We start from the raw sequence: 72,089 nt of genomic DNA, 5'->3' as shown, positions 1-72,089 counted from the left end.
AATGGACCGGGCAAAGGAGATGGAAACTCGTGTGCTCGAACTTCACAAATTTGTTTCCTGGATCGTAAAGGTGCAGCTTGGTATGGAATTTGATGGCATATGGAAAGAAATAGCAATGAGAGTGAGGAACACAGCACCAAAGAAAGCTCACTTGGACGAAAGATATGAAAGAAACTTGCTCTTGTCATTGATAGATTGGACTATGAGAGACTACTTGGGATATGATGGATTAGTGCCTGCAAGTACACCATCTATCAAGGGATTGGAGAAAATTAAATTTGAAGAGAATAATGACAGAGGGAAAGTGTGTGCGATATGTAGGGATGGTATGTTTATTGGGTCGGAAGTGACTCGCATGTCATGTTCTCATACATACCATCCAGTCTACATTTTGGAGTGGCTCAAAAGGAGTCACATGTACCCCTTGTGTCGCTTCGAGTTGCCAAGCCAACCACCTAGTGCAATTTAAATTTTTTTTCCCTTCCCTTTTATTTTTTTACTGAATTTTAATTTTGCATGATTATAGAATGTTTTCTGCAGTAGGATGTAAGTGACTTGAAAGTCCAAATCTGGAATATATATTATAAAAAAGTTGTTGATTTTTTTGTAAGTTTCTCTCAGAAGTAGAATTTATTTATTTTCCTTGATATGATTTGATATCTATAAAACTATACATGTCCAACAAAGACGAATACTTAGGTAACACTCCAAGAAATTTATCACAAGCCAAGGGAAGCACCACTGTCAATTATCACTTATAATTCTACCCTTCCCTATTACCCAGCAAGAATAGTCAAACAAAGGCAGAATGTTAAACCACCCCAAAAGACACAGCAAAGAGAGAAAAAGAAGCATATACAAACGCCCATTGTTTTGTTTACAGATGATGGATATATATTCCTAACAAAACCCCATGACCGGTTGGAAATTACAGTAGTATTTCCCCAAAAGAGTCTTTTGGCACGTACACATGGCAGCAGCCTATGGAAACAAGACATGTCAGCAACTTAATCTCTGTGTCAATAGGTCTGACTAGAACTGTTCTTGTTAGCATCTTTCGAAAGTCTTGTAAAGTTTCTCCAGTGAAGCTACATACAGGAAATAAAAAATCAAACATTACTCTAATAATCACAAAAGATAAGATACGGTGCACAAGTGTGGAAGGAAAGGAGATATTAAGTGCATTAAAGGATGGAATTTGTCCAATGGAAACTTCCAAACTAGGGTATATATGAGGCCTAGGATGCTCGAGAAATGAAACATTTCAATTAGAATATAAAGAATTACCTTGACAAATGTTCCGTTTGTTGCCATCGAGTTTGGGGGCTTGAGAAAGAGTCTCATGGAGGGAAACAAGACACGCTGGATTGACCATTCCCGCTGGGCCCAAGCATTCTCTGCCTCCGAAAGTAGTTCATGCTCAATTTCATCCTCCATTACATCATCCTCTGTATAACAACATCATTCTTTCAACAAAAACGATAATAAATAACAAAATACGAAGGAAGATGACACTAGCTAAGTCAAAGATTGGCTCAATAACCTCAAACGTATGACAGAGACAATGCATACCAGTTTTCGCATAAGATTCATTATTAACAAGAGACTGCTCAGTTTATCATGTGCTACATGGAACGCTTGAACAATGGTTTATAACGTTAGTTCTAAAGCTCCCAGTTCACCATTTTTAATGGTTTATAACCTTAGTTCTAAAGCTCCCAATTCACCATTTTTTATTTCTCACATTACTTCACTAAAAATAGACATTTATGTGGAGAGACCTGTTGCGACCCTCCTTCAGCAAAATGAGTTAGACATAGCTCATACACATCTATTTTTCTTTTCCTATAAGAAATTTGCATAAAGCTTGGAAAGATGGTGCATTAATGTTTTGCATCAGCACCCAGTTCAATTTTCTTTCTTTCTTTCTTTGTTTTTTTCCCCTTTATTTCTCCATAAAACACAAAACACTTGTTTGGAAAAGTAATGTTTGTAACACAACCCTCCAACACTCAAAAAAAATGTGATGACATGGGAGTGACGGGAGATGCTCACATGCATCATGCATGTCAAAATTTTATATATTATTCTATATATATTAGTCAAAAGAGTGACTTTAACAAGTATACAATGATCAATGTGGCTAAGTGATTCCCCAATGCTCCACGAGGCCCAACCGGGTGACACTGAAATTGTGAAAATCCATACAACCATTACACATGGATATCCTCTCTTATGATACCCCTTATATCCATAACACCTTTGGGGAACCCTTCAAGAATCCTCATTTTAGGATCTCAACAAATTTTTACTTAGTTCTGATAGAGACACTGTTTGAGGGAAAGGACAAGGAGAGTAGAGTGTTGATACGAAACTCCATGCTGGGGACCCCAATCTAAGGCAAATCATAAACTACGAGGACCTTCTCTATATAGATAAGCCTCAATATCAGCTCTAGGACCTCCTCTAAGCCTTTATAATGTAACCTCAGTTTCTATGGCTAATGTTAATGTACTGAAGGGCCCTCGAGAAACCCCTCTCTATAGAGTAGTTTCAAGGATGCTTATAAAGGGCCATCGAAGAACTTCTCTTTCCACATAAGTCTTGAGGAAGATCGGAAAACCCTTGAGAGACTACTTTTCTACACAATCTCGAGGACAAATATAAGGCCTGCATAAGTCCCATAAATGACTAACAGGCCGTAAAATTTTGAACCTCCTAAGCATAAGACTAATCCTACAAATACTTTGTGTTATAAAAAAAGAATTCATATGAAGAAAAAAAAATGCACACATATAATATTAAAATATAATATAGCAAGTGTAATAATAGTATAATTTAAAATTTATGTAAAAGATGTCTGTTAAGCTTATGCATTCATTATTTGAGAAGCAAAATCAAAATTAAATATTACCCATTACAATTTACATACACATACAAGAGTTACTGCTATGCATTCTATGTATCTGACATGTGAAATTCAAATCTATGCTCCTGTTCAAGCTCAATTTACTTAAACGGATATTCTACATTTCGAGATTATGTTCATGCTCAATGTTTGCTTTTATTGCTTAGTGACAGCCGTCAACGCTGTTGAAGTGTCATTCCAAGATGCCATTATGACCCCTATGCCATATAAGATAATACTTCTAAGAAAATCTCTCTTATTTGCAACTTCAACCACAATGTCGCCTTAAAATTCCACATGTTTCTTTTCAAGGTTGTTAGTTTTTCTCGAAATTCTCTTGTGCGGTTTAAAGATAGCAGGGACTTTTCTTACTAGAAGACTGTTAGAATGTTTTGGGTTATTATGTAATTACATATAGTTGGTAGGGTCATTGTGTAATTAGCTGAGTCTTGTATCTTTATATAAGCCATTGTAGGCTTAGGGTTTAATATATGAAATATACACAATTCTGTAGCCACCATGATCTCTCTCTATCTCTCTTATCAGTTTGAACATGGTATCATAGCGTACGAAACAATGGGAAACTAAGATTGTGGTTGTGATTGCATCTGTGTTGCTCTTCTACAAATTGAAATCGAGATCGAGGTCGATTCTATTCTTCACCGAAGGTTTGGCCGTCATTCTGTTCAGAGCCGGAGGTTCGAAGCTGTCATTGTGTTCAGCGCTACTTGTCCGTCGTTCTCAGATCTGAAGCCCTTCGTTTTGTTGGCCGAGGCTACATTGGCTGTCACAAGTTGCAGAGGTTCCATCATCGCGAACCATCTCTGCTCGGTTGTTAGGTCGCTGCTTGTGTTGGGTTGCCGTCACCATTACAAGGGCTAGGGTGTGTACTAGCCTTGATTCTCCATTGCGAACCTCGAGTGCTGGAGTTTATTGTCAGTGGCATAGTTCTGGTTCTTGCCGGTGTTGATTGTGAAGGAGAAGGGTGGTGTTTGGCTGCAGGCGTGAAGTTATCCTAACCTTGGTTTACTAAAACCAGAATCGCAGAGAACTGGTTTTTATTTGGCCCATTTGCCCAGATCCAAACTAGTTATCCAGATTCGTCCCGTTTGCCCAAATACAGAATCAGTTTTTTTTTTCCTAGGTTAGATTTTTTTATTTTTTTCTCTTTACTTATCCATGGCTGCCAGTTCAGACGTGCTTTCTTCTGCTTCCTTCAATCCTCCCATGACTTCGGTCAAGCTCAATGGTAAGAACTATGTTTTATGGGCCAAGTCAGTAGCTATTTTCTGAAAGCCAAAGGCTTTGGCTCTCATTTGGTTAAGGATAAGCCTAAAGACAGTGATGAAGATTTTAGTTCATGGGAACAAAGGGATGCTCAGATCATTTCCTTAATGCTGAATTGTATTGAACCCAATATCAGCTCCAACTTGTTGTATTTGGACACTGCCTAGGAGATATGGAACCGACTCCAACAGCTATATTCAGGTACTGGTAATATCACCAGAATTTATGAGGTGTGCAGACAATTCTTTAACCTCAGGCAAGGTACTCACAGTCTAGCAGAGTGCTTCTCACAGTCAATGGGAATTTGTGAAAAAGTGAACTTGTATCAGCCTATCACCTCTGATGTGAAGAGTATGCAATAATAATGTGAGGATTTTAATGCTGTTCGATTTCTCACGGGGTTATCACCAGAATATGAATCTGTTCGTGCACAAATTTTGGGTAGCCCTGTACTTCCCTCTCTTCCTGATATGTTCTCCAAACTCCAGCGTACTACTCTATCTAGTGGCACTTCCGGGAGTGCTTCAAGTGGTGTCATTGCTTCTCCTAGCAGTGAAGGTTCTGCATTAGTTGTGAACTAGAGTGGTTATCAGTTTTCTCGTGGCAGTGGCGGTCGTTTTACCCATGGACGTGGTCGTGGCAGAGGCAGAGACTCAAAACTCGGCACTTACTGCGGTTTTACTAATCACACTATCAATTACTGTTGGGATCTTCATGGGAAACCGCCTCCTTTTTCCTATGCACATCAAGTAACCTCTAATGAAGGGGATTCTTCTTTCTCTGCCACACCAACTGCTCCACAAGTGGCTATTGAGCCTGCTATGGTCACAATAACAATTTCCCGTGATGAGTATGCTTAGTTTATGTCTCAACAACGACCTTCCACCTCATCTTCCATGGTTTCCTTTGCCCAATCAGGTAGTGCACCTGCATGTCTCTTATCCTCTCATTAGAGTCCCTGGATTCTTGACTCTGTTGCATCCGATCACATGACTGGTAGTTCTCATCTCTTATCTGATTTTTAGTCTGTTCTTTCCTCTCAAAGTGTTACTCTTGCTAATGGCTCCTCAACTAAAGTTTTGGGTGTGGGAACCACCCATCTCACCTCTTCTATGTCCCTTTCCTTTATATTATATGTTCCTCAATTCCTTTTTAATTTGATGTACATTAGTCAAATTACTAAATCTCTTAACTGTCCATTACATTTTATCACTCATGTTGTACTTTTCAGGATCTCAAGACGATGAAGAAGATTGGTACGGGACATGAAGTAGGTAGCTTGTATTACTTTGATCTTGCACCATCTCCCACGGCTTTTGTGATACCCCTTAACTATGAGACATGGGTTGATCAGGCCCAAGCTCGAACCCGAGGGAATATCAAACAATTAATATATAAACGAATATGGAATACAAAATGAAATAAGAAATAAATATTAAAGCTGAAAGAATTAATTAATATAAAATACTCAAACCTTAAAGATTAGAAAAAAAAATCAAACTCTCCAACACCTCCAAGAGTACAACTTGGGAATCCATCTAGTGGACCCCTAAACCAAAATCCCAACTGAAAAGTAAACAACTAAAAATAAAATCCAAATCTAAAACATGGAATGAAATCCTACATCGTCGGTAGAGTGAATGACCGTCTTTGCTTAGTCCTAACAAGCCCTAAGACTGGAACCGTTTGATACCTGAAAAATATAAGAGTGGGTCAGACCCACGAACAAGATCTATTCTAACTGCAATCCATACAATGACTTGATATGTAGATACATCTTAGATATCTCAATAATATCTATCTAGTCCATACATATATCTATATCCACACTAAAGGACATTCACTGGACTACAAAGGGGGTCTCAACCTGAATAGAAGGCAACATGCAAAACGCATCTGAGTGGGCATGAGTACCTAAGCCAAACAGGGTATACCTCAACCTATCATAGCCAGCTACGCATCCATTGCATATACGCGCCCTAACCATCGACTCTGAGACTCAAGCTCATATCGTGGTACCATAATCATATATTTAAAGTCCGTCCAAAAACCAGAGTATGTCATTCAATTATTTGTTGATCTGACATAAGATTTATAATCCAGTTAGTCACTTAACTTATTCAGTAATCTGACTTAACTACAAATAACAATTAATCCATGTAGTCACTCAACTTACTCAGTTGATTTGACCTAAATATAAGTAGGATTTAATTTTTACAATCCATTCCCTTATTCCAATAGGGTAGGTCTTAGCATTTTGAGCTAAACTATCCCTAGTATGCCATCGTCCCATACCGATGCATACAATCTATACATCCAGGTAATTAATAGAATTTAATATAGTGATTCAGCAATTAAAATCTATGTAATTAACAGAACATAGTTTAACAGTTCAGCAATTAATAACTAAAACATTAATCTATGTAATTGCAGAACAGAGTCTATTATTTCAGCAATTAACATCCAGAGTAAGCATAGATCAAATTTGATAAATAAATGACCCTATTGTGCATCCAAAATAAGTTTTATAATCATGCTATAATCCGTTAAATTGTTAAAACAAAATTAAATAATTTAATCCTTTCCATCCGTTAATAGCATGCAAGGTTGATTAATTTCATACTGTTCATTCCATTAGCATAACAATGTAACTTACGTAATATGAGGTTATAAAATTCCATGAAATTACATTTAGAACCCTCAGTACATTCCCCAAAACATTCCAGAATGCCAAACTCGTCCAAACAGTACCCAAAACACCTCTAGAATGCGTTAAACGAGGGAGCCTGCTCTCAAAACTTGAGAGCAGGCTCAATTACACATGGAGCTGGTTCCCTAGCCCTTGGAGCTGGCTCTATGAAGAAGGGAGCCAGCTCCCCATCACCTAGAGCCGGCTCTACAAAAGAGGGAGCCGGCTCCCACTTCCATGGAGCCGGCTCTCTCCCTCTCTGAGAGCTCTGAATTTCTTCCCTTCGTTTGCTTCGTCTTTGTCCGTTTCCAACCCTTCTGTTCTTTATAAATATTGATTTTAACAGTCCAATTTATATCCAGTATCATCCCAGCCCTTTATTTAATCAGTTTTCATTAAAATAACCATAAACACAATTACCGATTTAATATGCTCAAAGATCAAACACAGAAATCCCAGTTTGCAAGAACGATTCCAGAGTAAAGTAAACACATACAGACGAGCAATTTAACATATATTAAGCATGCAAGATTCCGTTAATATCTGATTAAAAATTCTAGAGATCATCTAGGATGAGCAAAGTAAACACATACAGACGAGCAATTTAATATATACTAAACATGCAAGATTCCGTTAATATTTGATTAAAAATCCTAAAGATCATCTAGGTATGCACAGAACACAGGTCAAGGGGAGAGAAACACAGAATAGAACTTGCTTGTGTGGTTTGAATCAAAACCTCGTCGCCGTCTTCCCAAGTTCTCCGACGACGTCCGTTCACTGTCAACCTCCTACTGCTCAACCTTCCCTCCTCCTGGGTTCGTCCTTTAATCCACAGCCAAAACCCTAACTGATAACTCTCTGTTTTTCTCACAATCTCTCTCTGGTTCTCTCTATATCTCTGGTATGTGCATAGGGTTTTTCCAACCCTTTTGCAGACTTAACAGTATATTTATAGGCAATACTAAAACCTAGGTCCAATTGTAATTAGAGACAGAAACCCTAACTAAACCCCAGTCGGCCAAAACGTGATTCCTAAAAGAATAAAACCTAATTTAACATTATAACTAATAACACTAATTCAATCCAATTAACTAAACTAGTAAACCATTTAACCAATTAAAATAAGTAATTCAATTAAAGAAAATAAAAATACAATTAATTAACCAATTAATCAAATAATTTAATTAAATAAAACAATTAATCAAATAATGCAATTTAAACACACAATTAAACAATTAAATCAAATAAATAATTAAACAATTAAACAATTAAGCAAATAAGCAAATAATCACACAAAAATGTAATAAAACAATAATTAAAATACCAAGACTATCCTTTTAAAATTAGGGGTATTACAGTTCTTCAATCATCTTTGTCTCCTTTCTAGTGGCACTGTCATCTCGGCTACCTATCATTATTAGTTTTTCAACGTCAAGTCCCCAGTCTAAGTCGTGTTGAGTTCATGCCTCATAGTTGTTAAAGACGCGCCTAGGCTCCAAAAAAGACCCAGGCTCATCAAGGCTCAGCTAGAGTGCCTCCACCTACTACGGGCCAGGCCCTTTCAATCAGGCTCACATAAAGACCTCAGGCTCACACTTTTTAGTAGGCTCCAGGCTAAAAAAATGATGCGCCTTGTATTTTTTAATCATTTATTCATATCATTTTCTTTTTTACTTGATGACTAGTAAATTAAAAGTTTCTATATCATATATCTTATTGTTTAACCCTCTGAAATATTTGACAAAGTTCATAAATTTATGATTCACTACTTAAATTAACTACAATTACTGCTTGATTATGAATATATATAATTATATATGTTTAAATATGCATTATTATATACATGCGCCTTACTTCGATCAGGCTCGCGCCTTATACTGCGCCTTACACTTAGGCTTCAGAAGGCATTTGGTGCCTTAGTGTGCCTTGAGCCTTTAACAACTATGCCATGCCTTGTGAAACATGTCAGCTTAGTAAGTATTATCGTGTATCTTCCAAACTGAGAGCTACCAATCATGTTGCTAGTCCTTTTCAATTAATTCATTCAAATGTATGGGGTCCAATAAAACATATTTCTATTAATGGAGTTCGTTATTTTGTGACTTTTGTGGATGATCATTCTCGTACGACTTGATTGTTTTTAATGAAAAATCGTTTTGAGTTATTCTCTATTTTTCAAATCTTTCGCATAGAAATAAAAACTCAATTTGGATGTTCCATCAAAGTTTTACGTTCTGACAATGCCAAAGAATATTTCTCGGACCCTTTTGAGACTTATTTTCATGCTAAAGGCATTATTCATCCATCTTGTACTTATTCTCCTTAACAAAACGGAGTAACTGAACGTAAAAATCGTCATCTCCTGAAAGTATGTCGTGCCCTTTTATTCCATATACATGTTCCCAAATGTTTTTAAAGTAATGTTGTTCTTACGGCCTGTCATTTTATTAATCGGATGCCTTTGTCGGTGTTACAAGGGAAATCTTCTCATTCTATTCTATTTCCTAACTTCGCATCATTTAATCTTACTCCTCAGGTATTTGGATGTGCATGTTATGTCCATAACCTTGGGCCCGATCTTGACAAACTCGACCCTCGTGCCACTAAGTGTGTTTTTCTTAGGTATTCTCACACTTAAAAGGGTTATCGTTGCTACAGTCCTCATTTTCAGTGTTATTTCACTAGTGCTGATGTCTTTTTTTCTGAGTCTCTCCCATATTTTTCTGATTCTACTACCCCTCTCGATATTACTCTTGAGCCACCTATGCCAACTGTTCCCTCTCTATTTCCTGCTCCCACACCTCCTCGCTCTATTATCCCCTTGCAGGTTTATACTCGCTGACCTCAACCGCCTACTTCGCTCCCTCTATCTCCTTCAGAGTCTTTGGATCCGACTCCATCTATTTTGCCTGATGATTTGCCTATTGCTCTCCGTAAGGGTACTCGGTCGTGTGTTACTACACATCCCATTTCTAACTTTGTCTCTTACCATAATGTTTCATCCTCTTTATCTTGTTTTTTATCCAAAATGTCTGCTACTTTTGTTCTCAAGACTTTGCAGGATGCTCTTTCTAATTCGGATTGGCGCAAAGCCATGCTAGATGAAATGGATACCCTTCACCGTAATCGGACTTGGGATCTTGTTCCCTTACCTCCGGGCTCCAAAACAGTTGGTTGTAAGTGGGCCTAAACTGTTAAATACCTTAACAATGGGTCTATTGAGTGGTTGAAGACTCGTTTAGTGGCAAAAGGGTGCACTCGGACTTATGGTATTGATTACGATGAGACCTTTTCTCTTGTTGCTAAGATTTCTTTTATTCGGGTACTTATTTTCATTGCTGCCAATTATAATTGTCCATTGTTTCAATTGGATGTCAAAAATGCCTTCTTGCATAGTGACTTAGCTGAAGAAGTTTATATGGAGCAACCAACTGGGTTTGTTGCTCAGGAGGAGTATCGTCACACTATTTGTCACCTCAAAAAGACCCTGTATAGATTGAAACAATCTTCACGGGCTTGGTTTGGAAAATTCTCTAAGGCTGCATTAGAATTTGGTCTTAACAGATGCCAGACTGATCATTCGGTATTTCACCAGCGCATTAAAACTGGCTTCATTTTTTTTGTGGTGTATGTCGATGATATTGTGATCACGGGTGATGATTCTGAAGGCATTACTAAGTTGAAGCTGTTTCTACAAAATCGATTCCACACTAAAGACTTGGGTAAACTTAGGTATTTCTTAGGTATTGATGTTGCTAGATCCAAGAAGGGTATAAGTTTATCTCAATGAAAATATGTGTTGGACTTATTAGAAGAAACAGGTATATTGGGTGGTCATCTAGTTGATGTTCTTATGGATTCAAATACAAAACTTGTGTCTAATGAGGGTGATCTATGTAATGACCCAGGCAGATTTCGTCGCCTTGTTGGGAAATTAATTTATTTCAATATCACTCGACCTGATATTTCATATGCAGTTAGTGTTGTTAGTCAGTTCAAGGGAGCTCTTAGAATGCCACATTGGATTGTTGTTCTTCAGATTATCTGATATCTCAAGTAAGCTCCAGGTTTTAGGTTACTATATAAATCAAATAGTCATATCAGTGTGGAAGGTTTTACAGATGCTGACTGGGCTGGTTCTCCTTCAGACAAGAGATCTACTACAGGCTACTGCATATTTGTAGGAGGAAATCTTGTTACATGGAGAAGTAAAAAGCAAATGGTGGTAGCTCGATCTAGTGCTGAAGCTGAGTACAGGACAATGGCACATACCACTAGTGAGTTGACATGGATACAACATTTTCTAAAAGAACTTGGGTTGACAGTTAAAACTCCTACTCCATTGTTTTGTGATAATCAAGTAGCTGTTCACATTGCATCAAATCCTGTGTTTCATGAGAGAACCAAACATATTGAAGTTGATTGTCACTTCATTCGAGAAAATATATTAAGTGGGAGCATCTCTACCCCATTTGTGAAGTCTGAAGATCAATTAGCTGATATGTTTACCAAAGCATTGGGTCATAATCGATTAAAGACTATCTGTTCCAAGCTGGGATTATTTGATATATATTCTCCAACTTGAGGGGAAGTGTTAGAATGTTTTGGGTCATTATGTAATTACATATAGTTAGTAGAGTCATTGTGTAATTAGCTAAGTCTTGTATCTTTATATAAGCCATTGTAGACGTAGGGTTTAATATATGAAATATACACAATTCTCTGTCTCTGTCTCTCTCCTATCAGTTTGAACAAAGAGGACACAAGCAACCCAAGGTTTTGTCTAGAATAGACTAGAGAGGGCCCCATACTTGGGCCCAAAAGAGAAATTCGGGAGAGAGACGAAACAATTTGTTGAAACCACATAGTATTTGTAAATGCTTTATTGATTGACCCTGGGAATAAATAAAATAAAATTTGAGAACCTAGCCATGATCAACCTGGATCTTTTCCTTTACGTGTAGACCAAAAAGATTAAACTTTTGCACACTCCAGGGACCAACTCTTACAAAAAGCTCTGGGAAGTTCTTTGATCCGGAGATAATTATTCTTAGGTGGGATTAGTAATTTATAATCCAGGATCAGTAAGGACACTTGAATCTAGATCTTTTTCTCAGCCCCTCCATTTGGCGTAAGAGTGAGGAATGTCTGTCAAACAGGTCTCCAGGGTAACAAATGCTCAAGGATACTTAAAATTTATGCAGGCAAGTGGATCAATGCTGGAGGGGAGCTTCTGAGGTGCCCATGGCAAATGGTTCAAAATTCAACCGCAGGGGAAAGTAAGGTTCTCAACTCGAAAATGTGAAGGAAGGAGCAGCAAAAGAGAGCAAGGAATGTAGATTGTTGACCTCGACATAGTTTTTATAAGATTATACACACCTTATTTCAACTTGGCTTTGACTATTTTAGGATTCAAGGTCAAGTCTGCACCGCAAACCCAATAAACACAAAGGCAAGTATGACAGGAAGACCCTACCGTTTGAAGTTCCCTAATACAATCTGGATGGCTTGGGCTCAGTTCTCAAAGTTGAAAAAAAAATGAGTAACGGAAGATGTGATGCAGAAAGAGTGGGTAGTACAAATGAGCCCCTGATACCATAAGCTCTCTTCATGGGAAGGGGAAAGGTCCAATGGAGAGTCTGATCCTAGATGGTAAGGAAGCATCATTGGGATGCTCATTAATGGAGATTAGGCACAAGGCAATACCTCACACAAGGAGGCAGTCTTCGCGGCTGGTGCAGAGGCCCTTATTTGAAGACATAGAGGTGCCAAAAATTAAAGACTATTCCTCCCAAACCTCACAAAGGTCAGAGAGCGAGCACAAATTGTTTTCATTTACTATACATTATGTTACACCAACTCATTATACTTCTATATGAACAATGAGGAAGGACAGCATTAAATATTTGGCTGAGTCCAATACCCTAAATTTTGGATTATGAACGGCTAGACACATCTGCACAAAAATCTGGTACTATAAAGCATTAACCTTAAAAGAGGAAACTATCATCCAAATTACTGAGCAACAATCAGAAGAAGGATTCATAGTGTTTCAGTAGAACGGTCATACCTGTAGCTTTAGAGGAATCTCTTGTGTCCTCAGGACCACTGCAGGGTGTTCTCCTCTTGTAAAATTGTAAACCATCACTTGCTGGATTAGGCAACAAAGGAGGATGCATGGCATAGAAGTTTGCTAGAGCAGGGCAATTGATTGAAAACAAATTTTCTCATCATCCCAATCAACCTACAATAATGTGCTAAAATCAACTTTCTTTTTCTTTTTTTGGTAGTTAAAGCAAACACACACACCTATACCCACAACATGCCCCCTAGAGGTTCGAACTCTTAATGTGCGAAAATCATCATTTGCACAAAGTAAAGCACATATCCCAGCTTTGAATGAACAATACAAGATTCAGAATGCAAGCTTCTTGGTCATGTCTGAGGATTCACCTCCATCTCCAGAAACAACGCACGATGATGGTTTTAAGTGTTAATATTGTAAATATTAAACAAGCAAGAAGAAAGTTTTAATCAGAAGCACAAACAATACAGAAATATTCTTTATGTTTTATCCATATTAACCAGTCCCAAACGAGTCTAATAGTAGAAGAATCAATGCTCTTCTAGAGCATAGCTTCATATTTCTCATTTTTTTTTTTTTTTTTTTTTTTTTTTTTTTTTTTTAAGTAAGATTTTATAGAAGGCGCTCAAAAGGGGAGCGCTCCCAAAGAAGACAATAGCCGTCCAAGACAACACTATAGCTTTAAGCTATCCATAAAATTCAAAAGACAATCCATTGAATTACAATCAATAATCAATAATTTATATATAGAGGACATAGTTACAAAAATAAAAAGAAAAAAGGACAGCGCACTTCGATCGACCAAGCGATCAATCAAAGGCCACTGAACTTCTGTCTATCGACGGATACTTGGCTCGATTGATTGAAATATGGCGAAATCAATTTCCTTTTGAAAACAAATCTCATAAACCCCCCAAGTATTTTTCGAGACTAAATTCTAATACACCTCATGTTAAGAAAAATTATGCAACCATTATATTACACTCTAAGCATATCGAGAGCATATGAAGTGAGTTGAGAGTGCGTTCCAGAAAAACTCTACTACAACTTTGTTTATTTGATGTCGTCATTATACATAGCTCAGTAACTATTGCATCAAGGTGTTGATCATCCATTGATACTGAACCTACAAAGTATTCAGCACCATTTAAAGAATTTTTCACACCAGTAAACTCTACTTGGACGATTAGTTGAGGAAATCAAAGCCTAGGTTTGGTGCTTGCAACTATCAAACTACTATACTTACACTCGAGTACTGTATAGTTATTTAATTGTTTGATTTAAACTTCAAGTAGTACTACACTTTAGTATTAAGAACCTGTATTGGACTGAGTAATGTTTCATAGCACCTTTATTCAATTCTGAATTTTCAACATCCCATTTATATGGAGGCATGTGTGTGCGAGTACCAACTAAAAACAAAGGACTAGAAGAACCTCCAAATGTAGAACACAGACAGACAAACTGCCATGGTAACAAAAAAAGCCTGACAAACTTCCATTTAGACCCAAACAATCTAAACTATTAAGTATTAACAAGATGCATTCAAAATACATAACATAAAGATCAACAAGACTAATAAATTAGAACCACCCCCACCTACCCAAACAAAAGAGACTATAATCAGCTAGATCACACCCAAGGATATCAAAATCAACCTATTTATGTTAACAAAAAGTGATAAGATACCACCAGCTTCTCAGATCTTGGTACTAAGAATCAAAAGCCATTTTCGCCACTGCCAGAAAATGGATTAAGATCCTAGGGCTTCAACTAGAATTCAAACAGAACACCACCAAATGGAAAGACTCAACCTAGTGACCAACTTGATATTATGTTAGAGAATCAAACTTTAACCCCATTTTAACCACTACGATACTAAGCTGTTATTGTGTTTAGATCATAGAAAAAATAAGGAAGGGTGAGAGAAAGAAAGAGTTACGACAAATGCATCGAACCAAGAACAAATCATGAATCAAGACAGAGAAGCAAACACGCCACACAAAGAACACAAAGATTTAGTGTGGTTCGACACAAGTTATTTTTACGTCCACGGTGGAGATTCGGGGAAAGATTCACTACGCAAAAAATAGGAGATTATGAGTTTTAGCTCCCGAGCCCTAGTTCTCACTCTCACTCTCTTTCTTGGAAATTTTCAATGTTCTCTTGTTAACACACTCCAAACCCATTCCCACGTGTCGGTGCTTCGTAGCCGGAATCCCAATTGGATGTATGCTACGATGGTAAAAATGGATGCTTTACAGCAAAATGAAATATGGGAGCTCGTATCTCTCCCTTCTGGTGAAAAGACTGTTAGTTGCAAATGCGTATTCAGTGTTAAATATTTGGCCGATGGCTCTATTAATCGGTATACGGTCCGTTTGGTGGCCAAAGGGTTTACTCAGGTTCTTGATAAAAACTTTAATGATACCTTCGCTCTAATGGCTAAATTGACCCAGCTCATTTGCTTGTCTCCCTGGTTGCCTCTCACAATTGGCCTCTTCATCAGCTTGATGTGAAAAATGCTTTCCTTAACGGTGATTTTCGTGAGACTATTTCTATGGATCCTCCATCCGGTTTTTGGGCTGAGGGGGAGTATGTTGGAAAGGTCTGTCGATTGTGGAAGTCTTTGTATGGGTTAAAACAATCTCCCAGATCTTGGTTCAACCGCTTCAGTGATGTAATTTTATCCATGGAGTTTGTTAGATGCCATTCTGACCATACATGTTTTATCCACCGCTCTTCCACCCGTCGATGTATCATTTTTCTTGTCTATGTTGATAATATCATCATTACTGGTAATGACATCCCTGGGATTGCTCAATTAAAGCTTCAATTGGCTAAAGCTTTTGACGTGAAAGACCTTGGACAGCTCAAATATTTCTTGGGAATTGAGGTTGCTAAATCTAAGTAGGGTATTTCTTTATCACAAAGGAAGTATGTCTTGGATCTTCCTCGAGACATGGGTATGCTTGGGTGTAAACCTGCTTCCACTCCTATGGATTTTAATATGAAGATCTCAGCTGAGTCTGGAGATTTCCTTTTTGATGCCTCGCAGTATCAGCGCTTGGTAGGAAGATTAATTTATCTTACCAACACTCATCCTGATTTAGCTTTTGCTGTTAGTGTTGTAGGTTAGTTTATGCATGCTCCTCGTACAACTCATATGGATTCGGTATATTATATTCTTCGATATCTTAAGTCATGTCTTAGATTATTCTATTCTTCTAGCAGGCAGGTTGGGCTATCCTATTTCAGTAATGTAGACTATGCTGGGTCCAAAACTGACTGGTGTTCCACATCTGGCTTCTGTAATTTCTATAGAGATCATCTTATATCTTGGAAAAGTAAGAAGCAGCCTGTAGTTTTGATATCTTCAGTAGAGGCTTCGTATCATGCCATGGCCCAGGGTACTTGTGAGATTCTCTGGCTTTGATCTTTCTTGGAGGAATTAAGGCTAAGTGAAAAATAGTCCTCAGACTTTTTTGGGATAATAAGTCAGCCATCATGCTTGCTTCAGATTTTGTTCTTCATAAGAGGACTAAACATATAGAGGTGGACATTCATTTTATCAGAAATAAAGTTCGTTCGGGAATTATTAAGCCGTGCTTTGTTCGGTCCTCTAATTAGTGAGCAAATGTGTTCACCAAATCCGTTGGTCCATCTTTGTTTCATTCCTCGATTACCAAGCTGAGCTTGATTGATATCTTCACTCTAGCTTAAGGAGGAGTATTGAAATATTTGTATTATTTATTTATTTTTTTTATTAGCTGTTTTCAGCCTTTTATTAGGTGTTTTATGTAAGATCCCTATTAGCATGGGATCACGTAGATAAGATCTCCGTAATAATGGGATCACGTAGATTTTGGCAATTTTTTAGTTTTTCTTTGATTTGGTTTCTTTTCTTTGAACCATATTCTTGTATATAAATATAGCTCTTGGCTCTCGGTTTGAGTAAGCCAAAACCCAAAACTTCTTTTCTCTTCTTAAAATTTATTCTTGGTGCACTTATCTTTTTTCTCTCTTGTTATTTTATTTTTCTCTTATTCTTTAATTTTAGTGTTTGCATTTTTTACTTTTTTTTTACTGAAATTCTTTTGTGAACACTATCTGAATCTTTTTTTTTTGATAAGTAACATACTATCTGAATCTTGATTACTGCATTCTAATTGCACATCTATTTTTCTATTTGTTGTTTTGTTGCACTGATAGTTGGGGAAAAAAAAAAATTATCTTAGAAAATTTCCTCGTTGTCACTGAGTAGTAATGTAGGTGCAAAATTTCTCTCTCTATTAAGATAAAAAGAAAAATACAACTCACTCAAAAAATAAGCAATTATAATACTCAGAGATAAGCGTATAATGCTCGATGCTTTTATTGGAGGTCTAGGCCTCTATTTATAAGAAATAAGGTGGTGGAATTATGGTAAGACTCGCCTGGCTTGCCTTCCAATCCATTCCATATATAACATTCTTTACAATTATAATCCTTTCCTTTTTACAATTCTTTCGATGTAAAACTTTCCTTACGCAGAACTTGTTTTCTTTGCTGAATCCTTTGTCTAGCGGGATTGGTCTACCTTTAATTGAGATTGGGCTGCATGTGGGCTGATCCAAATGATTCGGTATATGGGCTTGGAGTTTAGCCTTGGCGCCCCAGGCTGTTGACGTCTTCACTAGGCCTGAATAAGATTGTACGCATCTGGGCTTAGTAAATGGGCCGAATAAGCTTAGTCAGTAGTCTATATGGAAACAAGACTTTGCCTGGGCTTATTCCGGGTTGGGTTCTCCCAATTTGGGCTTGATACTGATCGAGCCCTTGCTGAATCTAATATAAATTTGTAGTGTGATGACGTAGACAATTCTTACTGGAGGGGGGATTTTTTTCATCCACACTTTGCCCCCAATTTCCTCTTTAATTGGACTACGGCTCCTAATTAAAAGGGAATTAAAGTTGCACGATTGCCAATTCTACAAAGGCAGTTTAAGGTGTGTCCATTGCCATTCTGACTAAAAAGGCCTCTTCATAGTTCGTTCCTGACTCTACGACGTTTACTGTATTTATTGTTCTAGAATGATCTCAGGTTAGTTCCTCATTCATTTGTCTAATTTCTTTCACATTATGAGTTCGCCATCTGCTCACAACCGTATAGACCTTGCAAATTTGGATTCCATACCTTCTTCTTTTCCCAATCTCATTAGGATCCCTCCCCCTAGGGTTTCTGGCCTCGTTAAATTTGCGAACAATTCAGCAGTTCAAATGGATGTCTCCCCCTCACAAGCTGAAGTATCCACTTCCGGGTCAGATTGTGTGTTTACTAAAGAGCAGAGAAAGTTGATTTTGTCTGTTCGGCGTATCAATTTCTCTATTGAGTCTGTAATACAAGATTTTGAGATTCCTGATGGGGTAGACATTGTCGAATACCCAAAAGGGGTTGATTTTAGTTTTGGCGAAGGTGTAGGGGATAATGAATTGCTTTTGTCAGTTGGGCACCTTAACGCTCTTTGGTTCCCTCTTCACCCCTTCTATCATCTTGTCTTCAATAAGTTAGGACTTGCTCCTCTCCAAGTAAACCCTAACTTTCTTCAAATAGTCTCGGCACTTCTAGTTTGCCGAAGGTTGGAGAGTCTTGACTTGACTCTTGCTGACTTACTTATTACCTACACCATTGCCAGGCATGGGACTGAGCCTGGCTGTTTTTACTTCACTTCCCCTCTTCAGCAGAGGATATGTACGGACCTCCTTTCCTTTGAGAAGAAGTGGAAAGAGAGGATGATTATTATGAAGGGGAACTGGTCTGTGGATAAATTGAATACCCTTCCCATTCTTTACAAATTTGGGAAGCTAGGTATAGAATATCTTCCCTCATTCCATGAAAAGTGCTCTAGTTGTTTCCTATGTCAAGTTTTATTATTTCATTATACTTATGAATTTCTTAGTCTTCTTTCAACAACATTCCCCTCCTCCGCAGCTAAGAAGAGACTTGCTTTTCACGAAGCCCAAGTTTGGAGTGAGCCCCCTTCTGTTGAGGAGTTACTCACTTCATCCAACCTTCAAGAAATTGCTTACAGTGCCGCAACTATAGACCTTTTGGATTTAGCACTTCTATTTTTTGACAGCTTCCCCTTGACTGAGGAAGAAAAACTAAGAGTTGAAGCTCTGAAGAAGAAAGCTGCTGAAGAGCAACCTTTGCTAGTCATTAGATCGACTGAGCACGAGAAGGAGGTGGATGAACCTCCTCTTAAGAAGACAAGGTCAAACCCTCTTTCCAGCAGTAAGGGTAAGAACACCCTTAAAAGCAAAGGGAAGAAGGCTGGGGAAGCTGACCCAGAAGAGGAAGTTCGGGCTTACGTTCAAGCTGAATCTGGAGAACCTTGGAGACTTGTTTTCTCAAGGGCTGACAAGTCAATCCTTCATTCTGAGGATTCAATAGTCTCTACTGCCTTGGTGGTTGCTCGAGGGATATGGTTACCGAAGGATGAAGAAATCATTGGGAATCTGGGGTTAGATCAGCTACTACCATCTGCCCCAGTTGACGCTGTGAAGGTTTATTCTTTTCCCTTAACTTGCTTAATTCTTCAAATTTTTTTTTCATCGCATATTTATTGATATTGTCATTATTGATTATGTAGAGTCTGTACCAGACTATGGCATTGTGTGCCACTACTGAAGCTCAGTTTCTTTCCATTAAGAAACTGGAAAGAGACCTGGGCAATGCTGAGAAGAAGGCTTCGCATTTTGCCATGAATGCGAAGATCGTATCTGATGCAAGGGATGTCTACAAGAATCGCCTGGCAGCTTCTGAGGTAAAGGTGGAGACTCTGGAAGCCGAAGTCCAGCGTTTGAATGATGCCATTGGTACCTGCATTACTGCTGGGAGACAAATGCAAGGACATTACTCCACTATTGTGCGCTTATCCAGTGCAAAGGCTTTTAGGTTTGGTTTCAGCAAGGGTTTTCGTGACAAAACAAAGGATCCAGAAGCCTTTGATGTTGACATGGAAGTGTCTTTCCCTTACGCTGAGGGTCCAAAAGCCCAAGAGGCTGAGGTGCTCTTTGCTGAGATGGTGAAGGCTCATTCAGAAGGTCATCCAGCTTCAAGCTTGCCAGCTCCTCCATCTTCTGACTTGCCAGCTCCTTTATCCATAAGTCCGAATGTAGTGGATGTTTTTGACTCCGCTCTCTTTAATCCAAAAAGGAGGTAGAGTTGTGTAACTCTTTTTTTTTTTTTTTTTTTTTTTTTTTTTTTTTTTTCTTGTTTTGAAGGAATGAATGTAGAAACTATATATATTGTTGCTCTTAAAATGCAGTGACTACATTTATTCTGAAGTATCTTTCATGCTTGTGAATGCTTTTGATTTTTATACTACTATACTATAATAATGTGCTCCTATCCTTAATGAGGAAGGCACATTACCTGAGAACTTCGTACCTCTTGTGGTCTGAAGCAAAAACAGGAAAGATGATAAGAAGGGAATCCCTTTGACTATTTAATTAAAGTCTGAGGATGGCTTCTCCGTCTAGTATTCTAACCGTCAAGGGAACCCTTCTTGCCACTGATTCGTATGGCATAGATATATCAATACTTGTTTTCCTTGTATTATTTCGATGTGGGACCAAATGTTCCATGGGTTATACACCATTAGTCCATTAAAAAGGATCTGTGGGTGTGTTACCATAGAGAACTTTTGCCCCCAGTTGGTCTTATTCCTTATTGACGTAGCCTCGAACTTAAATCATCTGAGGTGGTACACTCTTTGGCTAGGAGCCAGAGAGAAATTGTATTGCACCGGACTCTTAAGGTCCAAAATGATATGTTCCTCGGCTTATGAGCCTGAGAGGAACTGTAGTATGCCGGACTCTTGAGGTCCTAGCGTTGTGTTCCTTGGCAATGAACCTATGAGGAACTGTATTGTGCTAGACTCTTGAGGTCCAAAGCGATGTGTTCCTCGGCTTATGAGCTTGAGAGGAACTATAGTATGATGGACTCTTGAGGTCCGAGCATTGTGTTCCTTGACAATGAACCTGTGAGGAACTGTATTGTGCTGGACTCTTGAGGTCCGAAGCGATGTGTTCCTCGACTTATGAGCCTGAGAGGAATTGTCGTATGCCGGACCCTTAAGGTCCGAGGCCTGATCTAGAAAACTTACCAAGTATACAAAGTTGGCCGAGGATTCAAAAATGACATGAAGCCAAGAAAGAGAGTAACTGTAATTGAGGAGTCCCCCATACATGTGTTTGGGAGACTTCTTTCCATAGAGATTCTCTTCGTGGCAACCAAATGTGGTGTGCTAACTCTATATTTACTATACACCTCTTGTACTCCTATTCGATGTGGGACAAGGATTTTTAATATGGGCCAAAAACTTGGTATGTTTCGAAAAAGAATTATTGCAAAGAATGCCCACTGGTACCAAGGTTTTTGTGGGATGGGACGTTACCGTTACCAGTGGGCCCTCTTTGTAATGCACTGAAATACTTTAATATTTCTTTATATAAATGAATGTACAAAGGTATTCTTTTTCGATGTGGGACAACAATACGATATGAGTTTTGAGCTAAGTAAAGCCTGAATGTTCAATAATTATTGGTTTGCAATACATCTGCACTCTAAAGTACGTTTCCCATGTAAAAAGACTTGTGTACAATTAATAAGCAAAAAATACGGCGTTAATTTGTTTGTGAAAATATCTTTCTTTTGTCGTAATATCAACAGTAGGGTATCTTTCTTTGTGAAAATATCTTTCTTTTGTAATATCAACAGTAGGGTATCTATATTGCCCCTTATGACGAAAAAACGAAAATAGCAACAAGTAATACCCCATATTACTAAAGTAAAAGGAGTAAAGATGTGTATTACTTAAGAAACTTTTATTATGTGGGCCTAAAAACAGCCATATTTGGATAGAAAATAGATGTATGATGTCTGTAAAATAAAAGTAAATAAACCATATTATCTAATGGTAGTACCTTTTCAAGTGTATTGCATTCCATGGACGTGCAACTGGATGCCCATCAGCTTCCGCCAATCGGTAAACTCATTTCCCTACTACATCTGCGACTCTGTAAGGTCCAATCCAATTAGGTTGTAACTTTTTTACATGGGCTGTTTCCTGCTTTAGCACCCAATCTCCTTCCACAAAATGTCTGAACCCGACTTGCTTGTTATAACTGTTATGCAACTGTTGCTGGTACGAAGCGAGCCTAATTGTTGCGGCATCCCTCTTTTCTTCCAAAAGATTGAGGCTGTATTCAAGCTGTTGATCATTATTACCTTCGAGCACCAAGTGGGTCCAAAGAGTAAGAACTGCTAATTCAGTGGAGATGACAGCCATAGACCCATAGGTCATGGCAAAAGGGCTTTCTCCTGTTGGCCTTCGTGGGGTGGTTCGATATGCCCAAAACACCTGAGGTAGATTCTCGTACCATTTTGATTTGAACTTTTCCAACTTTTTCTTCAAGTAGCTGAAAATGGTTCGGTTAGTTATTTCAGCTTGCCCATGCAATACCTCTAATTTTAAAAGGATATTTCTGGGATTTAATTTATGATTTAATTACATTTTAATTTGATTAATTGCTCAATTATTTTATTGTGGTGATTAAATTGAATTAATTGTGTTATTTTTAATTATTTACTTGGAAATAAATTGTTTAAGTGTATTTAATTATTATTTTTCATTATGTTAGTTTACTTAATTGGATTTTAATTTTTTTTTTACTTGATTTAATTATTGAACATTTTTAAGTTACAGTTAATTTTGGATTACACTTTATGTATAGGGAAGCTGCCATAGGGAAACATAGATAGTTTCATGGGCCGACTAGGATTGGAATTAGGAAGCCGCCATAGGGAAACATAAATAGTCTCATGGGCCGACTAGGATTGGAATTAGGGCTTAGTCTAATTATTCAAGGACTAGGGTGATTAAATTACACCTATAAATATACGCAATACGGTGGTTTAGGGTTTAGAAAAAATAAACGTAAGTTCTGCAAAAACAGAGACTGTGAGATATAGAGGGAAAACAGAGATAGAACTGGAGAGTGAACTTGGGTGATTCACAAAACAGAATCAAGGAGGGAAGTTTGGTGTGGGCTACTGGACTGTAATAGGAGCAGTAAGAGCTATTTAACACAACCAACGTGACTGGAGACGATAGAGGCAACAGTTAGAGATTTTTATTCAAAGTCTCAAAGACAAGCCTCTATTCTACTCCTTCCCTTAAGCCTGTGTTCTTTGCATGCTTAGGTGGTCTCCAGGACTTAAAATTGAATTTATTTTATTCATACAAGCATGTCTAAATTAAGTTTAAATCGTTGTATTCAAAACTGTTTTGTGATTGAAAGTTATTCGTGCTTAAAAATCTGTTTGCATTGGTTTTAATCTTGCGTAACCTTTGTGTATTTGGGATTGGAGGTATGCTTATAATTAATTCTGGACATCAATGGAACCCTAGGTAGTTAAATAAAAATTGTACAAAGGGTCTTGCATGTCACCAGAGGCAAAGAAGACAACCGGAAAGGTGTTACGGCTCTCAACGGAGAAGAGACGGCTCACCAAAGGAAGGAGCCGGCTCTAGGGATGAGAGAGCCGGCTCCCACTTGGGTGGAGCTGGCTCTATAAGGGGTAGAGCTGGCTCCCACTAGCATGCAGCCTGCTCCACCAAGGGAAGAGTCGGCTCCCTTGTTTTGGAGGCGGCTCTTTTTCCAGTTTTGTGGTTTTTCGATGGTTTGGGGTTCGGTTGGGTAGTTTGGATTAATGTTAAATTGTCTAGATTACAGATCATGGTCTATATAACTGTTATAAGCATTTAGAAATATTGGGAAGCATGTTAATATAATTATGTTGAAGCATGAACCAACGTAGGATTAAACAGGAAGCTTGTATGTGGAAGGTTAGATAGTTAGTTTAAATTGCTTACTAGAATTTTTAACAATTTGTATTTACATGATTTAATACAGTTAATCATGTTGTAACACTGTAATGAGCATAGTTGATCACTTGAAATATTTATGCTTAAATTGGAGTACCTAATTTTAATGTTGTAATTTATATAACTACATCAATCTATGGATTGTTTGGAGGAGTTGTAGTCTTACTTCGTTAATTTAAAAGACTAGAATAGAATTTCTAAATCTTAAATTGGATACATAAATTGGTTATACATATAATAGACTGTGATTACCTTTATTTTGGAGTATGGTTGATGAGTATTTATTATTGATTTGTCAACTATATTGGATGGAGGATGGTATGCATCGGTATAGGATGGTGGCATACTAGGTATGGATTAGTTCAAACATTATAACCTGCCTATTTTGGATTGAGGTGTGGATTTACCATAAAGGTTCAGTCCTACTCATATTTGTGTCATATCAATAAAGAATTGAATGACCTTTTTGGTTTCTGGATGGATTGTTATACTTATATCAGACCACTACAACAGATGGATGTTATTTTGTATTAGGAGTATACGTACTTTATATACATATCATTATGGTGCAATGGTATGAGCTTGAGTCTCAGGACCATGGTTAGGGTGCGTATATCACTGAGGATGGATAACTGGACATAGGTGTTGTTCCCTAGTAGGTTTAGGTACACATGACCACATTATGTGCGATTTGCATGGTATCTCTACTCAGGCTGAGACAGACCTATTGGACTAGTGAGCGTCCTATAGTCTGTAACTATACATATATGGACTACTCTAGATATTGTTGAGTCTATCTAAGATTTTGCGGATCGGGTTTATGTTTGGATCGTAGTAGAATAAGACTTGCATATGAGCCTGACCCACTCTTTTATTTTTCAGGTACTCATCAGTTTCAGGGTTAGAGCTTGGTCGTGCAGAGCAGATATAGACTTCCATTCCACCGACTACATAGGACTGCTTCCTGATTAGCTTTGGATTTTGATTATAGTTAGTTTATTTTACAGTTGGGATTTTTTATTAGGTGTCCACTAGATGGATTCCCGAGTTGTTAAATAATTGGAGGTTTTGGAGTTTGGATTTTAATAATTATATTTTGAAGATTTTTCATTAGAATTCATTTAAGCTATTTTTATTTACTTCTTATTATTTCATCTTGTATTCTTTGTTCATATTAGGTATTAATTGTTTGATATTTCCTTTGGGTTTGGGCCTGGGCCTGATCAACCCGTGTCTCGGATCCGAGGGGTATTACAACCCATTTCCCTGAGGATGGCTAACTGCAGCCAGCTTCCGCCTAATCCTATGCTCGGCGAAAAACTTTCTTGTGCTTCGGTTATCCAAGTTCGGGCCATTGTCTATCATGATAACCTTCGGCACCCTAAATCGGCAAATTATGTTGTTCTATAGAAAACTTTTCACTTGTTCATGAGTCATGCTTGAGTAAGTTTCGGCTTCAACCCATTTAGTGAAGTAATCCGTGGCTAGAAACACGTATTCCTTTTTCTCCACAATTTTGGGTAAAAGACCGACCATATCAATCCCACATTGACCGAATGGCTATAGATTTGCCATTGCGTGCAAATCTTCGGCGGGTTGATGTTTTATTGGACTATGTTGCTGGCACTTGTCGCATCTTCTGGCATACTCTTCAGCATTCTGAGCCAAGTAAGGCAAGAAATAACCTTGAGTTAGGACCTTATGTGCCAAGGATTTTCCTCCCGAGTGGTTGCCACAATCCCCATCATAAATCTGTTTTAGAATCGTGAGGGCCTCAGTGGGACTTAAACATTTCAGGTAAGGACTTGAAAATGACTTCCTATATAATTGATTATTGATGATAGAATATTTGGCTACGGTGAGCCTGAGCTTCTGTGCCTCAGCCTTCTGGTTCGGAAGAGTTCCTTCCTTGAGGTAAGCTTCCAATGGATCCATCCAGCATGGTTCGCATGGAACATCTGGGATCACCATTATCTCTTGCCGAGGGCTTATACTTGGTTCGTCCAGGATGTCAATTAGTACGATCTAGACCAAATCTTCATCTGAAGAAGACGTTGCTGCAGCCAACTGATCTACTTCAGAATTCTCTTCACGAAGTACCTGATGGAATTCGATTTGATCAAACCCTCGCGAGGCACTCTCCATAGCCTCCCTGTAGGCTTTCATTCTATCTTCTTTGGTCTGATACTGGCCTATTACCTGATTCACAACAAGTTGAGAATCACTAAAAACTTTTAAACACCTTACTTGGAGCTGGTTTGCTAACTGAAATCCTGTGAGCAAGGCCTCATATTTTGCCTCATTGTTAGTGGCAGGAAAAGTCAGACGAATTGATTGTTGCAGCTTGGTGCCTTCAGGGGTTATGATAACATTTCCGGCCCCGACTCTAATCAGGTTCGAGGAACCATCCACCTGAAGCTCCCATTGTGGCTCGGAAGGACCTGGCTCTTCAGGCTTATCCTCATGCTCCAAGAGGAAATCAGTCAGTGCATGTCCTTTGTGTGACACCTTCGGTTCATAGGATATCTCAAAGGAACTGAGTTCGATTGCCCATTTAGTTATTCTTCTGGATAAGCCTGGCTTGGAAAGAATGACTCGTATGGGGTAGTTGGTAAGAACTTTGATGTTGTGCAACTCAAATTAATGCCGAAGCTTTCTCTTTGCATACACCAATGCTAGTATGATCTTCTTTGCTTTGCTGTATCGTATTTTTGCATATGTCATTGTCTTACTAGTGTAGAAGATTGGATACTGATTCTTACCTTCTTTCTAATCAATACTGCACTTGTGGCTATGCTGGAGATTGCTAAGTACATGATAGGAGTTTCACCAGGTTTTGGAGCCGACAGAATTAGGGGTTCAGCCATATAACACTTCAGTTGGTTGAGAGCAGCTTGCTGTTAGGGTCCCCATATGTCTTTGCTCTTGGACCTTATTGCATCAAAGAATGGTTTGCATTTATCTGACAATCGAGAGATAAATCAACTGAGAGCTACGACTCGACCTGTCAAAACCTGTATTTCCCTGTGGGTTTTCAGTTCTTGCTTTTGTATAAGGGCTTGAGCCTGAGCCGGACTCACCTCAATTCCCCTTTTGTTTACAATATGGCCGAGGAACTGTCTTGAAAAAACCGCAAAGGAGCAATTCGAAGGGTTTAACTTCATACCATACCTTCTTAAAGTGTCAAAGACCTCTTGGAGGTGCTTAGGATGTTCCTCCTTCTTTACACTTTTGACCACTATGTTGTCGATATAGGCCTCGACCGTCTTTCTCGTCGAAGATCTTGTTAACAAGGCGCTGGTAAGTTGCCCCAGCATTCTTGAGTCCAAAGGCATAACTCTATAACAGTTGATGCCTTTCTTTGTTATGAAATCAGTTTTCTCATCATCCTTTGGATTCATATGGATTTAGTTATAGCTGGAGTACGCATCAAGAAATGTAAGCCATTCAAAACCAATAGTAGCATCAACCATCTAATCTATTTTGGGTAATGGAAAGTTGTCTTTAGGGCAGGCTTTGTTGAGATTGGTAAAATCTATGCACACCCTCCATTTTCCATTATTCTTCTGGACTACCACCACGTTAAAGAGCCATTGTGGGTAGTGCACCTCTCGGATGAAGCCCGCCTGAAGCAATTTCTTTACTTCTTTAGCTATAATTCGGTTGCGCTCAGGAGCGAACCTTATGTGCCTTTGTTTGATTGGTTTGAACACCAGATCCACCTTCAGGCTATGGCATAAGACTAAAGGATTGATTTCTATCATATCTGAATGTTCCCAAGCAAATGCATCTGCGTTCCGTCGAATGACATCAATTAATGCTTTCAAATACCTAGGCAAAAGGTTCTGTAATTGCTATTTAGACATGCTCCCAAGAGGTGCAAATGGTTAGGACTATTTTGTTACCTTCTTTGCTTCATTCTGTGCCAACATATAGTATTCTTTGGCAGTGAATTGATCTCCCCTAAGATCAATAACCTCTTTTCCGTCCAGTGACAAGCATCTCATCACTTGATGAAGGGTAGATGGAACCCCGTTCATTCGGTGGATCCAGCCTCTTCCCATAATAAGATTATAAGAAGGATGGATCTCCATTAGAATAAAGTTCTCCTTCAGTGTCCTCTTTGCCGCAGTCATGAACAGGTTAATTACTTGAAGAGGTTCCACCTTTGTGCTATCAAACCCCATCAAGGGGCTGGATGTGGGCCGAATTGATGATGACGGAATCTTCAGCTGCTCAAAGACCGCCTTTGTGATGATATTGGCACGACTACCTAGATCTATCAAAACCCTCTTAATCATGCAATTTTCCACCAAGAGACTGATGACCAACGAATCCTCATGGGGGAGTTGAACTGAGGATAGATCTCCATTGCCGAACCCAATATTGACACTTCTTGAAGTGATAGTGTTCACTGAGGATAATTTTCTTAGCTTATGGGCTGTCCTCAGTCGGGATCTATATACCTCCTCTGACTCTTGATCATCCTCCGATCTCCATGTATTGCATTGATGACCTTCACTTGATTACCTTCGACTTTCCGATGATTGACCTCCCGGGGCTTCACGTACTCCTTTGTTGTGAGGTAGTTCGCCAATTCCCCTCTCATTATCATGTTTTCCACCTGCCGCCTAGGGGATCTGCAATCATTAGTTGTATACCCGTAATCTCTATGGTAGGCACAATGATTGTTCTTATCATCTGCTCTAAAGGTTGCTTTATTGGCTGAGGGGCTGCAAACTTCATCTTATTCTCTTGGAATAGCCGAGCCAAGGTTGTGCGAAGAGGTGTGAATCTTTCCTCTATCCTTAGCCTTTTCTTAGGTACCTAAATGATTGGCGTTGAAGCGTGGTAGCTTTTTCGGCTTTTTGAATTTGAAACCCTTTCCTGAGGCTTGTTCTCCACTGTGACGAGGGTGGCATATTGCGCTCGGTAGGCTACATTCTCCTCAAGCCAGATGTAGATCTGTGCCCTAGCATTGAGAGTCTACATATCCGGAGGGGAATATTTAACTAGGGATGTCTGGAACTTAGTTCCCTAAATCATTGCAAGTTTGAACGTCTCTATTGTGGTAGCAGGATGGCAATCTGTTATTTTCGAAGCCTCCACGTTAAATCTGGACAAAAAATCCTGTAATGTTTTACCTTTCTTTTGCCTTATAGTGAAGAGGCTAGCAATGCTCTTCTTTTGATTCTTATTTCTGCAATACTACGCCAGGAACATAGTGTTCAGAGTTTTATAGTCTGGAATGGATTTGTGTGGCCTATTCTTGAACCACTCCAATGCAGCTCCTGTTAGACTGGTAGGGAAAACTTTGCATAACCATGGATCATTGTGATCGTCCAGAGCCATCTTCTGTGCGTAGTGATCTAGGTGCCAAGAAGGATCTCCCGTACCGTCAAACTGGGTAAATGAAGGCATAGAATTTCTTAGGTCTGTCAATAAGGTATACATCGTCAGTGAATGGTGTTTTCACGAGAGAATTCTTATGTTCCTTGGCCATCTCGGCAGGCGTTTGAACTCTCAAGAGTCTCTTCTCGTTAAAGGCCTCTTTTACTCCTACACCATCTAGAACACCATTAGACCATACCGTAAGCTTACGGTTGGACTCGGCCTATTCGTCCTGCGTGCGACGAGGAAGATTATCTAAAGCAACTGCCTCGGACCTCGTCCTTTGCTCTTGCTGAACCTCGTTCGATCGAACTTCATTAGGTCAAACGCTACTGACCTGAGGCTTATTAACCTGAAGAGCGTTTTGGCTACGAGGAGGTGCAGCCACATCAATTGGTGGTGGCTGAGATATCAACTGAGCCATAACAGTTTGAAGGGTGTCGTTTTGCTGTTGAAGCAATGCAATTTGGGCTATGCTGGCTTCGTTCGCCTGACGAAGTGTTTCAAATTGGTGCAAGAACTCTTCATGCTTCTTTTACATCAACTCCATCTGTTGGTCAGCCGCTGTTGATTCTCCATTCGACATTCCAGATCATGGAAACCGAAACAATTTGAAACAAAGGTGGGAGTATAATTCTATACATTTCCCATAGACGGCGCCAAAGTGTAGGTGCCAAATTTCTCTCTCTATTAAAATAAAAAGAAAAATACAACTCACTCAAAAAATAAGCAATTATAATACTCAGAGATAAGCATATAGTGGTCGATGCTTTTATTGGAGGTCTAGGCCTCTATTTATAAGAAACAAGGTGGTGAAATTATGGTAGGACTCGCCTGGCTTACCCTCCAATCCATTCCATATATGACATTCTTTATAATTATAATCTTTTCCTTTTTACAATTCTTTCCATGTAAAACTTTCCTTGCGCAGAACTTGCTTTCTTTGCTGAATCTTTTGTCTAGCGGGACTGGTCTACCTTTAATTGAGATTAGGCTGCGTGTGGGCTGATCCAAATGATTTGGTATATGGGCTTGTAGTTCAGCCTTGGCGCCCAAGCTGTTGACGTCTTCACTAGGCCTGAATAAGATTATATGCATCTGGGCTTAGTAAATGGGCCAAATGGCCTGAGTCAGCAGTCATATGGAAGCATGACTTTGCCTAGGCTTGTTCCGGATTGGGTTCTCCCGATTTGGGCTTGATACTGATCGGGCCCTTGCTGAATCTAATATAAATTTGTAGCGTGATGACGTGGACAATTCTTATTGGAGGGGGGATTTTTTCCCTCAACGAGTAAGAATTTAAAGAACAGAGCACAAATAGATGGCACAAAATAGTTTCGGAAAATAGAATTGAGTGCACTTTTTAACTTCATCAGTGGAAAGTAAAATTGAGCGCATCTTTTAACTTCACCGATTACAAAGGTTTTGGAAACAAATATAATGAATGTGAATTTTGGCCAGAAAATTTTCCTCATACTTAGCTATTCTATATTTGATTCCACATTATTTCAGGAAACATGTAAAACAGTATAACTACCTCAAGTTCACTACGTTTGCAAGATATAGGTTAGTATTATACTGAAACAGCACAAAAACATCATCCACCGTCCTAATATATGTGCAGTGTCTTACAATGTCCAGCAGACCTATAAAGCTATATATTAGTAGGATGCACTAGTTAAATTTGTTCAAATCTACGATATTGTTTCATTGTCAACAAAGATGAGTTTGGTTAACACATACCAGAATGACAATTACAATCAGTATCATCAATAAGCTCCTGAACACTAGTAAGATCTGCAGTTTCCTTTAGGTTCCTCCTCTGTCAAACAGAAGACTTGCACTCAAGTTCTTTGATATAAGTATACATACAGTAAAAACTTACTTGTGACTAGAAAAATACTATTAGGGAATTTGATCTTATATTCTGAAGAAATTATAGGAGTGGAAAGCAAAAAAGAAGCAAAGTGCACTACAGCGAGGTCGTTTTACACTACAGCAAAGTGCCCTCTAAAACCAATCTCTGAGAACATTTCTCAAGGAGATATAAATTCCAAAATAAACCAACGCCAGATATATGTGATAGAAAATGAATTGGCCAAATGACAATGGACAAGATTAATCATGTCTCCTAGGAGGCAAAGTCTCTAATGAAGCTGGTCAAAAATAAATAAAGGTTCACCTAGTACAGGTAAATTTTGAAGGATCGGGAGTGTGACAGAATTTATGAACATGGAAGGAATGCTATATAATCTCTATTTTAGGTTTGGGGCAAAAGAAGACTAAAGAAGAATGTGTTGGGATTTATATACCCTAGCATCGCAAATTCCTATTTGGATTATAGTGACATATGTTCCTGACATATCTGAAATATTTATGATTTATATAATTGGTGAATTCAATGTATTATGTTTCGATTCATTCTGGAATTGATAGTGTCCATTTGATTACAAAAGATATTTATATATGTATATGATGGCGATCAATACATGAATATAAATAATAATCATAAATTGTTTATAGTCAGTAATTATAGATGGACTCATTATTAACTAAGACTTGAACTAGATCCGTGTTAGGTTAAGAAATATTATGAGAGCCGTCGTATGCAATTGCTCCCTATCACCGTCATGGCATTTGACTTTTAAGCATGAGAGAAGTATAGACTCTTTTAATTAATTAGTAATTACTATGATTTGTAGTGCGGAATCTTTAGAATCCTTAGACCGGCACTTTGGGTAATTATGTAATTAATAGTTAGAGGGTTATATTTTCAATATTTGCATCATTGCTACTTATATTTATTTTGTATTGATTATGGTTGATCACAAAGTAAATTCGAGGCATTCGTGTGTTTTTAGACAAAATGATTTATTATATATTTATTTATTTAAATTATTATTTTTGTCAAACAAATATTTTATTGTGATCAAGTCGGAAATAATCAAAGGTACCAAAATAAATATATTAATTAAGTAGTCGGATTGATGGTTTTGTTTATCCGATAACTAATTATGCATAGAGGGGTCAAAGTGCGACATTGACTTAGATGTTATTTATTATTTAATTGGAGTTCAATTAATTTCTTTTAGTGGAGTAGAAATTAATTGAATTGGGTCTATGGACCGGGCCAATTATTAATTCATTATAGCCAAGAAAATAATAAGCCTAATAGGATTCTCACTCATAGCCCAACTTGATATTTGAATCTATTAGATTTTAGATATGTGAATTAGAGATTGAGAAGGATTTATTATTTCATTTTCTTATTTTTATGTTGCCTATATATACATGGGTTCATGTATATTTTAGGGGTGAATTTTGAGAAGAAAAGGAAAAATATATTTTCTCTCTCTAGATTTTTAGGGTTTGTGTTCTCATCTAATAGAGGTTCCCACAAGCCTATTTTTCCAAGGTTATTCGTGGAGATTTATGAGTGATTCCTAAAGGCAAGACCATTACCAAGAAGATGGAGATCCATGGAAAAGACATATAGCAAAGGGATCTACAATAAGTGAGAACTTTCACTTTAGAGGAAAGATCTATGATTTACTTAAACCTTGATGTAAGTATTCAATCTATTAATTGAATAATACATCATATTTTATTTTTGTATAAAACTTGCCTCTATGTGATGAATCAAGATCTATGTATGAAAATCCCTTAGAAAGTTTTTAAAACTTGCACGTTTCCCAATAGTGGTATCAGAGTATGGTTTAATTCATTACTAGAGATCATGTTTTTTTTATGAAAATCATCATTTATGGATCCAAATTTTTTTCGCATATATAAATTTATTGATATATGTTGATATATATTGATACATGATGATGTATATGTAATTATGAATGGATGATGATGTATGTTTGGGCAATGGATGAAACTTATAGGTTAAATTAATGTAATTTTATCTTTGGATGAATGTAATTAAGGCTTTGATTTTGCCATTTGAAAGTTCAATGATATAATTTAATTTTTTCCATTGTATTTCAAATTATAAATATTTTTAAAGCCATGTAATCTTCATCAAAGAATGCTATTAAGCTTCAAGAAGGTCCAAAAGGGTTAAATTAGGCTTCTGAAATTTTCTGAAATTTTTCCGGAATTTTTCAAAGTTTTTTTGGAATTTTTTGGGCTTAATTTAATTTTCTGGGAATTTTTATTAATTTTCTACAATTTTTCGGCGATTTTTTGTCGACCGGAGTATCGCCAGCGGCGGCAAGGCAATGCCGAAACAAAGGAGATTTGATCAAGTGCTTCGCGGTCCACCAAAATAAGGTGCAACCGCATGCACAACCCTTGGATCAAAGTCAACAAAGGAGTAAAGATCAAGTGTTTCGCGGGACAGAGTGCACACCATGTGCACAAGCATCTGGCATGTGAGGACCACGTACCAGCAAGGACAAATGCGCTGGTTATTCCAGCACCCTTCAGGCGCGTGGGTGTGTGTCAGGGCTTGTTTTTGGCTCCTGTAGGTTCACAGAACCTGACGGTGGATCTCCAGGCTTATTTTGAGGACCCTTACGCAATACTTAGAGCAATTACATGTTAAAAGCTAAATCCATTGGCCATTTTATTTGCTTTATCTGTTATTTTTTTATTTATGCGATGTATGAATTACATGGAATAGATAATTGTTTATTAATTATTATTCATGCATTGGATCCATGATATTTAATTAAATGACTTGATTTATATTAATTAAATTATGAAAATTAATTGGATTTGATTACTAATTAATTAGAGGGCACTTATTGGGAAACGAAAAATTATTTTTAAAGTGTGTCTTAAATTAAATATTAATGAATCATTTAAAAGTCTAGATATTTTTATAAATTTAATTGGATTAAAATCAAGGCGTTTTGCATGCATCATATCATGTAAATGAATAAATTGAAAACCCTAATTATGAATGATTAAAAATTGAGTGGGAGCAGGAATTTTTATACATTACCCCATGGCCTTCGTTATTATAACTATTGTTATTAAATCTTTAAAAATAAGGCCCCACGCATAATTTGAAGAGTCTAAAAATTACAAGAATGGTTTTCTCATGAAAATAAAAATATTAAATGTTCATCGTAATTAGATCTTTAAAAATAAGGCCCTACGCATGATTTAAAGAGTATAGATTATAACGACAAGATATTTAATGTTTTATTTTTCATTGGAGCATTAATAACGTTATACACTCAATCTAAAATCAATAGTGTTAGCTCCCCAACGGAGTGGTCTACAGTAGGTGATTTTAGAAAGGCTAAACAACATAATCGGGAATCATTTCATATAGATAGACAAGGCATCGTATTAAGAGATATGAAAATGATGGGATTTGCTCACCAAGAGCAATAATGAATTTCGCCAACCAAATAAGTTATTGACGTATTGGTTATCTGATTATTCATATAGTGGTTCAGGGATCCACAGATATTTTAATGGAAGTGCTCGCATAATAGCAAATGAATCTCAACAATAGTAATAATGAACTCCTCTATTAGGATAAGTTATTGACGTATTGATTGTGTGATTTATTATGCTACGAAGTAGAGGGACCCACATTAATTAAAAGGGATTGTTCACCAATAATGATAATAAACTCTTATTCTATTGAGATTTATTATACTATGTGGTTGACAAACTCATTTTAATTTTAAATATGCATGTATTATTAATATTTTACTTTGCATATTGTATAAATGCATTTATAATCAGATTATTTATGTCTGATCTATTTTATCTGCTTGCTACTATATTCAATGTAATTGGACCTCATTTATACTGACTGAAAAAAGGAACTTCGATATTTTACTCACAACGTAAGGGTACAAAATGTGTTTACTACTCCCATACCTAATTCCCTTTTACTTTAAGATACCCAAGAGAACATTAATGCTTTTAATAATTGGACCTCATTTATACTGACTGAAAAAAGGAACTTCGATATTTTACTCACAACGTAAGGGTACAAAATGTGTTTACTACTCCCATACCTAATTCCTTTTTACTTTAAGATACCCAAGAGAACATTAATGCTTTTAATAAGTGAAATACGACAAATGATATGGCTTGGTGCAACATTCTAGAGTTTATCTCAAATACGCTCCAAAACTTATATTTGTATTATTTTATTTGCTTTAAGCATCATATTATATCTCAATAAGATGTTTTAGTGAGATTAGATAGAGCATATGCCTAAGTACTATGTCAGATTTAAATACCATCAAGATAGCCTAAGGATCTCTAGTAAAAGATCGAATTTGGAAAATGATCGTTTATTATTTTTAAAAATTGAACTGGAGGTCAATAGGGCTAACTTGAGTGGTAAGTTTCAAGTTGACATAATTATTGCCTTGTTACCAAAACTCGTTCAACTCTTTTAGAGTGAACTAAATAAGGAACCAGTTTGAGTTCACACTCGCTGATATTCTTATAGAATTGGTAACATATGAAGGGATAATCAAAAGTATGGGCATTCCTATCAATCTAACCTAGTCTATACTATCTTCTTCTAGGCCTAAGTGGATGGGCAAAGGAAAGAAGAAGGATGATAATAGGACTAGGCTAGCATAAAACATGGGTATCCAAAAGGTTAAAGGGAATAAGGCAGTGTATGTTGAGGGCGAAAGAAACTGTTTCTTTTGCCGCTAATTAAGACATTAAAAGACGAACTGTTTAAGCAATGACGTGGCATAGGAAAATGTATATTTAATCATTGAGTCATGTTATGTGGTTGTATCTATTAGTTCCTGATGGATAGATTCTAGAGCCACTAAACATGTTTGCAATTCGTTGCAAGGATTTCAGAAATCCAGAATCCTCGATGATATGGATATATATTTGTCTTTTGACCTGATGCCAAGGTTGTAGCAAAGTCAGTGGGAGTATTACATCTGAAATTAGAAAGTATAAGGATATTAGTATTAGAGAACTATCTTTATGCACAGATGTTAGACACAATCTCATTCTTGTTTCACTTTTAGTTTATAAATACTGTGCTGTTACTTTTGGTAAAATAGCTTTTATAAAATTGAAGAGATGTGCAATTATTTCTGGTGCATTGAAAGATGGTTAATATACTATAACCACCAGCTCTTAATATTTGCAGGATGTAAAAACTAATGTTGCATCTTCTAGATTGAATGTTAAGAGAAAATTTGTTATTCTTGACTCATTGTATTTTTAGTGTCTATTTTTTGGGTTGTGATCAGTCAAAATGAGATTCAAAGATTGGTCAAAGAAGGTTTATTACCTAGTGAGGCAGGGGAGCCTAAACCAACTTGTGAATCTTGTATTGAATGATTGATAACTCTAAGGGCTTTAATCAGCCAAATGAAATAGACATAGAGAACAATTGAAGTCGGTACACACTGACACGTGTGGTCTTATGAACATCCAAGCAAGATTACTCAGATTTTGGATAAATTTACCTGACGTGACACAAGTCTTAAACTTTTGGTATATTCTGGAAGTGTTAAGACTGATGTGGAGCACAGATTAGGGAAACTTATCAAAAGACTTCGATTTAATCGTGGATATGAGTATTTCTTGGGATAGTGCAAAGACTATGTGGTCAATGAGGGTGTTGTGTACCAGTTTTTCCGCAATTAACGCTCAATAAATTGAGGTGTCTAATAGGAATAACAAAATTCTGCTTAACATGGTTAGATCTATGATCAGCTATGCTTCATTATCTTTTTCATTTTAAAGTTTAGCCTTAACGATATTAATGCACATTATGAATTGAATTCCATCTTAGTCTGTCTCAAGGATATCTTTTGAGCTGTGTTTTTTACTAAATCTTAGTTTGAATCACATGCACATATGGCATTGTCTTACACATGTGCATTTGATATGGACAAGTAAATTGGGAGCAGATCATAGGCATGTTTGATTTGATGGCTACTCTAAAGGCACTAGGATGGATTATTTTATGATCTCAATGATAAAAGTTGATTGTTTACACTCACTGTTTATCTATAGGAGGATCATATTATGAATCATATACCTAGTAGCATAATGTTAGAGAATATGGTATTAGTACCAGTTGTACCATATATGAACACACTTATTATAGAAATTAAGAATTATATATGAATTTCCTATTGATGTGTCGGCATCATTTAGTACACAGATTCCTGCATCGGTACATTGATGTAGTGGAAGGATTATCATCTAATCCGACAGAATCGTGTTTTTAGGTGAGACCTTTATGGATATCCCTGTTAAACATGAGTTGGACCCAGTAAGCTACATGGAAGCGTGAACTGATATGGATATAGATCATTTTGGCAAGTTGCTATAAAATCAGAGTTAGAATCAATGTATTCTAATAAAATCTGGGATCTTGTAGAACTTTCTAGTAGGGTGATACCTATGGAAGGTAAGTTAATCTACAAAAGGATATCAGAAGATTTCTTAGTGAATGAACCATGTGTGTACAGGGTAATGTCATTATTTTTCTGATTCTATAAATATATTGATGACATCCTACTCATTTAGAATGATGTGGAAGTTTCGTCATCAGTAAAGAAGTAGTTGTTTAATTACTTTGAAATGAAGGATCTTCAAGATGTAAGCTATATTCCTAGGATCAAGCGTTTGCAAGATCAGGTTAAAAGGAAAATAGGCTTATCTTAATAATCCTATATTTATAAAGTTTTGACCAGGATTGGTATGCAAAACTCAAAGAATGAGTTCTTATTTTATTGACATGGATTGCTCTCTAGTAAGTAGTTATTTAAGACTAGCAAAGGAGATTGAGAAAATGAGACTGTACTAAAATACTTCAGCATGTGGGATTCTCATATATGCCATGATCTATACCAAACAGGACATCCGCTACAAAGTAGGGATAGTCAGTAGATATCAATCCAATCCTGGACTTGATAATTGGTCTGTTGTGAAAAATATCATAAAATACCTTAGGAGAACCAAAGATCTCATACTCATTTATGGATGTGATGATTTGGTTCTAGTCAGGTATGCTGATTCTGATTTTTAATCAAATATAGATACTATGAGGTCCATGACTTAGTGTATGTTTTCTCAATGGAAGGGAAATTAGTTGGTAGATTGTTAAGCAATTTTCAATTGCTAACTCAAACCTAAAGGTGGAGTACATTGCAGCCTTAAAGGCAGCAAAGAAAGCCTTTTGGTTTGATCTCACTGATTTAGAGGTTGTGGAGCACACTAGCCTGTCTATCGAGCTATATTGCAACAATAATGCAGAAGTAGTTTAAACCTATGACCCAAGGTTCCATAGAGGAACAAGGTATACTGAGAGGAAGTATCATGTCCTACATGATATTATCCGCCAAGAAAATGTACTCGTGGCAAGAATATTACATTGGAACATAACTTTGTTGATCCATTAATAAAGGTGTCATCGATCAATAGTTTTGATCATCGCCTGGATAACATTGAAGTTAGATGCAATTCGAATTGGCTATGAGGGTAAGTGGGAGCTGTTGGGATTTATATGCCCTGGCATAGCAAATTCCTATTTGGATTATAGTGACATATGTTCCTGACATATCTGAAATATTTATGATTTATATAATTGGTTAATTCAATATATTATATTTCGATTCATTATGGAATTGATAGTGTCCATTTGATTACAAGAGATATTTATATATGTATGTGATGACGATCAATACATGAATAAAAATAGTAATCATAAATTGTTCATAGTCGGTAATTATAGATGAACTCATTATTAACTAAGACTTGAACTAGATCCGCGTTAGGTTGAGAAATATTGCGAGGGCCTTCGTATGCAATTGCTCCCTTTCACCATCATGACATTTGACTCTTAAGCATGAGAGAAGTATAGACTCTTTTATTAATTAGTTGTTACTTTGATTTGTTCGGCGGAATCTTCGGAATCCTTATACCGGTACTTTGGGTAATTATGTAATTAATAGTTAGAGGGTTATGTTTTCAATATTTGCATCATTGCTGCTTGTATTTATTTGTATTGATTATGGTTGATCACAAAGTAAATTCGAAGACCTTCGTGTGTTTTTAGACAAAATGATTTATCATATATTTATTTATTTAAATTATTATTTTTGTCAAACAAATATTTTATCGTGATCAAGCCAGAAATAATCAAATATACCAAAATAAATATAGTAATTAAGTAGTCGGATTGATGACTTTATTTATCCGATAACTAATTATGCATAGAGGGGTCAAAGTGCAACATTGACTTAGAGGTTATTTATTATTTAATTGGAGTTCAATTAATTTCTTTTAGTGGAGTAGAAATTAATTGAATTGGGTACATGGACCGGGCCAATTATTAATTCATTGAAGTCAAGAAAATAATAAGCCCAATAGAGTTCTCACTCATAGCCCAACTTGATATTGGAATCGTATTAGATTTTAGATATGTGAATTAGAGATTGAGAAGGATTTATTATTTCCTTTTCTTATTTTTATGTTGCCTATATATACATGGGTTCATGTATAAGTTAGGGGTCACTTTTGAGAAGAAAAAGAAAAATTTATTTTCTCTCTCTATATTTTTAGGGTTTGTATTATCATCTAATAGAGGCTCCCACAAGCCTATTTTTCCAAGGTCATTCATGAAGGCTTATGAGTGATTTCTAAAGGCAAAACTATTACCAAGAAGATGGAGATTCATAGAAAAGGCATGTAGCAAAGGGATCTACAATAAGTGAGAACATTCACTTTAGAGGAGAGATCTAAGTTTACTCAAACCTTGATGTAAGTATTCAATCTATTAATTGAATGATAAATCAAATTTTAGTTTTGCATAAAACTTAAATATATAAAATGAATTAAGATTTATGTATGAAAATCCCTCAGAAAGTTTTTAAAACTTGTACGTTTCCCTACAAAATGAACCTTCAGTCTATAACCAACCAAACTATCCTCCAGATATCCACCCAAAAACTTGATAGAACTTTTTAGAAGTTAGCTACATCTTCCAATTACTCAACTTCTAAAACTCAATTACAGAGAATTTTAATAATTAACTTGATTAGATAATAAAACATTATCTCCTTCATCTTCTGTTATAACAAAGAGGAATATATCATTATGATATCATGGGTTTTGCTCATTATATCTCCGGGTAGTGTCACTCTATTATGATCAACCAGTCTCGAGCCTGTACTATCTGGTGTATATTTATGGTATTTGTGTGCAATTGAATTAATGATCACAACAACATCACTGCAGTAGGAGGTTTCAATAATGTCAGAAGTCAAACAATTAAGGGTCACAGAACCATAATGATCATGGATCAAGTAGTCGCGGAGGATCATGAAGCTAGAGGACCTTGGGTGTCACGGCTCTCATCTGTGTTAAACTGGATTTGTGCATTCTATTGTTGATACCTTGATTTTAGTAGGTCTAATCCCGAAATAAACATAATAACGAGTAAAAATAATAACGATCCTTATTTATATTCCACATAGAGAAATACTGACTAAATAGTGACTCATTTTGCTCCACATGGTTTGCTAACTATCAATGCTTATGCAATTTTCACACCCATCTGTAACAGCGTATAGAAGTGTCTGTCTCAGTAATTGAAGTTATATGGATGAACATATAGAACATATCTCACAGAGGTCAAGCTACAGTTTCTTTCAAGTTGACCAGGAGCCTTAGCTTGCAAGTAGGCATGTAACCTTCCAGCAGGATCCAGTGAATCAGTCCGTACCATCTTTTTCACTGGAACCTTTTGCAATTTTGAACCTGTAAAGAACGAGGCAATAATACGGAACAAACAAATATACTTATTAGACATGCCAAGAGTTTAGTCCAGCCAACAGAAATAAAAAAGAAAAAATTATGCATACCAGAAGGTGGACTAATGGTTTTAGGCACAAGACTGGATGGAGAGGGATCAAGGCTCTGCCTCATACATGAAACCAAAGACATCCAAAATAAGGGAAACGTTTTGGATGTACGTATTTCCCCAAAATGCAGAGCAAAGCAGAAACAGCACCAGCACAGGAAATACGAATTCTTAATTTAGAGAAGGATAAAGATAGATAGACAGAAGTAGAGAAAAAGAGAGAGAAAGGAACTCAACAGATAATGCAGGTCAGAAGAACTTGCAACTATATTCCATTTTAAAGAAAATAAAAAAAAGAAAAAAAACAAAACAACAACAACAAAAACAAAAACTACTGTTTCCACACCTTATCTACGTTATAAGTGTCCCATGTTTGCAATTACATTGCTACTATTTAGATATATAAATGTCAAAGCTTAACCTATCTATTGAGATGGTATTAGGTTACTTTGCGATGTTGGGTTCAAATAATGACATGGTATCTGTAGAATGACTTGAAAAGTTGCTAAATGCCTCATTCATTGCCCTTATCCCTAAGAAGGGAGGCGCTTCTGACATTAAGGATTTTAGACCAATTAGCTTAGTGGGTTGTATTTACAAACTCGTGGCTAAGGTGCTTGCTCTAAGGATGAGGGAAGTAACGGATGGGATTATCTCGGATTCCCAGAATGCTTTTGTCGGAGGACGGCAAATTCTAGATTCAATTTTTATTGCAGGCGAATGTGTGGATTCCAGATTGCGAAGTGGTGTTATTGGAGTTTTATGCAAACTTGATATTGAGAAAGCGTATGATGATGTGAATTGGAATTTCCTACTATATTTGTTACAAAGAATGGGGTTTGGAAGTAGATGGATGAAATGAATTAAGACATGTCTTTCGTCTGTCAAGTTCTCAGTTCTTGTGAACAGATCTCCCGCTGGTTTTTTTGGGTGTACTCGGGGTTTAAGACAAGGAGACCCTTTGTTGTCTGTCCTTTTTCTAATTGTTATGGAGGGCTTAAGAAGACTCATGCGAAGGGCAGAGGATCTTAGTCTTATTAAGGGCTTTAGGGTGGGAAGATATTTAGTCCATCAGGTGGAGATTTCTCATTTACTTATTGCGAACGATACCCTGGTTTTCTGTGATGTTGATGTGTCTCAACTTAGATATTTGAGGTGCATCCTGGATTGTTTTCAGGTGGTTTCCGGGCTGAAGGTCAACGTAGCTAAGAGCGTGCTTATCCCGGTAGGGAATGTTCAGGATATTTCTTCTTTAGCTGCAGTCCTTGGGTGTAAGGTGAGTTCTTTTCCCATTAGTTATTTGGGTTTGCCCCTAGGGGTTTCTTCTAGGAGAGCGGGGAGTTGGGATCCTATAATTGACAGGTATGCGAAGAGATTGGCAAGATGAAAGAAGCAATACTTGTCTAAGAGGGATAAAGTTACTCTTGTAAAGAGCACTTTATTGAGCCTTCCCATAAATTTTTTTATCTATGTTCCAAATTCTGTGCTCCGTTGCTGATAGGATTGAAAAAATTCAAAAGGATTTCCTTTGGGGTGAAAGGGGAGAAGAGTTATCACCTTGTCAAATGGGAGCAAGTTTGCAAGCCTATGAAGTTGGGTGGTCTTGGCATCAGAAGATTGGTTCCTTTTAACCAAGCTCTCCAGGGCAAATGGTTGTGGAGATATGGGAGGAAAGACATCATCCTTAGCGAAGGCTAGTCTCATTTTAGTTTGGGAAAGAGTTTGGCGGTTTGTCTACCCGTTCAGTTTCTCTTATGGGAGGAGTCGGGGTGTGGAAATTCATTCGGAAGGGATGGGATGTCTTCTCTTCTCATATCAGATTCAAAGTTCACGACAGTAGATGTGTTCATTTCCGGGAAGATCTTTGGTGTGGTGGCCAGCCATTATCTCGTACATTTCCCAAACTATACAGTATTGCAGTTGATAGACACGCCTACGTAGCTGACTATTATCGGCTTGATAATAGTGGGATTACGTGGGACGTGCACTTTCGGCGTTCCTTTCAGGATTAGGAGTTGGACGAGGTATGTGTTCTTCTGGATCAGTTGTATCGGCATGAAGGAGTTGGCAGAGGTAGTGACGATCTGACATGGATTCCCTCTTCCCATGGTCATTTCGAAGTGTGATCTTTGTTCTTATGTCTTTCTAATCTTGATAGCCTTGACTTTTCGTGGAAGACCATTTGGCGTTCTATGGCTCCAACTGGGGTGGCATTCTTTGTTTGGACCACTGTATGGGGTAAGATACTAACGATTGATAATTTGAGGAAGAGGGGGAATTGTTTTGTTAATTAGTGTTGCCTATGCAAGCAAGATGGTGAGTCAGTTGATCATATCCTCGTGCACTGTGCCCCGTGGCGCACGACTGTTGGAATCTTATTCTTGGGTTGTTTGGCATGCGTTGGGTAATGCCACGTTCTTCTAAGGATTTGATTCATGCTTGGAGAGAATGTCATGTGAGAAGAGATGTACGCGATTACTGGAGAATTGTCCCACATTGAGTTTGGTCGTGCATCTGGAAGGAGAGAAATAGTAGAATGTTCGAAGGGAATGAGTCGTCTACGGCGACGCTGAAACTTTTCATTATTTGCTCTCTTTTCAATTATGTGAAGGGGAGTTCTTGCTCCTCTTCCAATGATTTAATTAGTTTTTTGGATTTTTTAGGGCCTTAGTCCCCGGTTCCACTTTTGTATAAGAAACGTGTTCCCCTTTTGAACGCCTTTTTATTTATTTATTACTTAAGAAAAAAAAAAATGACTTGGTATCTACATTCCATGATCAAGTGCAGTTTTGGAATGTTAGCCTATCGAGCGACATAAGAGGGGTCATATTGGTTGGTAGGAATAAATCTAGTTTTCAGTAATTTATAGCGTTGGTTATTTTGGTGCTTTTGCACCATCATACAGCATTTTGTAATAAGATCATTGTAAACTAGAGTATGGAACATTTAGGTACAAAAGAGATATAGAACGTAGAAACCAAAACTTGGAACACCAGAAAATCTAGCATGTCCTATGGAAGGAAACATGAATGACTTGTGCCCTCTCTCTGTTATTATACCCTCCTACATAAAGCTCATTAAGGTAATACAAGGGGCAGTAATCAAACTGTTTATTGAGTTTAAAGAACCAAAAAATTTCTTATCAAATGCTGAAAAGTATCTACTTGAGCTCATACACCAAGTTTGCAATATACCTGTTCCTGAAATGTCCTTGCATCATTGGAGTTTCTCAATTTTGATTCAACGGCAGACTGTATCTTTTCAATAATAACTTCCTGATTCAAAAGACTTACCTGCATATCCACATACAATGTTCTAATTCACACACGAACTTAAATAGATAAAAAATTCCAGTACAAAACAATCAATAATAAAAAGAACAGCAGAGAATATTACTGGTTCTTTTTTCAAATACAGTTAGTTGGTATTTCATTTCAAGGTATACTCGATGAAGTTAAGCAATCTAGGCGACCTCTACCAAGTAGTACCCCTCGGTAACACATTGTCTACACAAATGCATAAGCAATAAAATTAATCTTATTTTACATGCATAAAACCTTCACATGTTCACACAGATAATTTAAAATAATAAGCTTCAAGCACGTCAGTCAAGGTTTTGTAGCCTCAGCCCAAGCCCAAACCAAGTATATAAATATTAGTCCAAGCCCACAACAAACTCGAACTAGGCTCAAGTTATAGATAATTGGTCCTGTTCCACTTAGAACTAAAGTCTTCTTCCAAACATTTGGGGTTAACCATATGACTTATGCTTCAGCATTCCACTCTATCCAGCTCCAACGTTTCAGTTGCCCTGAGCCACCATGTCCTTATCCTAGAAACACATTTATGGCATGGACATTTCACTCTTGCTTCATAGTGCCCTCATTGGTTGCAATAATGCATGGCAAAACCATCTTGATTCTAGGCCAATTGCTTTCACTTCACCATCAATTGGTTCTACTTCTAACTTTCTGTGATTGTATCCGAAACATTTGTTATCTTGCTACACGTCCATCTCAACACCCACATTTCATTTACACCAATCTTATTAACATGTTGCCTTTTTGATAAGACAACTTATGAACATCTTCCTAATTCCCTAAAATTTTACACTCTGAGCATTACTAGTCTTGATGGAGAACGAGATGTGACCCATAGAGACGGAGCCAGGATTTCAATTCAGGAGGGGTCGGCAATGTACTTGGTAAAAAGAAAAATAATAAATAAATAAAATAAAATAACAGAGTGATTGAATATGTTATAAAAGGATGGTGTGGTAATTAAATATTCAGCACATTGGTTTGATTATGACCACATATCCATTCACGAGAGTTATAGAGTTATATTTACATAACAAACAAACAAAACATATTATCCATTCATTAGAGTTACAGAGTTTTTTTGGCAATGCATTTTTGCCCAAGAAGTATGACAGTGTATCGTGGCTTGTATTGGAGGGTCTATCCCTCCAGCTCCACCTTTGGTCAGTTGATTCAGTGGGGAGTCAATGCTTTTCAAAGATAAATCTCAGAAGAATCATATTTGTAGAATGGTGTTCACTAGTGCAGTTTGGGGCATTTGGAAGGCTAGGAACTTGGCACTTCATCAGAGATCAATATCTTTTGCTTCAGCTGCGGCAACAAAGGTAATTTGGGATTTTTTTATATTGCAGGAATTTCGATTTCTGATTGGCATGGGATGTAATGCTTTTTATTTTGATGTCTTCTCTTATTTTCTTGTTCTATGTTTACTGGAAATGGAGTTTTGTAATGTGAGGGTAGGCCCTCACTTCTCCTCCTGTACTTTTTTGTTTTCTTTTTAATACAATTCCATTTAGGGGGAAAAAACAGACCACAAAATTAAAAATCTTATCCCAGTATAATATTGCTGATACATACCATTGATAAAAAGTACCATTGTTATCTTCTTCGCAGCATAATTAGAATTGGAGATGAAACCATCCATTTCAAATACTGAAGTAGATGGATCATCATCACAAACTTCTATTTTCATCAGATTGCGAGCAACTGACACCCCATAAACAGATCTGATCGCACCAAGCCTTGAGGACGTGGCGACTGAGTGAACATCTGCTCTAGCAGCTCCATGCTGCATACAATGGAAGAGTAATATGAAGAAATATTTCTCATCAGGTTAAAGAAGTTAGGAGAGAAAGAAAAGTTTACAACATGATAAACATGAGCACGAATGGTGAAAAGACAAACCTTTCTACAGGAGAAGCTAGCATTTATGTGATGAATGGCAAACCTGCTAAGGATATCTACAATTTTAGGATAATCATCAGCAGAGTTCTGAAGTATTTTTCTCCGAGCAGTCATGTTGTAAAACAAATTCTCAATCTGATAAAAAACGACAACATCCAAGACAAATAGATTAGAGCAAATTTTTTTTGTAAATTCTACTTGTCTCATAAAACTCACAGTGTATCCTACAATTCAAATAACACAATGACCAATGAATTTCCCAAAAATATTTATAATTCTCATATTTTTGGGGGAAGTCATTGTTGAAAAGAGAGCCTATACTATAGTATAATTTATTTAAATATTATTTGTAAATATAATATTTATTATAATAATCTATATATATATTTATATAGTTTAATATCAAGAAAATAATACTATAAAAGAACCTGATAAAGTCGAGGCTAGAATTTAATTCTATAGCCTTAAGACAGATACGCCCCGCTACGATGCTAACGGACTCTTCGGCGTCTATCTCCCAGGATACAACGACTTTTCTTCCTTTGGTAGTAGCACTTCAAACCAATGGAATAGGCGAACTGGCTCGGTGTAGTACTCTCTGTTGAACTCAGACTCGGAGACCAGGATTGAACCCTAAATCGGAGACCAAGATTGAACCGAAACTTGGAAACCAAGGTTCGAACCCAATCCAAACCAGTTTAGGTTGAACCCAAACCAGTGGCTGAACCGAACAAAGAAGAATTAGAAGAAGAAATTCAGAAGAAGAGAAGAAGATTTCTGAACTTGGTGTGTATTGAAATGAACCCAATGATGGGTATTTATAGGCTTGTTAGTGCCTATTCTGAATGGGTCCACCCATAGTCCGAATGGGTACAACCATTGTTGACCAATCAGAATTAAAAAACTGTTGGTGGTTTTTAATTTGTAAAGGGTGCAACTCTTGGTTCAAAATTTAAAACTGAATCCTTTTAATTCTGATCCAGCCCAGCCCTTTAATTTCGTCCAGTCCAGCAAGCAAATATTCCAACTCAGCCCAGTAAACAGGCCCATTTTGATAAGTCCAGCAACAAAATAAAATTACAACCACACAGGCCCATCCCAACTTTGGGTAAAAAGTTAAACCCATTTCACAATCAAGCCCCGCCCCGGACCGGGCGGGCGGCGCGCGCGTGGTAGTTGGTTCGGATCCAGGCTAGCCTAGGTCCTCCCCCTCTAAAAAACTTGGGTGCCCTTGGGCCCAAACCCAAATCCCATACTAGACATATATATACTCAAGGTTGCTTTGCTACTTTTTCGATGTGGGACAAGCATTTCCCACTTTATTCACACCCATTTAGGCTTTATAAATCACTTACTTTGGAGCCAATTTCTCATTCACCCGGAAACGGATTTGAGAAAATAAATATACCACGTTCATCTCCTCGCAGAGAGGAACGCGTTCGTCAATAGATTCGCAAAAAATTCTTAGCGGAATCTTTTTAAAAATCCTTCCAAAGTTTGCGTTTTCTAATGCCGTTTCCAACAATCCCCCACATGAATGAAAATTTGCGCAGATTACAAAAGGAGAAGATACAGACACTATAGAGAGTACTATTGGAAAGTTACTGCATCGGGATAGGTAGCTTTTGGCCTTGAACCTTCCCTAGTGTATTACTATCGGATTTACTAGCTAACCAGTGAACATTATGTCTTGAACTGTTCAGCCGTTGATGTAAACCAAGACAATAGCAAACACACAATTCCTTCCCACACAAAGTCGGTTCTCACGGTTGTGTTCATATGGCCCTGAACAACGCCTGGTATTTCATTGAGCGCTCCAGAAAACTTAGCCTTAGAAGTTCTCATAGAAGCGGCCCCACTTCACACTCATATAGGTGACTTCTTATTAAGAGTATCCTACCATACCCCACTTGAATTTTCAAGGTATAAGAGTCATTAAAAGCATAGCTTATCCTATTCATCGCTGTAGGTAACACTATCTCATCATAGAAATGGGTAGAAGATTGAATCTTCCCAGTGCTTCTGGTGAGCCATTCAGTATTTCTGTTGTCCCTTTGAACCTAGATCTTGGGATCTCCAGTCAACTAGGTTGGGTTTCCATTAAGATGACTCGTTAGCTTTCGGCTTTAATCCCATTCCCCTCGATGAACTATATACTTGCTCTCTTGTCAAACCTTTTGTAAACGGATCCGCTAAATTATCTTTTGACCTGATATAATCTATTGAGATTATCCCACTTGAGAGCAATTGTCTAACGGTATTATGTCATCGACGTATATGTCGAGACTTACCGTTGTACATATTACTTTGTGCCCTTCCAATTGCTGATTGACTATCACAATGTATACATATAGCGGGCACCGGTTTAGGCCAATTTGGAATATCTTCTAAGAAATTACGAAGCCACTCAGCTTCTTCACCTGCTTTATCCAAAGCAATAAATTCAGATTCCATAGTGGATCTGGCAATACAAGTTTGTTTTGAAGATTTCCAAGATATGGCACCTCCTCCAATAGTAAAGACATAGCCACTTGTGGATTTAGAATCCTTAGTATCTGATATCCAATTAGCATCACTGTATCCTTCAAGTACTGCTGGATATCTAGAATAATGTAATCCATAACTTATAGTATATTTTAAATACCTTAGAACCCTAATTATTGCAGTCCAATGGTTCTTTTCTGGATTACTAGTATATCTACTCAATTTATTAACTGAGTATGCTATGTCTGGGCGTGTGCAATTCGTCAAATACATTAAGCTTCCTATAATGCGAGAATACTCAAGTTGTGATATGCTAGGACCAGTATTTTTCGATAAATGAAGATTTACATCAACAGGAGTCTTTACAAGACTACTATCCCCTTTATTAAACTTTTCTAATATTTTCTCAATATAGTGAGATTGAGATAATACTAGACCATCTGATGTTCTAGAAATCTTAATTCCTAGTATGACATCTGCTATGCCTAAATCTTTCATATCAAAATTTTTGGTCAACATCTTTTTAGTAGTTTTGATTATAACATCATTACTACCCATTATTAGCATATCATCCACATATAGGCACACAATGACATATCCATTTTGAGTGTTTTTCACATACACACATTTATCACACTCATTAATTTTAAAACCATTTGACAACATCACTTTGTCAAATTTTCCATGCCATTGTTTAGGTGCTTGTTTTAATCCATATAAGGATTTTACAAGTTTGCACACCTTCTTTTCTTTCCCTGGAACTATAAACCCTTCAGGTTGTTCCATATAGATTTCCTCCTCTAATTCACCATTTAAGAAGGCAGTCTTAACATCCATTTGATGTATTTCTAAGTTTTGCAGTGCTGCAATAGCTAGTAACAATCTAATGGATGTTATTCTTGTGACTGGTGAATATGTATCAAAATAATCCAGGCCTTCTTTTTGCCTATATCCCTTAGCAACAAGTCGGGCTTTATATTTTTCAATTGAACCATCAGGCTTCATCTTCCTCTTGAAAATCCACTTATACCCTAAAGGTTTAGTACCAGGAGGAAGATCCACCAGCTCCCAAGTATGATTTTGCATGATGGATTCAATTTCACTATTTATGGCTTCTTTCCATAAATTAGCTTCAGGAGAAGACATAGCTTCCTTGTAGCTTTGTCGCTCATTCTTCAATATATATGTCAGAAAGTCAGGACCGAATGACTTAGACGTTCTAGCTCTTTTGCTACGTCTAGGTTCTTCCTCATTTTCATCATCTATAGACTCTTGGTCTATATTCTCTTGTATATTGCTATTAGCAGTATCATAATTTCTTTTAAGAGGATTTTTGCAAGGAAATATATCCTCAAAGAAATAAGCATTCCTTGACTCAATAATTGTATTGACATGGATATCAGGAATGTCTGATTTATGCACAAGAAAACGATATGCACTACTATTCTGTGCATAGCCTATGAAAATACCATCAAAGGTTTTTGGTCCTATCTTAACTTTCTTAGGAGTAGGAACCGCAACCTTAGCTAAACACCCCCACACTTTTAAGAATTTAGAGGAAGGTTTTTGACCTTTCCATAATTCATAAGGTGTCACATTTGATTTCTTTTGAGGTACCTTGTTGAGAACATAATTAGCAGAGAGCAAAGCTTCCCCCCACAAATTCTGGGTTAAACCAGAACTTATCAACATAGCATTCATCATTTCTTTTAAGGTACGGTTTTTGCGTTCAGCAACACCGTTCTGTTGAGGTGAATAAGGAGCGGTAGTTTGGTGAATAATACCATGTTCTGAACAGATGTCAGCGAATGGTATTTCGTATTCACCACCTCTATCACTTCTAAACATCTTTATCTTTTTTCCAAGTTGATTCTCAACCTCATTCTTGTAATGTTTAAACATTTCCAAGGCTTCATCTTTACTTCTTAACAAGTATACATAACAATATCTTGTGCAGTCATCAATAAAAGTATCGAAATACTTTTTCCCACCTCTAGTTGGCACAGATTTAAAGTCACAGATATCACTGTGAATTAATGCTAGAGGTTCAGTACTTCGCTCTATGGAGTGAAATGAGGTTCTAGTCAATTTTGCTTCTACACATGTTTGGCATTTTTGATTTAAATCAATATTAAATTTAGGTATAGATTCCATGTTAATCAATCTACGAATAGTATCATAATTAACATGTCCTAACCTACCATGCCATACATCAGATGAGTTAATAATATAAGCAGAAGAAGCACTAGCTTTATTATTATCATTAATAGCTTTGGGTACAACAGTCATTACATTGAACTTAAATAGTCCATTACTTAGATACCCTTTGCCCACATACACCCCATTCTTAGTCAGCACAAACTTATCAGATACAAAGACCAGCTTGAACCCATTCTTGCTTAGTAGTGACCCAGAGACCAAGTTCTTCCTGATGTCTGGTACATGCAGCACATTATTAAGAGTGAGCTCTTTCCCTGAGGTCATTAGTAGCTTGATCTTTCCTTGTCCTTCAACCTTTGCAGTAAAAGAATTCCCCATGTAGAGTTGTTCTTCATTATTTATAGTTTCATAGGTAGTGAACATCCTCTTTTCAGAGCAAACATGACGAGTAGCTCCTGTGTCCACCCACCATTCTCTGTTGTTGCTTACCAGGTTGATTTCAGAAACCACAGCTGAAAGATTTAACTCTGATACATCAGCTGTCAACTTATCTTCTTCAGCTATGTGCACCTCAGTGGTCTTCTTCTTGGGGTTATGATGTGTTTTGCGGCTACGACAATCTTTAGCTCGGTGTCCTAGCTTGCCGCATATGAAACACTTCACAGTGAACTTCTTGTAGTTTCCTTGGCTAGGACCTTCTCCAGAGTGCTTCCTCTTCTTATTTTTCTGTCCTGCTTCCACTACATTTGCCTTTGACACTATTGAAGAATTTCCGGCTCTCTTTTCAGATGTACGGTTATCTTCTTCAATTCTCAGCCTGACAATTAAGTCTTCGAGCCCCATTTCCTTGCGCTTATGCTTCAAGTAATTTTTGAAATCTTTCCAAGTAGGTGGCAGCTTTTCAATGATTGAAGCTACTTGAAAGGATTCACTCAATGTCATCTTCTCAGCATGTATCTCATGTAGGATTAGCTGGAGCTCCTGCACTTGGCTCACGACTGTCTTGGAGTCTATCATTTTGAAGTCCAAAAATCGTCCAACCACGAATTTCTTCAATCCAGCATCCTCTGTTTTATACTTTTTGTCTAACGACTCCCAAAGCTCTTTAGCAGTATTTATTGGACTGTACACATTATATAAGGTGTTGTCCAATCCATTGAGGATGTAGTTCTTGCATAGGAAGTCTCCATGCTTCCATGTATCAACAGCTCCAAGCTTGGTAATGTCTGTATCACCCTCATCTAACACTGGAGCAGTCTCAGTCAGATACTTGCTTAGATTCAGAGTTGTAAGGTAGAACATCATTTTCTGTTGCCACCTTTTAAACTCTGTCCCGTTGAATTTTTCGGGCTTCTCCCCATGACTGACGGGAACATTAGGCACAGTAATACTCGTACTTGCCATTTGTCTGTTATATATTGATATACAGACCACGAGTCAAATTATAATAATTATAACAAGAATAATAATTAAATAATTATTACTATAGTATAAAGATATCTGTCTTAAGATTGTTGAAAAGAGAGCCTATACTATAGTATAATTTATTTAAATATTATTTGTAAATATAATATTTATTATAATAATCTATATATATATTTATATAGTTTAATATCAAGAAAATAATACTATAAAAGAACCTGATAAAGTCGAGGCTAGAATTTAATTCTATAGCCTTAAGACAGATACACCCCGCTACGGTGCTAACGGACTCTTCGGCGTCTATCTCCCAGGATACAACGACTTTTCTTCCTTTGGTAGTAGCACTTCAAACCAATGGAATAGGCGAACCGGCTCGGTGTAGTACTCTCTGTTGAACTCAGACTCGGAGACCAGGATTGAACCCTAACTCGGAGACCAAGATTGAACCGAAACTTGGAAACCAAGGTTCGAACCCAATCCAAACCAGTTTAGGTTGAACCCAAACCAGTGGCTGAACCGAACAAAGAAGAATTAGAAGAAGAAATTCAGAAGAAGAGAAGAAGATTTCTGAACTTGGTGTGTATTGAAATGAACCCAATGATGGGTATTTATAGGCTTGTTAGTGCCTATTCTGAATGGGTCCACCCATAGTCCGAATGGGTACAACCATTGTTGACCAATCAGAATTAAAAAACTGTTGGTGGTTTTTAATTTGTAAAGGGTGCAACTCTTGGTTCAAAATTTAAAACTGAATCCTTTTAATTCTGATCCAGCCCAGCCCTTTAATTTCGTCCAGTTCAGCAAGCAAATAATCCAACTCAGCCCAGTAAACAGGCCCATTTGGATAAGTCCAGCAACAAAATAAAATTACAACCACACAGGCCCATCCCAACTTTGGGTAAAAAGTTAAACCCATTTCACAATCAAGCCCCGCCTCGGACCGGGCGGGCGGCGCGCGCGTGGTAGTTGGTTCGGATCCAGGCTAGCCTAGGTCCTCCCCCTCTTAAAAACTTGGGTGCCCTTGGGCCCAAACCCAAATCCCATACTAGACATATATATACTCAAGGTTGCTTTGCTACTTTTTCGATGTGGGACAAGCATTTCCCACTTTATTCACACCCATTTAGGCTTTATAAATCACTTACTTTGGAGCCAATTTCTCATTTACCCGGAAACGGATTTGAGAAAATAAATATACCACGTTCATCTCCTCGCAGAGAGGAACGCGTTCGTCAATAGATTCGCAAAAAATTCTTAGCGGAATCTTTTTAAAAATCCTTCCAAAGTTTGCTTTTTCTAATGCCGTTTCCAACAGTCATGAACTACTCCAAATAATTCTTCAATCATAACATATTAGTTTCCTTTCTCCGCAGCTTTGTTTTTCTCTTTCCTTATTGTTAAATTTATTGGGCGTCGTCGGTTTTCTCAGTCTCAAACTTCAGTACTTAATCCCCTACAATTGTTTTTCACATTTTCCTAACCCATCCACAATTATTCTAATGCAATGATTTTCTCATATTTGTTGAGAAAGGCAAAAGATCCAGTCCATACCATTATCTGAGTTCCCTTTAAAGCAGCACATGCTTTTGGTTCATGCTCCATCACACCATCTCTGTATGATACCCTGAACAACACATTTGCACTTTCAGAAATATATAAATATGCATGCCAGAGACAATGCATGTGGCAAAATCATATGCAAAGAAAGGCCTAAAACAAAAAGCACACAAACAACAAAAAGAAAGAAAAAAAAATTACAATTTCCATAAAACAGAATTGAAGCCAAATGCAAGATAAATGACACAACAGATCCCAAAAAATATAGATACACAAAGTCACATCCAATATTTCTTTTTCCCCTTTCTTGGGAGAATTGTAACTTGTACGAATATATGTAACCTTCATCCCCAGTTATATTTGTATATCACAACCAAAGTTATAAGAGTAAAAACAGCTTTATGTGAATCTTTAATCGAACAGGCGGGACCCACAATTCATACCTATAACCATGCAATTGGCCTTTGGTAATGGTAGTGACGGTAACATGACCAACATAGGTCATGCTGGCCAACGCCTCTCCTCTGAACCCCATAGATATTTAGTTACTCTCTATATGTATATATGTATCTAGTGTAGTGAATTGGGAGAAGATGAGAGAGTAAGGGGTTACTCGCATTCCGTGGCCGTCGTCGGAGACTTGGATGAGTTTGAGGCCACCGTCCTTGACGGTGACGTTGATGGAGGTGGAGTGGGCGTCGAGGCTGTTCTCAACGAGCTCTTTGACGGCGGAGACTGGCAGCTGGATGACCTCACCGGCGGCGATTCGGTTGACGACGGACTCGTCAAGTCGGTGGATTTTCTTCGATTTCCATTTGAGAATTATTTTTTTATTTTTTTATAACTTTCCAAATCAGAGTCCCACTCCTAAAAGAGTTAGGATTCTTTCATAAGCCTTTAGTACATGCATGCTGCTTAGTACCCAAGTGCTTCCAAATCCAAATCGAAATCCACTTTTATCCTATTCCTACTCAAATACTGTTCCTTCTATATATATATATATGATCTATGACCTACGAACTAAATATCAGTCTTTCTTCTATAATTAGCTACTGTCATCACCCTTTCTCTCTCTCGATCCACTAAGTAGTAACTAGTATTATCACACACCACCTGTCCCTCTTAGTTATCCCCTAATGGATGCAACAAAGTTGCAAGTTAAGAGTCTAGGTCTTATTAGCGGAAGGAATGATCAATCACTGCCTTCTATTCAACTGTCTCTAGATTTTAAAGTGGAAAAAACATATATCTCTTCGGATGGATCCTTCAAAACCAACACCAGACGAGACCTCATCGCACAAATCTCAAAGCAGTTTCCAAGCGAAACCCTAACCTCCAATATGATATCCGAAATGATTTCTGGAATGAACGTACCATTCCCATTAGAGAGATTTCAATACAGACCATATCATGACCGCAAAACAGTGCATGAGCTTGACAAGCTCGACGATCTTGTCAGTACAGTCATGGATGATGCTCGTTGGACGGTCACTAAATTCTCAAACTGTGGCCGAAAAATACTAGTTTTGAACGTCAAAATTGAGAAAATAGTGATTTTGCCTAGTCAAGAGATCCAAGCAATGGACCGCGCAAAGGAAATGGAAAAACGTGTGCTCGAACTTCACAAATTTGTTTCCTGGATCGTAAGGGTGCGGCCTGGTATGGAATTTGATGGCATATGGAAAGAAATAGCAATGAGAGTGAGGAACACTGCACCAAAGAAAGCTCGCTTGGACCAAAGATATGAAAGAAACTTGCTCTTGTCATTGATGGATCGGACTATGAGAGAGTACTCGGGATATGATAGATTAGTGCCTGCAAGTACATCATCTATCGAGGGATTGGAGACAATCAAATTTGAAGAGAATAGTGATAGAGGGAAAGTGTGTGCCATATGCAGAGATGATATGTTTATTGGGTCGGAAGTGACTCGCATGCCATGTTCTCATACATACCATCCGGTCTGTATTTTGGAGTGGCTCAAAAGGAGTCACATGTGCCCCTTGTGTCGCTTCGAGTTGCCACATAGAGCAATTTAAATATTTTTTCCCTTCCCTTTTTCTTGTTTTATGTTATATAAATGTATGCAAACTACAAAATTTTAATTGTGCATGATTATAGAATGTTTCATGCAGTAGGATGTAATTGATTTGAAAGCCCAAATCTGGAAAATATATTATAAAAAAGTTGTTGATGTTTTTTTTTTTTTTTTTTTTTTTTTTTTAAGTAACTCTCATAAGTAGAATTTATTTATTTTTGCTGATGTATATCTAAAACTATACATGTCCAACAAAGACGAATACTTAGGTAACACTCCAAGAAATTAATCACAAGCCAACGGAAGCACCACTGCCATTATCACTTATAATTCTACCCTTCCCTATTACCCAGCAAGAACAATCAAACAGAGGCAGAATGTTAAACCATTTTACAAAGATAACCAAACCGTGACTAATACATTCCGGAGTACATATACATGATAGTTATTCTCAGATCCGGTGAGACAGCCATTGAAGCGACTGGGTGAAGCAAACAGTTATGGAAACGGAGAGCTTCACCATTTCATTCCTAGCCAGGTGGTCTTGGAGGGAAACGGAGGATGGACCAAGGTATGTCCCATCCGCATACAATGCGTGCGTCTGTTGATTGGGGAATCAAGTGGATGTTCAGCCATCAATTTGAATCAAATTGACTCAAGTATTTTGTATAGAATTGAGTTTGCTGTTAACTTCTTCTTCTTGAATACCCCACGGTTTCGTTCTGCCGAAATGTTGTAAACAAGAGATGTTAATGCCAAACGAGAAACTGCCACACAAACACAGATATTAAATTGTGACTTGAAGACTAGCTGTGTGTGACAATTTCATAATTTCAAATTAGATGAAAAATATGGATTGCAATTTTTTTTTCTTTTTTTTTGGATTTCTTTTTTGGTGTTTTTGGCATAATACTTTTTCATTATTGTAGTAGCTCCTTAGATAAGTAAACCAAAATCCATTCATTTTAAAGCATTCAAAATAGAGCCTTAAATACAATCTTAAAATAAAAAATAAAGAGAAAGTATTTCCTATTTCCCATTTCAAATACCAAAAATCTCATTAGTGGACTCTCCTTAAACACACACACACACACACTAACTTCTTCTTCATCAGATTTTCCCTTACAAATCCTTCTCAATACAGAATTTCTTATTGAATGGAGATGCCCTCCTACTTTCTTTTTCATGCATTCTGGACACACACACACATCACACAGACGCCTGTTTCTCTCTCTCTCTCTTATCTAGAATTTCTACGGCCCACGAGACTGGTAATAGTCCATGACATCAAAGGAACAAACTTTTCACTATATAAAAATCGAACATTAAACAATTAAGTTATAATTTTTATTCATGGAATCATATTAAATCAACAACTTAGAAAGATGAGGAAAAATAGCTTACCGAAAAATTGTTTCCATACATGTCTATACGTGTGTGTAAAAATTATTAAAGCGGAATCCTATTAATTCAACAAAAGAAAGGGGAGAAGGACGTAGCAAAACTAATCTAGGATTCACCAACTTGCACAACGCCATGTCTACTGTTGCTTTCTTGTTCTGTTCATCCTTGATCTTATTTTTGTTCTTCTGATTATTAACCAAGAAGAAGAAGAAACAAAAAGAAGAAAGAAAGATTGAACAATTAAGAAAAAGAGCAAAAAGGAGAAGAAAGATGGATAAAGAGAGCAGGGTTGAGTTGAGTGATAAATAGCATCATAAGGTTGAACCTTTTAGAAATAAGTGGATTTTACAAGCAAATGCAACTTTGAAAGAGAAATGGTGGAAGAAATATTTTATTTCACTTAGATCTCCTTTTATTCTACTTTCTAAAATAATTAGAGTACACGATTATATATATATATAGATAGGTCTCACAAACATATGTGTAATTATTATATTTAAATGTCTAACTAGACTACTAACTCCCCCTAACATGACCATTACTAGTCTCGTAACTTTCATGTCTCTTGGTTTACATAACTTCCACAATCACACTAATTCCCACTTAAGACAATTACCTTATAACACCAATATGTTAAATGCATACATGCATCGTGCATACCAAATACTTAAAAATACAAAATATTAAAATCAAGTTTATTTTTCAATAGAAACTTCTATCCTCAACCATCAACTAGGGGTACAACTTGGGTTTAGTAACCCGAACCCAACCCGAGCCCGGCCCGATTTTTTACGGGCTTGGGCAATCATTTTTACAATTAGGGTTGGGCTTGGGTTGAAAAATCTTAATCCAAATTTAATTAGGATTGAACTTGGGTTGAAGTGCTAGCAACCCGAGTTAACCCGAATCCGAATTTTAATATTATTTTCATATATATATATATATATATATATATATATATATATATATATACTTTTAAATACATTATATATAATATTTAAAGTATGATTACTTTTTTTTCTTTTCAACTTCTTTTATTAAATCTTAACTTATTGTATGTTAACATTTAGGAAAATTAATTTTCAAAAAATTTGTTTGTAATTTATTAAGAATCTACAAAAAAAATCTTTAAACTTTTTCTTGTTTAAGAGTAATTTAATCTAAAACTAATTCAAGATCATATTAAATTTTTGGTGTAAGGATTAGTCATATGAGTAACGCGTATTAATCTGAAATTTTTACCTAGAATCTAAGCCCGAGTTGCAAGCTCGAATTTGAAAATAAAATGATGGATTGGGTTTGAGTTGAGTAGTTAAGATTGATGTTACAATCAGGGTTGAGCTTGGGTTTAACATTTCATATGGTGGGTTGGACTCATGTTATACTTTAAACTCGCCCAACCCGCTCGAATTGCAGCCCCACCATCAACGCCTCAAGAAACTCCAGCCGGATCATTCAGGAATGGGATCTACCTCCATCGATCATCCGCCCGCCGGCGAAACCCCCTGACCGTGGTGAATGATGGAGAGCTCCTCCTTGCTCCAATTGGATATGTAACGGTCATATGGTTGTTTGAGTACAATAGTGATTGTATTATGGCATTGAGCCTATGGGCCTTTTTCTTACCTTAATTATCATTGGGCCTACTTTGGGCCCCTACCTATAATTATCCTTGTCTATAAATTTAATTTACCTTTCAAAAAATAAAAAAATAAAAAGTTTACATATGAATAAATATTTAATTTTCGAAGTTATTGGCATCTGAAGTGGTTTGCTATATGATAATAATAATAAATAAATAAATAACCCTGTGTGTTGGTTTCCTAAAAAAAAAAAAAAAAAAAAACCCTAGCTAGTATGTGGTAATTTTACATAGTGTGATTAGTTTCCTAAGCTCCGATTGTTTGGATGTAAAATATATATATATATATTTTTTCTGATGTTTGATTATCGTAAAATATTTATGTTGGGGGTAGACTCAAGAGCTCACTTGCACCAAGCTAGCCTTGCAGTGGCAATGGCTCACCCACATCTAGGTTTGCAAATGAGCCAAGCCAAGCAAGCAGCCTGTTCGAACTCGACTCGATAATGCAGCAAAGTGCTTGAGTTCCCACATCAATGCTGGGAATATCCGCAAGCAAATCGAGCTTGGCTTGATACTCGTCTAGGGAGAGACATATATCACACATTATATATATCATTATATATATACATATGCATATATATATATATATATATATATTACAATTTTATAGAGAAACATTTCACACAAGAGTCATATATATATATACACACACATATAAAGTAGATGTATTCACGAAAACACAAATATATTACAAATTTACAAGATCTCACCCCAAAAAATTATATATATAAAATCACACATTCATACATTATAAAATCACACATTCATACATGGACGAAATAACTTCTGGATCTTCAAAGATTGAGAGCCCTACATAATTTTTTATAAAGATTCTCAAGGAGACCATCCATCAAATAATTCTCTATAAATGCGATAAAGCTTTAACGCACTTCACTTTTTAAAGTGAAACAATTACTCTCTTGGACCCAGGCTTAATAATTTTAACCACATCATCTTGTCAGTATTTAGTAGGAAAGGATTTTATTACAATAGAATTAAATATTTAGAGTATTTTTGTCATTAATCTTTTTAAAAAAATCAAAACAAAAAAATGAGTATTTATTAAGAGTACTACGAATATCACTTGCCTAAATTTATTTCCAAATTAATTAGAGAAATTACCAAGTGTGATCGACTATATTGATGTCTTAGCAAGAAAAACTAACACTTGCACATGCTACTTCAACCACACTTCTGGTATAATTTGTTTTCTTGGACAATTCTATTTTGCCTATGACGGTCTTGTTATGCCTTGGGCTTGTCCTGCCCTTTTTGGGTAACTTGTAAAAACCTTTTATATTTAATTATTTATACAATGCTTACCTTTTCAACCAAAAAAAAAGTTATATAAATAATCTATTAGACATTTAAAATAAGAGAGTAAAATTTGTATGTTTAATATATTCAAGCATACACAAACCCATACCATCAAAAGAGACAATCTTACCAAACAAAACCCTAGAAATAGAATGATTGATGACTGTGGCGGTAGGTTTTAGTTTTTATTAGAGTCGTCAAAGTTGTCCTCGAAAAAGTTGAAGATCAGTCCGCGTCGGATAGCTTGTGGTGGACGGCAAATAGGACCCTCGCCGAAGATCTCAAGGGTGTCGACGTTGTTTGCATCTCCATTGAATTAGGATGAACAGAACAATGGGAGGACTTTTTTTTTACCTTGAAATAAAGGGTTAAATACTAAGACACTCCATCAGGTTTGCCTTTATTACTCACAGATTAAACTAGTGAAAAAATAAGCCTAAACCTCCCCTCATGTTTTGTTAACTTTGCCCTAACACCCTCTTCTATTAGTTAATCGTTAGAAAAGTCAAAAATCAACTTCCTTGTTTATATTGCCAAAACTACCATTTCCCAATTTAAATCATATTCCTTGTTTAATCATTTTGTGCTCCTTGCATGCCTGATGGACTTGTGGCCTTTTTATGTGGCCCTTGGGGTATATATATATATTTTAATCCTGGCAAACATACAAAAAGAAGCAACACAAAATCAACTTAGACAATCCTTAGCTGCTAAAAGACGAATATCAAGAAGAATGTGCACGAGTAACATCCTTTAAAAGATGACTTCTGAACTGTAATACCCCTAATTTTAAAAGGATAGTCTCATTTCTTTTAAGATTTTATTGAAATTTTAAATTAATTAATTATTATTATTATTATTATTGGCTATTTGTTTCATTGGTTAATTGTTTAATTGATTTCTGTGTTTTACTTGAATTATATGCTTATGTGGAATTTTAGTAATTGTTTAAATTGATTTATATGTTTAACTGAAGTCATGTACTTGTGTGGACTTACTTAAATTAAATGTTAATTTAAATGTTTTTATTTAAGGATGGGCTTGGATAGTATGGACTACTTGGATAGGAGATTAAACAGGTACGGTGAATACTCATGGATGGTTATACATATATATATGAGTATATGTATATAGGGTTAATTTAATTATTAATTATTATTAATGGTTAGAATTGTATCATTAGTCATTATATATGTATAATATAGTTTTAGGGTTTTATATATATTTATGAAATCACGTAGTGGATAGCCGACTTAGTTATATTTATATTTATATTTTTCTTTTCCTTCTCTAAGTATGAATAGAATTAGGTTAAAGCTTATTTCCCTATAAATATACTTGTTTTTGTCTGCTGAGGGTTTTAGAACCTTATTCACGAAACAGTGGAGGCAGAGAGGAAGAACAGAGAGTTGTGAGAAAACTGAGAGAGGGAGAATTAGGGTTTGGGTAGGAACCAAGACTGAACCAAGGAAAGGAAGAATGGGTGGTTTTCGTGGGTTGAACCAAGGGCAACAGAGAAGTTGGAAACAGTTGAGGATTGCCGGGAAAATCTAGGAAGACAGCGGCGAGATTTTAATTCGAAATTTCAAAGGCAAGTTCTATTACTAACTCCTTTTCTTTAACTCGTGTTCTTTGCATGCCTAAAACAATTTCAGGAGTAAATAAACATCAAATTAATCTAGTATGTATGTTAGATTCGATTAATACAGTATGTATATTAACGAATTGGTAATTGCTTGATTTTAAGCTTTCTTGCATAAATACTTGTTTTAATTGGTGTTAATTAACGCATAATGAATTTAAATATTTTTGGAACACACTGGGATTTAGTACTGAACAGTAGGGACCTTGGTATGGAGGAGCGGAGTAACTGGACGTCGCCGAAGGCGAGGCAGAGGAGGAAAACAGGAGGAGAGCCGGCTCCCTTTTGAAGGGAGGTAGCTCCCTTCTCAAAGAGGCGGCTCCCCATGGTGGGGAGCTGGCTCTACATCATTGGGAGGCGGCTCCCTTGAAGGGGGAGCCGGCTCCTTGTAGAAAAGAGGCGGCTCCCTCTTTAAGGGAGCCGGCTCCTTTGCTAAACACATTTTTTTTTTTTTTTAGATGGGTTTTGGCTACTATAGTTGGATAATGAGTCTCCAGATTTAGTTTGGGAGCTTCCATGGAGTGTTTAAATGATTTCTTAGGGCAAGTTAGAATCCCAGAGTGCTTAATAAACTTTAACTGCTCGGAACTGGAACAATATGAAATATTAAATAAGTTTGCATATTGTTGATTGATATGGAGTATTTAAATTGCTTCTCTGGATGTTAGCAATTTTCTGTGAATGATGATACAGTTTTAATCATATATATTAATAGCATAATATGATCATGTTATTTTACATATTTTAACTATGCTTATTGTGGATTAATTGATGTTTAAATGTATTCTTATTTAATTCATCAATTTATTGGATTTGTGGATTGTAGGCACGGGTATGGGACAGTGGCATACTAGGGATGGATTAGTTAAAAATGCTAAGTCCTACCTACTCTAGAATAAGAGAACGGATTAACAATAACAGTTAGTCCTCCTTATATTTATGCCAGGTCAATAAATAATTGGATGAAATTACTTTGGTTTTGGATGGATTTTAAATATATAGTTATGTTACCACAATATGAGCTTGAGTCTCAGGATCGATGGTTAGGGAGCGTATATGCATCGGGATGCATAGCTGGCTATGATGGTTTGAGGTGTACCCTGTTAGGTCTAGGTACTCATGCCCACTTCAGCTACGTTTTGCCTACTAATCAGGTTGAGACTGCCTTGTAGTTTAGTGAGAGTCCCTTAGTGTGGATATATATATATTTATAGACCTACATAGATTTTGTTAAGTTGTTTAGGATGTATATGCATATCGGGTCTCTGTTTGGATTGTAGTAGGATAGAACTTATTCGTGGGCCTGACCCACTATCATTTTTCAGGTGTTCGACAGTTCCAGGCTTAGAGTTTGATCGTGCTGAGTAGAGACAGCCACTCACTCCTCCAACTACGTAGGACTTTTACTTATGCTTTAGTTTTGGCTTTCTTTTAGTCAGTAATTTATTTTTCTAGCTGGAGTATTATTAGGGGTCCACTAGATGGATTCCCGAGTTGTAATAATATTGAAGGTTTTGACAGTTTTACATTATATAACTTTTAAGGATTTTTGTTTTAGAATTCTTTTAGCTTATTTATTTATTCATTAAATTCTTCTTGTAGTCATGCTTGTTTAAATATTAATTATTTGGTATTCCTCGGATCTGTGCTCGGACTTGATCACCCGTGATTCTAGAATCGAGGGTATCACATGAACAGCACTGCGAGAGCATTAGCCACCTTATTGCCATGCCTCTGAACATGGTTAAGATATAATGAGGAGAACTCCGAATCGCCACATGCACATCAAAGGAAATAGCTTGAATATCAATTGGCATAGAGTCGACATTTAAAACAACGTTAATCACCGACAACGAATCAGATTTAAACCAAACCCGAGAGAAATAAGAAGACAACACCCAAAAGATAGCCTTACGAAGGCAAAAAGCCTCAGCCAAAGTCGCATTCGAAGCCGGAAACTGACTAAAAATCACTGCCTCCACGATAGCCCCCGATGAGTCTCAAAAAATAGCTCCACCTCCCCCCATTTAGGAAAAATGAAAAAATGTGGCATCCACATTATATTTAACAATACTTAGAGATGGAGGCATCCAGCGAGACAAGGAAAAAGAAGGCAAGGAAGGAAAGGCAACGTCAATCTGTCCCCTTGGCAAATAAGACTTTGATAAAAAAAGAAGCCTCCTTGAACTCCCAGAAAAATGACCCCGACAACTCAACCACCCGATGAACATCCCAAAACTTCCTAGAAAAACGAGTTTGTTGCGAGCCTTCCAAATAAAGCAATAAAAACAAGCAACAAACCCCAGCACATCAGAACCCCCCTCCTTCGATCCCTATTGGTGAGCTAAACTCAACCACCAATCTCTAAAGGAAGACGGGCGATCCTTTGTAAAATCAAACTGAAGTGGGGATAACTTCCAAACCTGAACTGAATGATAACACTGAAAAAACAAATGTTCAATAGTTTTCACCTATGAACCACAACATGGACACTCAATGGCAACATCAAGCCCATGATCAATTAGACGCTCACGAACAGAGAACTGCAAGCTTACAACACTTCCACAAGAAATGTTGTAACTTAGGCAGCATTTTACACAACCAAATACTCTCCCATAGAAATTGACAGGAAGAAGATGAATCAGTAGCACCGGAAGAGCTCATTCCACCAGTCAAAAGGCAGTACGCTAGGGTATAGGCTAACTTCACAGAAAAAATACCATTGGACTCCAAGTCCCAAGCCAACCTATCCGCTTTGGAAAAAAAAAAACCTAAAACTGCATTTTAGAATAGCATTCACAGTGGTAGTCGGAAATAAATGGTGAAGTAAAGGCACATTCCAACCAAGAGAAGAATCGTCCAACAACCCAGCCACAAACTGAGGAACCACTGAAATTGTCAGGATTGGAAGTGAAAATGAATGACCTGGAATCCAACGATCAAACCAAATATAAATAGATTGGCCATTTCTCACTATCCATTGTGAACTGGTAGCAATAAGAGATTACGTGGACCAAATGCTTCTCCAGCCCAGGAAGGATTAGAACCCAAAACAACTTCCAAGAAAGAACAATTAGGAAAATATTTAGCTTTGTAAAACTTAAAAGCCATCGCTAGGTGAAGAACCTGAAAGTTCAATCTGTGCTTAGCCAACAAAACTGAATTAAATACTTCGAAATTACGAAAGCCTAAGCCCCCGTTTGATGTGTGCTCAATGTTACCACTTGCAATAGTACGAATCTTTTTAGGATAGGACTATATAGAGGGTGTCAATCCCATAGGGAGATGAATGTTCTTTGTTTTTGTGATACCCCTCGATTCTAGAGCCACGGGTGATCAAGTCCGAGCACAAATCCGAGGGATACCAAATAATTAAGTATATAAACAAGCATTGAGTATGAAAATAAATAAGAATAAATAATAAGCGGAAAGAAATCTAAATAATAATCCTTGAAATACTAATTAAATAATCCTTAAATACTAATTAAATAATCCTCCAATAAAAATTTCCAAAACCTCCAATAAAATTACAACTCGGGAATCCATCTAGTGGACCCCTAATAATATCCCAATTGGAAATAAAAAACTAAACTGAAAGAAAATCCAAAATTAAAACATGAAAAAGAGTCCAACGTAGTCGAAAGAGTGAGTGATTGTCTCTGTTCAGCACGAACAAGCTCTAAGACTAGAATTGTCGAACACCTGAAAAATAATAGTGGGTCAGGCCCACGAACAAGTTCTACTCTACTATAGTCCAAACAAAGACCCGATACACGTATACATCCTAGTCAACTCAACAATAGCTAAGTAATCCATATATGTATATATACACACACACCATAGGACGCTCACTAGACTATAGGTCTGTCTCAACCTGAATAAAAGGCAACATGCAAATCGCACATAAAGTGGGCATGAGTACCTAAACCTACCAGGGCACCCAGATGTCTACTATATCTAGTTATCCATCATAGACAATATACGCACCCTAACCACGATCTTCAGACTCAAGCTCATATCATGACTCATAACTATATATATATATATATATATATGTAATCCATCCTAATCCAGAACATAAAATAAACATCCAGTATGTTATTCAACTGTTTCAGTTGACCTGACATGAATATATGTATGATTTAACATTTTAGTTAATCTATTCCGTTATATATGAATAGGTAGGACAAAACGTTTTTAGTTAATCCATCCCTAATATGCCACCATCCTATACTGGTGCATATAATGCATATGATTCCTAAATGATGCAAAAATTATAATATCAACATCAAATACATTCAAACATAAGCATAATAAAAATCAGATATATACATGATCATATTATGCAGCCAATATATGATTAAAATCATATAACCTCCGTTTAAATTACTAGAATAGTTTTAGGCAATTAAATTATCCACATAATCTAATAATTGATGAAATAAGCAAAATAAAACATCAATTAAATCCAGAACTAAGTATAATAAAGTTAGACAATAAACTGAATATATTATACTGCTAATGCATGATAAAAATCATACAACATCCATTTAACTTGCTAAATTAACATTAAGCAATTAAATCATCTATTTACAATATGCGAATTATTCAAATTTCATATTGTTCAAGTCAATGGCATATTATTTTAAATTATGCATCCTAAGTATTTAACATGTCCATCGTAGTCATTTTCAACTCTTACACAGCCCTGAAATACCCTAAAACCAAGTACAGTAGCCAGAACCCACGCACAGGTGAAGTCTAAGGAGTAGAGCCACCTCTACTCCTGTTATCCCCGTCTTCTTCATCTTCGGTGACTTTTAGACATTCCGATCGCCCCGTTAAGGTCCCTAAAGGTCACAACGAAGTCCCATACAGTTCTAAATAATTATTTAAATATATTATGCATCTTAAACACCAATTAAAATAAGTTCTCATGTAATAAAATTCAAGATTTAGCAAGAACACAAAATAATACAAAACTCAGTTTTAATCTAAGTCAAGCATGCATATAAGATCAATTTATTGTCTATTTAAACCCTAGAATTAACCTAGGCATGCATAGAAATATGAAGTCTAAGGGAAGGAGTAAGAAAAGAACTTGCCTCTAAGGTTTTTGGTTCAAAACCTCAAACTCATTCTTCTCTAATTTTCCGGCAATCTTTGATGGATGTCAAGCCTCCTACTGCTCTGGTTCTAATCCACAAGTAGACCATCTTCCTTCCTCCTTGGTCCAGCCCTTTCTTGGCCGAAACTCTCTCTCTTCTCTCTCACAGTTTCTCTCTCTCTGTATCTCTCTATTCTCACGTCCCTCTCTCTACTATTATAAAGGTTTACAAACCCTATTGCAGACCATCTTATATATATTTATAGGTTAAACATAATCCAACCCTAGTCCTAATTACAATCCAAGTCTAACAACGAGGGAATGAAAATAAAAGAAAATAAAAGGAAAATAACACATAATACATATATATAATATACTGTATGTGACTACATAAATATATATTTATAAAATATAATTTATATTTATATATATGTATCTTACCATCCTAGTATAATAATAATTACTCATTATTAAATAAATTTATATATATATATATATAACTATTATATATATACATCCCTCCATGGGTCAATGTCTGTACCCGTTAGAAATCCTGTCCAAGTACTCCATGTGACCCATTAGTGTGGTCCATTACAACTATCCATAGCCCAACTCCTTTATATAAAAATAAAACAGTTAAATCTTAACAATTAAGCTATACATAATACACATCAGCAGATACAAATAATTCAATTAAAGAATTTAAATTCAAATAAGCCAACAAATTACATTTAACCACTTAATTAAATTAAACACATAAACAAATCATCAATTAATCAATTAAATAAATTAAAAATGCAAATAAAATAATTAAATAAATGCCGAGACTATCCTTTTAAAATTAGGGGTATTACATTCTGCCCCCTAACAAAAGGAATTCCGTCCTCGAAATTCGCCCTTATCTTCTTCCATTATTTCTGGAAACTATGAGCGAATGATATCCTCCCGTTCCTATGTAGACTCAGCCTCATTACGATGACCCCACTGGACACGTACTAATAGTATGACTTTATGGCAAAGAATTTGATCCCGACGATCTACAATCAGACACGGTGGCTCCGCATATGTTGCATTTGGCTTTAACTCAATCTTACCAACATTGATATGCTGATAATGATCCACATCTCGCAGAAATTTCCGTAACATGGAAACATGAAACACATTATGGACACGATCCAAATTGTCCGGAAGTGTTAAGCGATAAGTTACCGCTCCAATTCGATCTGTAATCATAAAAGGACCGATAAAACGTGGTGACAACTTCCCTTTCTTCCCAAAACGCATTACTCCTTTCATAGGAGATACTTTAAGTAAAACCTGATCTCTCACCTAAAATTCCAAAGTATGAGTACGACGATCTGCATAACTCTTCTGCCTACTCTGGGCAGTGCGCATGCGATCCCTAATAAGAGCAATCTTTTCCGAGGTATCCTTAATGAATTCAGAACCCAAAAGTCTACTTTCTCCAACCTCCATCCAACAAATAAGAGATCTACACGGTCGGCCATATAATGCGTCAAACGGTGCCATACCAATAGTCTTCTAAAAACTATTGTTATATGCAAACTCCACAAGTGGCAAATAGTCCTCCTAATAACCCTTAAAGTTAAGGACACAAGAAAGGAGCATATCCTCCACAAAATCCATAGAAATACTCTCCCATTTCACTCCGATATAGGTAATGGCTGTAGAGATCCTGGTGGCCTCTAATGATCAATCTTGACCATCTGACAAGTATTACATTGAGAGACAAAATAGTAATGTCTTTCTTCATACCTGCCCACCAAAACTGCCATTCATATTTTGATACATTTTGTCTCCTCCTAGATGAATAGAAAACTCAGAATAATGAGTCTCAGTCATCACATCTTTCCTTAAATCGTCAGCAGAAGGTACTACTATACGCCCTTTGTACCTCAAACCTCCATCAGTCCCAATATAGTAAAATGGAACCTCCTTAGAAGCTATTTCTACAACTTTGTCAATGCACTACTGATCCGTGAGTTGTGCCTTCAGAAACTTATGAATGATAAAAAGTGTAACTACCGTGCAAGCCATAAAAACATCAGACAACTCATCAACAGTCTTCAAAACATCCCACTCAGTGGCAAATAATGCAGAAAAACTAGCATAGAGTCGACGACTGAGTGCATCTGCCACCACATTCGCTTTCCCTTGATGGTACTGTATAGAGAAATGATAGTCTTTCACAAACTCTAACCATCTGCGCTGTTTAATATTCAACTCCCGCTGAGTGAACAAATACTGAGACTCTTGTGATCATTAAATAATCTGAAGAACTCTGCCAACCGATAATGCCTCCAAATGCGTAAGGCAAAGACCACAGCTGCCAACTCCAAATCATGTGTTAGATAATTAAGCTCATGAGGCTTAAGTTTATGAGATCCATACGAAATTGGTCGTTCTTCCTGCATCAAAACACACCTAAGACCTTGAAAAGAAGCATTTGTGTAGACCAGATATTATATCCCACTCTGTGGAATAGACAGAGCCGATGTAAAAGTCAACTTATTCTTTAGCTCATGAAAAGCTTTCTGACAGTGTTCATCCCATACGAACCGTACACCCTTTTTAGTCAAATGAGTAAGTGGTCCCGCAATTTTCGAGAACCCTTAAATGAACCTACGATAGTATCTTACCAATCCGAGGAAATTCTAAATCTCTGTAGGTGATGTAGGTTGTCCCTACTCTACCATTGCTGAAACCTTTGCTGGATCTACTGTTATCTCCCTTTCTGACACTACATAACCCATAAACTTCACTTCTCGCTGCCAAAATTCACACTTCTCGAATTTGGCATATAACTGGTGTTCACAAAGCGTCTGTAATACTATACAAAGATGTCTAGCATGATCGTCCTTTGTTTTTGAATAGTTCAAAATATCATTAATGAAGATGATGACAAACTGATCTAAGTAAGCCCTGAAGACTCTGTTCATTAAATCCATGAAGATTACTGGTGCATTAGTTAATCCGAAAGGCATGACAAGAAACTCATAAGAACCATATCTAGTGAGAAACGCTATCTTAAGAACATCTTGCTCCCTAACCCAAAGTTAATGATATCCAGAACGTAAATCAATCTTAGAGAAATAAGTAGCTCCCTCCAACTGATCGAAAAGATCATCAATCCTAGGTAAAGGATACTTGTTATGAATATTAACCTTGTTCAACCCCCTGTAATCTATATACAAGCGAAGTGAACCATCCTTCTTCTTTATAAACATAACCGGTGCTCCCCAAGGTGAAGTACTCTTACGAATAAAACCATGACTAAACAATTGCTGAATCTGATCCCTCAGCTCTCGCATCTCTACTAGTGTCATCCTGTATGGTGCCCTAGCAATAGGCGTAGTGCTTGGTGCTAAGTCAATAATAAAGTCTATCTCTCGACTCAGTGGTAACCCTAGAATCTCTTAAAAAATATCCAAGAATTCCTGTATAACTGGTATGCTATCTAGTGACACAGTAATCTCTTCCTCAATCTCCTCCTCCACATAGAACAAATAAGTACTAGATACCCCGTTAGAACGTGGCATAGCGACGACGTACATATCGTGACTAGGTATTATAAAAACAAAAAACCTATCATAACAATTAACTTGGGCAAGGTAGGGAGATAACCAGTCCATCCCGAGTAACACATCATAAGAATGCATGTTCAGGATCAATAGATTGGCTAGAAATCTAAGTCTATCAATATCTAGTGTCACAGACTCATCACTCTCATGAAAAATGGCAGTGTCGCCTATTAGTGTAGAAATATCATGTGGTCGATCACATACTTGTGTCACCAACTAAACTATAAAAACTACAATTTCTGAATACTTCGCGGAGCAAAACACAGATAGTATACAAAATACTTCAAAATTTACTCACATTTAGAATATCGCTCTTTCTTGGGAATTTTTCCTTTGAAATCAAACTTACAGTATTGATTTACACAAGTTCTTTTATAAACTCATTGGAAATCGTCTCGTACCCACACAACGTAGTTATAAGCAAAAATTTGTTTACCTACTTAAATACCAATCACTCCACTGTGATATTCCTTTATTATCGCATCCTACACTTTCCAATATAGTTTAATAAAACCATTTATGTAAATATCACTAAAAATGCTATCATGAAATAAAATAGAGATACCAAAACCACCAGTTCACTTTATTAAGAGCTTCATTAAATCATAAACTTCCAAAAGAATAATCGTCATATATTCTTTAAAATACTACTAGTGTGCGTGATTTAAACATGACTACACTTCTAATAATACCTCCACTACTACTAGTAATAAAAATTACTCTTAAAAGAGCCTTCCTCCTTATGATTCGGTACCCTCCTGCTTGAACGGCCCAATATGTCCTCGTTTAGGACACTGCTTGGAAGTATGATCAAACTCTCCACAAGTATAGCAACTACCCTGGAAAGTACCAAATTTCCTCCTCTGTTGGTTAGCCTATGGCTGACCATGTCCTGCATGTAGTCCCCTATTCTACTGTCTCTGAGCTAACCCAGGGCATTGTTTTGCTATATGCCCATAATCTCTGCAGGTAAAACAATGACCTTTAAACATATTCTGCACCACTGGTACTGCTTTTAGTGTCTGCTGAATGTGTGGCTAATTCTAAGGTGCAGTTGCTATGCCTGCTGCTATAGCCTAAGCAATGATGTAAACTAACTAAGGAGAATACTCTAGATTCCTGCCCTGATTGTAGCCTCGATCCTGAGACTCATGAGTCTGTTGAACTTCCTCATGCTCTATATGCAACTGACCATCTTCCTCTTGCTCTTCTTAAAACCTAGGCAGTTGTTGCTCTTCCGTAACTTGCTGACGTTGTATGAGATATTGCTACCTACGTGCCGCTTTCCTTTACTACATGTTTCCTTGCATGTTCTGTCATCTTCTAGTGTTAACTATTCTATTAACACAGAAA

At 36.9% G+C, this 72,089-nt stretch overlaps 3 protein-coding genes across 3 annotated transcripts; 1 reads left to right on the top strand and 2 right to left on the bottom strand.

Moving 5' to 3' along the window:
* Positions 1 to 15,934: 15,934 nt before the first annotated feature.
* On the top strand, positions 15,935 to 16,408 carry LOC132272599 (uncharacterized mitochondrial protein AtMg00810-like). The gene is made up of 2 exons (XM_059773716.1): positions 15,935 to 16,093; positions 16,211 to 16,408. The coding sequence occupies exons 1-2, from the start codon at positions 15,935 to 15,937 to the stop codon at positions 16,406 to 16,408; spliced, it is 357 nt and encodes a 118-aa protein (XP_059629699.1).
* A 9,523-nt stretch (positions 16,409 to 25,931) lies between these two features.
* LOC132272598 (uncharacterized) lies at positions 25,932 to 28,521 on the bottom strand. The gene is made up of 5 exons (XM_059773715.1): positions 28,373 to 28,521; positions 27,812 to 28,301; positions 26,921 to 27,295; positions 26,669 to 26,803; positions 25,932 to 26,414 (listed from the first exon to the last, which is right to left on the bottom strand). Exons 1-5 carry the CDS (start codon positions 28,519 to 28,521, stop codon positions 25,932 to 25,934), a joined length of 1,632 nt encoding a protein of 543 aa, XP_059629698.1.
* A 2,524-nt stretch (positions 28,522 to 31,045) lies between these two features.
* On the bottom strand, positions 31,046 to 46,647 carry LOC132273889 (DNA mismatch repair protein MLH1-like). Its single transcript, XM_059774997.1, has 4 exons — positions 46,359 to 46,647; positions 46,032 to 46,242; positions 44,328 to 44,426; positions 31,046 to 31,119 (listed from the first exon to the last, which is right to left on the bottom strand). Exons 1-3 carry the CDS (start codon positions 46,563 to 46,565, stop codon positions 44,395 to 44,397), a joined length of 450 nt encoding a protein of 149 aa, XP_059630980.1. The 5' UTR covers positions 46,566 to 46,647; the 3' UTR covers positions 31,046 to 31,119; positions 44,328 to 44,394.
* Positions 46,648 to 72,089: the final 25,442 nt, after the last annotated feature.

This window comes from Cornus florida, unplaced genomic scaffold (assembly GCF_030987335.1).
Source record: "Cornus florida cultivar Cherokee Brave unplaced genomic scaffold, ASM3098733v1 CherokeeBrave_3.0.0_Hap2_Chr09, whole genome shotgun sequence".
NCBI lineage: Eukaryota > Viridiplantae > Streptophyta > Magnoliopsida > Cornales > Cornaceae > Cornus > Cornus florida.
Note: the sequence above shows the minus strand (reverse complement) of the source record. Positions and strands in the feature narration are given on the sequence as shown.

Bases quoted from the DNA above. Each gene is read 5' to 3' on its own strand.
- LOC132272599 (XM_059773716.1), top strand. From the start codon at position 15,935: ATGGGTATGCTTGGGTGTAAACCTGCTTCCACTCCTATGGATTTTAAT. The intron at 16,094-16,210 runs GTTAGTGTTGTA...TCTAGCAGGCAG, and splicing joins ATCCTGATTTAGCTTTTGCT to GTTGGGCTATCCTATTTCAG.
- LOC132273889 (XM_059774997.1), bottom strand. From the start codon at position 46,565: ATGAGACAAGTAGAATTTACAAAAAAAATTTGCTCTAATCTATTTGTC. The intron at 46,243-46,358 runs GTTTGTCTTTTC...CATTGTATGCAG, and splicing joins CTAGCTTCTCCTGTAGAAAG to CATGGAGCTGCTAGAGCAGA. The intron at 44,427-46,031 runs GTATGTATCAGC...GTGGATATGCAG, and splicing joins AATGGTACTTTTTATCAATG to GTAAGTCTTTTGAATCAGGA.
- LOC132272598 (XM_059773715.1), bottom strand. From the start codon at position 28,521: ATGATAATGAGAGGGGAATTGGCGAACTACCTCACAACAAAGGAGTAC. The intron at 28,302-28,372 runs GTATATAGATCC...TATCACTTCAAG, and splicing joins ATGATCAAGAGTCAGAGGAG to AAGTGTCAATATTGGGTTCG. The intron at 26,415-26,668 runs GTAAGAATCAGT...TATGAACCGAAG, and splicing joins CAGTATTGATTAGAAAGAAG to GTGTCACACAAAGGACATGC.